Genomic DNA, 72089 nt, shown 5'->3' with positions numbered 1-72089 from the left:
ATTAAGCTTAGCCTAAAGCTGCCTCCTGACATATTTTAAGGTTTGCCTAAAGGTTTCTAAGCTAACTGGATGTGTAAGCGGGAACCTCCTCCTTTTGTGCCAATCACAAAGCTTTGTCCGAAGGAAGTCATCTGTCCAAACCATGCTCCAACAAGGCCAGTGGTGAGCTGTAACGAATGTGGCTGTTTCTGTCACTCGCTTCTGTTTTCTGCACGTCACTTTCCTTTTCCTGTCCATAAATCTCCTCGCACCATAAGACAGTGCCGGAGTGTCTCTGAACCTGCTCTGGTTCAGTGGGTTAGCCAATTTGTGAATCGTTTTTTACTCAATTAAACTCTGTTAAATTTATTCTACTTATTTATCTTTATTATTTGTTTCTTTTAGAGACAGGTTCTCACTCTGTCACCCAAACTGGAGTGCAGTGGCCTCATCATAGCTCACTGCAGCCTTAACCTGCTGGGCTCCAGCGATCCATCCACCTCAGCCTCCCAAATAGCTAAGACTATAGGTGTACCTCACCTGCCTCAGCCTCCAGAGTAGCTGTGGCCATAGGTGTGAGCCTCTTTTTTCTTTCTTTTTTTTTTTTTTGCTTTAGCTGCTAGAAGAATGCTGGTGCCACTGGCAGAAATCTGATGGAGGAAGCTATGCGTTGTAAGCCGTGGGTTGGAGATGCCACCGAGCTATCTCAGGGGACATGCCGAGGAGGCAGGGGAAGGTGAAGGCTGGATGACAGGAGACTATTGGTCTGGAGGTGAGACAGTGGCAGTAGGGGATCCCGGTTTCAGCTACACTGGGTGGTTTTCTTTAACATGTAAATTTACGTCTATACTAGTTCCAAGCATGTCTGGCCTTCTGGGGACATTGTTGTCGTTGTTTTTTGTTTTATGCCTCTGATGCTACGAAAGCTCCAGTGTATACTCCTTTGAAGAACAGAGTAAGTCAGGCAACCTGGCTCATGCCTGTGGGCCCAGCTACTCAGGAGGCTGAGGCAGGAAGATGGCTTGAGCCTGCGAGATCGAGGCTGCAGTGAGCTATGGATGCACCACTGTACTCTAGCCTGGGGGACAGAGTGAGACCCTATCTCAAAAGAAAGGAAAAAAAATAAGCAAGATAGTGCATTTCAATGAAAGAGCATTCTCTTAAAATGGAGTAGAAAACACTTTCAATGAGTGGGCATGTGGCTCGTGGCTGTAATCCCAGCACTTTGGGAGGCCGAGGTGAGAGGATCATTTGAGCCTGAGCTGGAGACCAGCCTGGGCAACGTGGAACCAAAAACACCTGGACGTGACCAGAACCAGGATGCAGAAATCTATTCAGAAGCAAAAGGTCCACTCTCCTGGAAGAGCTTGTGCTGAAATCCACTATCCCATACCTTGCTATAAATAGCCGACTTCAAAGCCCTTTAATTAAAACTTACCCCACCAGCACTTCCACATACTTCTTTCTGTTTTGTTTTTTTCTTTTCGGGCTTTTTTTTTTTTTGAGACAGGGTCTTGCTATTTCATCCAGGCTGGATTACAGTGGCGTGATCATGGCGCACTGCAGCCTCGACCTCCCGGGCTTAATTGGTCCTCCTACATCAGCCTCCTGAGTAGCCGGGACCACAGGCATACATCCTCATACCTAGCTAGCTTTTGTATTTTTTGTAGAATGTGGTTTTGCCATATTGCCCAGGCTGGTCTTAAACTCCTGGCCTCAAGCAGTCCTCCTGCCTCGGCCTCCCAAAGTGCTATCATTACAGACATGAGCCACTGTGCCCAGTCACATACTTCTTAACCCATAAACATTTAAGCTAACTCCCAGATCAGGGAGACAGATTTCAGCCCTGCCTCCTGTCTCCTTGCCAGTTAACCTCATAATAAAGTGTTAAAAAGAAAAAAGAAAATAAAAACGGTATGGTGCGGCCCGGCATGGTGGCTCCCAGCTGCAGTCCAAGCACTTTGGAGGCGAAGGCGGGCAGATTGCTTCCACTCAGGAGTTGGAGACCAACACGGAAACAGTAAAACCCTGTCTTTACCAAAAAATCTAAAAATTGACCAGGCACGGTGTGTGTACCTGTGGTCGCAGCTACTCCGGAGGCTAAGATGGGAGGATTACTTGAGTCTGTGGCAGAAGCTGTGGTGAGCCAGGATGATGCTACTGCACTCCAGCCCGGGCAACAGAGTGAGGCCCTGTCTTAACAACAACAAAAACAAAAACCCCCGAAGTAGTGCCCTAGCATCGGCCTATATGCATGTCAAGAGGCAAGCCCATTGCTCAGCAGCAGAATGGCCGAAGCAACCCTGAAGAGTGATAAGAACCCCTGCGTGGCTGGGAGACACAGAATGAGGTCAATGATGGCAGACGCTGAGGGTGGAGAGGCAGCAGGCGATTCAGAGCTCGGAGTCCAAGATCAGAAGCTTGTGCTTTATTCCAGGAACAATGGAAAACCATGAAGTGGGTTTACTCAGAGCACAGCACGGTCAGGTCTGCGATCTCATCTTCCCTACAGTCAGGTCTACAATCTCATCTTCCACAGTGTCAAGAGGATTTTGCACTAGAGGAGAGTAAGGCTGGGATGAGGCAGTACCAGTTAGCAGGATCTTGCAATGAAGAAAGTAAGAGATGGTGAAAGCTTCCACTTGGCTTCTGGCATTACGTGAGCTGGAGCGACGCAGGCTGGTCCAGGAGCTATGTAGGATCAAGGTACAAGACAGGAAGATTGAATTAAATGATATCCACAGCCTCCAGTAAATTGACTTTACTATGATTCATCCTTGTTTTCTTGTTCCAGACCAACATCTCTGAGAAAGAAGCTGGATTACTGTGAAGGTCTTCTTTTGCTCTATCCTTTTTTTTTTTTCCAATACACAGTCTCACTCTGTCACGCAGGCTGGAGTACAGTGACATGATGTTGGCTCACTGCAACCTTCACCTCCCAGGTTCAAGCAATTATCCTGTTTCAGCCTCCCAAGTAGCTGGGATTACAGGTGTGCACCACCACCTCCAGGTTATTTTTCTATCTTTTGTAGGGATGGGGTTTTGCCATGTTGGTCAGTGTGGTCTCAAACTTCTGGCTTCAATTGATGCACCCACCTCAGCTTCCCAAAGTGTTGGGATTACAGGCATGAGCCACTGCCTGACGGCTCTATCCTTGAAGGGCTATAATGGAACCAACCAAGGAAGGACCCGAGCAGCAAATGGTCACTCCTCACCCTGGTATCTCTGGGAATTTTATGAGGCTACTGTAGAAAAATGGTTTGATGAAATGAAGGCTGTGGTCACCTAGTAAATTGTAGAGAAATGGCTTCCACATGTGGGGTTGTCCTTTCCCAAACACATGACCTTAAGGTGAAATGGATAAAACTCCTGGCTTGGAAAGATAATTAGTATAATTAGGACCATATTTATTTTTGAAATACAGAGTTGAGGACCACTGTCGTTCTCTGTAGTGCATGTCTAAGTGGGCTCGGAGGGATTGTGAACTCTGGTCCTGAAGCTGATTTCACAACCTGGGGCACGTCTGTGAAAATACACGGTTGGAAGGGAGCTTGGACAGGGCTCTAGAGATCCCACTGCTGATTGGTTTTGATAGAGGAAATCGCTCATGTGCCTCTGTAGCTGCCTCCATTCTGATAAGACAACACAACTTCCTCTCTCCTCAGCTTTCAATATCTGTGGAGACAGAGAATAAGGATTCCAATGCCGTCTTTTAATGATGCTCTTATAAAACCCTTGACTAGATCGCAGGCCTTGCTTCCACTTTTCCCAAGCTACATTAAACATTCTTTCTTCCCATCTGCGTTCACCAACCCGTTTACCTTCTCCGTGTCCTCTCCATCCAAATATTTTCTGAAAATAGGCGTCCACACTTGACCAAAAGTTGAATACATGTCTACCAAAACCTAAGGATGCTACGTCATACCTGTGACCTATCTGTCATTTTATCTTGTTAATAATTGTAACTTCCAGGCCGGGTGCAGTGGCTTATGCCTGTAATCCCAGCACTTTGAGAAGTCAAGGAGGAGGATCACTTGAGGTCAGGAGTTCAAGACCAGCCTGGTCAATATGGGGAAACCCTGTCTCTACTGAAGGTTGAAAAATTAGCTGGGTGCGGTGGTGCACACCTGTCATCCCAGCTACTCAGGAGGCTGAGGCACGAGAATGGCTTGAGCCTCGGAGGCAGAGGTTGCAGTGAGCTGAGATTGCGCCATTGCACTCCAGCCTGGGCAACGGAGTGAGAAACTCCATCTCAAAAACAAAACAAAACAAACTACATTGTAAAGATTTTCCGTGAATGGGGTTATACTGTTAGTCAGTGTTTGAATCAGCATCTGTAGTCCTTTTAGGAAGTAATAACAAGGTGTAAGAAGAGAGGAACGAGATGTGCCAAAGATCTGACAGGGAGATGGTGGTAGCAAGTGAAAGAGGCGAATTTTCCCAGTGGAGCTCTTTTGAAAACACAGAGATGTGGTCTTGCTGTGCTGTCCAGTCTGGTCTTGAACTTCTGGCCTCAAGTAATCCTCCCACACTGGCCTTTCAAAATGGTGGGATTACAGTTATGAGCCACCATGCTTGACCCCCATCGGGGCACTTTGATGCTTGGCTATAAAAGTTATACTCCCAAGAAGAAGCCTAAAGATGGAGAAAAAAACAAGTGTGTTGTGTTCACCAAGAACAAGGCGTCTGCTTCGCATGTGACCCCAAGAGGATACCTCTTAGAAGGACAGTGCTCATTGGAGTTAGGGCCCACCCAGATAATCCAAGATGATCTCATCTTGACATCCTTAACCCGATTACATCTGCAAATACCCAGATAAGGGCCTATTCCCAGGTTCTGTGGTTAAGGTGTGAACTTATATTTTAAATGTCGCCATTGAACCTACTACAGCTTCCATGGGACATATTTGTCCAGCATCCAGTGATGTAAACAGGATTTCTGTGTGTTTTCAAGAGCTGAAAAGGGAGGAATAATTATCATTCCTGAAATACCCTGAGTATTTTAGCAAAATAAAAGTTCCCCAGATTTGCTTAATGAATCTTTACAATAAGTAGTATGGAATTAACTATCATGGGTGTGATTTGAGACTTGGATGAATTAAGGGAAAAAGTAAAAAGCTGTTAAAATCTTACTACCTCCTGCCAGCTCACCAGACACCTTTAATGCTTCAGGAGCAGCACATGAAATATAATTTTTGAAGGAGAATTCCATGTGCACATCTACGTCAATGGAAAAAATAGCTGGGTGGAAAAGCCTAGGAAAATGAACAGAGAGTAATTTTCAAGATTTCCTTTCATTGAAAAACAAAACTTTCTGGTTCAGAGATAAAAGAAAGTGAAGCATTTTTTTTTGTAAAGGAAAGAATTCTAAGATTTGGAGTGAAACATTGATATGCTATGTTCATCTGATTTATTTCCATGCATTTCATGTTAGCATAGAGACTCATGCTTTGACTCATGCTCTGCAGGATTGGGTGTACAAAGAAATATATCTACCTACACTTATTTTGGTTATTGGTAAAATTAAATTGAGACTTGGTTATCATGTCTTCCTGGGTTTGCAAATACTTGGTGGACACCCAGCTTCAATTTTGGGGAAACTCATGAATCACAGCTTATTTTTTCAAAGCATGTGGAGATTCCACTCACATGAAAAAATAAACTTCCACTTAAAATAGCGTAAGTGCAATGGGTGCTTTTGAAACAATGGAATCAACTCAGAATCAAAATTCTCTAGCTCTCTGATCATCAGTTGTAGAGTTAAAATATTAAGGGAAATTGTTTAAATGTTGAAAAATTTTTAACAGATGGCTATCACATAATCATATGGAATCAATAACCGTCCCCAAATGCATGATAGAGTCATTTTAAAAATTGATGATGCAACTCTAGTTGGAATACACACACACAAACACACAATGACCCATGGCAAGTTTTATTTATACCATGCAAATGTTAAGTTAATCATCGCTTCTAGCTAATGCATATCCCAGATTTTCTGACGAAACCTAGAGCCACTTGTTGTTTTTGCAGAGTTATGTGGAAATGTTATTAAGTCCAAATGGAATCACAGTTTAGCTGACTTAAACACCAAATGGCTCCAATCACTTCCTGGAGTGAGACAGAGGGGAACTCATTGCAAATACATCCTACACAGTGCCTTCTGTTGAAAATGTAGTTGTTACTTTATTTCACATGGCCACCTCCATGCAGTAGCTTAGAAAAGTGATGAAACTTTACAGACAGATGCGGGGTGGGGATGGTGAGAGAGAGAGAGAGAGGGAGAGAGAAGAAATATAGATAGATAGATAGATAGATAGATAGACATGACAAATAGGTGAGATACCTAATTAGATAGAGAGGTAGAGATAGATAGCAATAGATAGAGGAATGAATGACAGTCTTGATAGATAAGATACATAATTAGACAGATAGACAGATGATAGATGAGATGGATAATTAATACATAGATGAGATAAATACAATAGATGAGACAGATACATGGATAGATAGATAAAATAGGTAGAAGAAAGAAAGAAAGAAGAGAAAGAATACATAGATGGATAGATAGGTGGTAGCTACGTACATAGATAAATAGATGATAGATAAACAGATGGAATATATGGATGAATGTTTAGATAGATGGTTAGATAGGTGGAATACATAGATGAAATTGATGGATGGATGAGTGGATAGGTAGGTAGCTAAGTAGGTAGGTAGCTAGCTGGATAGTGATATAGTTTGGCTGTGTGCTCACCCAGATCTCATCTTGAATTGTAAGTCCCACAATTCCCATGTGTTGTAGGAGGAACTTAGTGGGAGGTGATTGAATTATGGGAGCGGGTCTTTCCTGCACTGTTCTCATGATAGTCAATAATTCTCATGAGATCTGATGGTTTTAAGAAGGGGAGTTTTCCTGCACAAGCTCTCTCTCTGCCTGCTGCCATCCATGTAAGACATGAGATGTGGACTTGCTCCTCCTTCCCTTCTGCCATGATTGTGAGGCTTTCTCCGCCACATGGAACTGTAAGTCCAATAAGCCCCTTTTCTCATATAAATTATCTAGTCTCTAGTATGTCTTTATCAGCAGCGTGAAAACAGACTAATACAGAGAGATGCATAGAGAGATGCACAGATAGTTAGATACATACATACACACATAGATGATAGGTACATACACACATAGATTATAGATAGATAGATACATACATACACACATAGATACATACATACACACATAGATGATAGATACATACATACACACATAGATGATAGATAGATACATACACACATAGATGATAGATACATACACACATAGATGATAGATAGATACATACACACATAGATGATACGTAGATACATACACACATAGATGATAGATAGATACATACACACATAGATGATAGATACATACACACATAGATGATAGATAGATACATACACACACACATAGATGATACGTAGATACATACACACATAGATGATAGATAGATACATACACACATAGATGATAGATACATACACACATAGATGATAGATAGATACATACATACACACATAGATGATACGTAGATACATACACACATAGATGATAGATACATACACACATAGATGATAGATAGATACATACACACATAGATGATAGATACATACACACATAGATGATAGATAGATACATACATACACACATAGATGATAGATACATACATACACACATAGATGATAGATACATACATACACATAGATGATAGACACATACATACACATAGATGATAGAGACATACATACATACACACATAGATACATACATACACACATATGATAGATACATACATACACACATAGATGATAGATAGATACATACATACACACATAGATGATACGTAGATACATACACACATAGATGATAGATAGATACATACACACATAGATGATAGATACATACACACATAGATGATAGATAGATACATACATACACACATAGATACATACATACACACATAGATGATAGATAGATACATACATACACACATAGATACATACATACACACATAGATGATAGATACATACATACACATAGATGATAGATACGTACACACACATAGATGATAGAGACATACGTACATACACACATAGATACATACATACACACATAGATGATAGATACATACACATAGATGATAGATACATACATACACACATAGTTGATACATACACACATAGATGATAGATACATACACACATAGATGACAGATACATACATACACACATAGATGATAGATACATATACACATAGATGATAGATAGACACATACATACATACACACATAGATGATAGATACATACATACACACATAGATGATGGATACATACATACACACATAGATGATATACGCATACATACATGCACACACAGATGATAGACACATACATACATACACACATAGATAATAGATACATACATACACACATAGATGATAGATAGATACATACACACACACATAGATGATACATACATACATAAAAACATAGAAATAGAAAGAATAAATTGTCTGGACAACAGGATAAATAACAGAATTTATTGACCCTAAATTCTCCACATGCCTCTGAAACAGTGCTAGCCAAAGCCCTTCTCAGATACAGGAGAGGGTCCCTTGATTTTCATTCCCTATTCCTCACACTGAGACCTCCTCGTTCTCAGCAGTGAGGTGCTCTGTTTAGCGCTAGGAGTCGCAGCCCCAGCTCCCAATCTGAGAGACATCTGCAGGTTAGCACTGAAACTTAAAGAAAGAACATGAAAGCTGTCAACACTGTGGATTGGGACGAGGCGGGAGAGCAGGTGACAGCCACCGTTGCAAGTCTGCTGGCTGCATCGATGCTCTGTGTCACTTCAGTCCTACCCAAGGCAGCCCTTGCCTGTGGGTTCTGCACAGTTCTTTCTGGCTCACAAGAGCATGCAGGGATGGAGAGAGAGGATTAAAGCTCCTGTTTGTCCAACCTTGACCCAACCTTTAAAACTCCTGCTTGCCTCTGTCCAACCTTAGCTCAACCTTGAGAAAAGAACAGTTTGATAATATCTGAGGCAGCACAAACAACAGGACTTGAAAGCCAGTCAGACCTGCACTTTAATCTCAGCTTTAAAGCTCAGTGAACATGTGATCTTCAACACATCCTCCCGCCTCCCTGCACCTCTGAAATACCCTGTTACATGATGGGCACTGTTTTTCACAATATCATCTGCATGTCAATCAGATTGCAGTGTACACATTCAAATACAGGAAGGCTTTGTTTCACACAGACATCACTTTGAGTGAGCCAGGATTGAGCTGCCAACACAGCTCAATTTGCACAAATAGCAATTTACTCAAAAATTTAAGTGATTTTTTTTAAAAGAGGTGTTGACTTACTTTATAGCTTTCTTTTTCAGATGAAAATATTGAGAAGTTTTTTTTTTAATCTTGTATTCTTTACACTTAGAGTTGATTTATCATACAACAGACATCAAGAATTTGTGGAGTGAATCAACAAAGAATTTGAAATTAATGATGTTAATCCCTGGTGTTGATTGCCATATGATTTAAGACACGGATTTTTTTTTTTTTCTTGAGACAGGGTCTGGCTCTGTCGCCCAGGTTGGAGGGCAGTAGTGTGATCTTGGATCACTGCAAGCTCCACCTCCCAGATTCAGCTGATCCTCCCACCTCAGCCTCCCAAGTACCTGGGACTCTAGGCACATGCTACCACCACAACCCACCAATATTTTTTGTAGTTTTTTTTTTTCTGTAGAGATGAGGTTTTGCCATGTTGCCCAGGCTGGTCTTGAACTTATGGGCTCAAGCAATCTGTCTGCCTAAGCCTCCTAAACTGCTAGGATTACAGGGGTGAGCCACTATGCCTGGTCAAGAATTTTTAATATACATCAAAGTTTCCATCAAGCATGTAAGTGTTTATTATTAGTAGTAGTAGTAGTAATTTGTTTTTCACTATGAGATCTTGCTCTGTTTCCCAGGATGGAGTGTAGTGTTGTGATGATGACTCACTGAAATCTCGACCTCCTAAGCTCAAGGAATACTTCCACCTCAGCTTCCGGAGTAGCTGGGAGTACAGGTGCACGTCACCATGCCCAGCAAATTTTTCTATTTTATATAGAGATGGGGTCTCGTCATCTTGCCAAGGCTGGCCTTGAACTACGAGCATCAAGCAATCCTTCCGCCATATTTTTATTATTATTATTTTGAGATGTAGGGTCATTCTGCCAGCCAGACTGGAGTGCAATGGTGTGACCTTCGCTCACTTCCACCTCTGCCTCCTGGGTTCAAGTGATTCTCGTGTCTCAGCTTCACACCACCCCGCCTGGCTAATTTTTTCTATTTTTAGTAGAGACAGGGTTTCACCATGTTGGCCAGGCTCATCTTGAACTCCTGACCTCAGGTGATCTGCTCACCTCAGCCCCTTAAAGTGCTGGGATTACAGGCGTGAGACACCGTGCACAGCCACCATATTATTATTTTTAATAGACCTTTATTTTTAGAGCAGTTTTAGGTTCACAGCAAAATCGAGTGGAAAGTACAGAGAATATCCACATACTCCGTGCCCCCAGACAGGCACAGCCTCCACCACCATCACCATCCCCCACTAGAGCGGTGCATTTGCTACAGTCCAAGGGCATACACTGACACATCATCATGACCCAAAGTCTACAGTTGAAGTTCACGGTTGGTGTTGTGCATTCTGGGAGTGTTGACAAATCCGTGACATGCATCCCACACTACACTATCTCACAGTATAGTTTCACGTTCCCTAAAATCCTCTGTGCTCCACCTATTTATATCCCTCCTCCACCAACCCATATCAACAACTGATCTCATTGTCTCCATAGTTTTGTCCTTTCCAGAACGTCATATAATTGAAAGCATGCAGCAGATAGTTAACTTTAGAAAATGAAATTCTGAATTATTTCTTTTGGAAAGAAAATATTATTTTTTAGCCATAATGATGTTTAGATAATTACTGTGTGTCAGACATTGTATATATCTTACCTAATTTAGTCGTTAACATTTTTGTGAATAAAGCGTTCACCTCCTTATGTTACAGTACAGCTCAGAGAATCCAAATTGAGGCAGGGTATGCATGTGAGCTTCCTTACTTTTGAGCCCTCTGCTGTTGACTCTATATTTGTTTTGAAAACTCTGAGTCTGCTATCGACCATCAGAATACTTTGATCTTGACTTTGACCTTAGATTTCATTTATTTCTATCCAGGTGCCATTTGACAGGTTGAAGCCACCATCAAGTTGAGATTTCCTACACAAGAAATGTTCTTATGAGCGGGCTGGGCATGGTGACTCACACCTGTAATCCCACCACTTTGGGAGGCCGAAATGGGCAGATCACTTGAGGTCAGGAGTTCAAGACCAGCCTGGCCAACATAGCAAAACACTGTCTCTACTAAAAATACAAAAATTAGCCAGGTGTGGTGGTATGCGCCTGTAATCTCAGCTACTTGAGAGGCTGAGGCAAGAGAATCACTTGAACCCCAGAGGCAGAGGTTGCAGTAAGTCACGATTGCACCACCGCACTCCAGTCTGGGTCACAGAGTGAGCCACTGTTTCGATCGATAGATAGATAGATAGATAGATAGATAGATAGATAGATAGATAGATAGATAAACAAATGTTCTTATGAGTGATCATCTCTTTGAGGAATAAAGGAAAGGCCATTCCTATAAACAATTGATGTTTTATTATCACTTATCTTCTGTTTTGTTGCATATTTGATGGGCAAGCGAAGAAGAAGACCAAAAGAATTTCGGAGAAATGCCTCATATAGACAGAGTTACTAGTAAGAGAAGTCAAACAAGAGAGGACCTAATTTAGTAAGTGAAATAGTCTACCTGGGTTACCTGGTTCTGGTTTTTCATTTGGTAGAATACTGGGAAATAATTATTTCCTTTCCCTTTGACATCTTAATGTGAATTTTATTGCAAATTTCTTATTGGGCAAATCAAGGAAAAACCATAAAAGATTGTGGGTCTTGTGAAACTCTACTCAACATAAAGCACAAAGTATTGAGATACCACCGAGAAGCTCCAAGGGTCCCCCTGGGTCTCTCTTTCCCTAGATTGTGTTGGATGCATGAATTCACACTGGAATTCCAGATACAGCATCCTCTTCATTGAAATGCTTTTTAGGCAGGGTCTATAGGGACCTTTCTCAGAGTCAATGACTGGTGACACCTCTTCCTAGCCTGCACTCATATTCCAAATCCGTATAACCTCCTTCCTGCAAATATACAAAGATGGAAATGCAACATCTAACTGTAATCAAGGAGAGTGAAAGGTGGATACTTGCTGCTGTAATCAGTTGTGTTTCTATGAAAATGCTTAGGCATAATTTTACCAAATTAATATTACAGTAACCATGCACTTGAATCAACTTCTACCAAGTTCATTTGGGTTTAAAAGAAATATGGAGATGAGCTAGTTTTTACCCAGAAAGGCAGTGGGGAGCTACAGTAATATTTTTAGGTCTTATGGCTGGTCATGAAGTAAAGAGATTCTGAATTCTATGATCCACTTTGAAAAATAAAGAAACTCTAGTTTCTATGTGGAAAACGTAACTTCTATGGAAAAATTCTAGTTTTTTGGGCAAGAGCGAGGTACCAGAGACAGGAAGGGAGAATAAGTTCAGAGAGAAGACATTTATGCAGGAATTGCAACACACGCACACACACACATTCACACAAACACAACAGGAGTAGGGTGGGCACTTCAATAAAAGGAAGGGCTAGAATGAAAAAATGCAGGCCTGGCATGGTAGCTCGTGCCTGTAATCCCAGAACTTTGGGAGGCTGAGGCGAGAAGATCACTTGAGCCCAGGAGTTTGAGACCAGCCTAGGCAACATGGTGAAACACTATCTCTACAAGAAAATGCAAAAAACTTAGCTGGGCATGGTGGCACACACCTGTGGTCTCAGATACTCGGGAGGTGGAAGTGGGAGGATAACCTGAGATTGGTAAGACAATGCGACAGTGAGCCTGGGTGACAGAAGGAGACTCCCAACAAAACAAGAAATAAATGGAAAAAAAGTGAAAGTAAAATACTGGTATCGGATAGCAAAAAGGAATATCCACTTAATCAAAATAGCTATAGTATGCCAAAAAATTATAGATGGTGAAGACAGATTCAAAATAAAGCAAAGAACGTTGTTAGCTTGGAGGTGGTCCTTGTAATATGCAGACAACCAAGGTAAGTTGCTGTGTGATGATAATGTAAATGTGGATGCGAAGACCAACAGAAAACAGCTACATCACCTGTTTCGCAATTTCCCACTTCCGGCATCTAATGTTGAACAAGACCTTGGCCACCAAATGCTTTCATAGGCAACAGGAGATTAAGGGTGGGTGGGAAAAATAAAAATGGGAATAAGAAACTACCCAAAGACATGAGGGTAACCTCTGGGCATCGCTGAGAGTGAGGGTAGAAAACAACAGTGCTAAAATGCGTACATGATTACCATTTTGGATTCTCAACACAGACTGGGGTTTCAATAGTAAAGACTGTTAACTAACGTGCTCTTAGATTCTGTCATTTCTACTATCCAGATCCCCTGCACTGCCAACATTTTAGCCAGGAAATCCATGCAAGTCATTCTGTTAGCCTCCAAAGACTAGAAATAAAAGTTGTTTCAAAACTTTTCTAATTAGATTGATTGAATTGTACTCTGGCCTCAAAGTCATTTCTTTTCCAGCTCATTAAGCTCATCCTAAAAAAAATGACATTGTTCATATTCATTGCGAGTGGATTAATTATCCAGTATGAATTGTAGGTTCCAAATGCTTTAAATCATATCGTCATGGTGGGTGTGGTTTTTCTTTAATCACTTCCAAAAGAGAGACATTTATTTTTGTTGGTTTCTTTTAAGCCTCTTTTCATCTAAACACTGTCAAGACAGAAAAAAATCCCAGCACAGTATGTTGATAATTCCCACGATAATTCCCTCCACTTTTATTGGTTAAGAATTAAACTTTATTATGCAAGTGAATCAGTATTGAGACACACACGTCAAATAGGCAACAAAATGTCTTAAAACTTTTTTTTCTGGAGAGTTTTCTTTTACCAAAGTGTGTAAAAGTCAATCATTCTTGGACATTTTCTTAACTTTATTAATAACTTTGAACACCACCTTTGTAGATTTTTAGAGTTGTTAACCAGGATTTCCTGACAAACAGTTTGCATGCCATAGGAAACTGAGACATTGATACCACCTGTGGAGGTCTGTTCTGCAGACCCTGACTCAGCGACGGGTGAATAAATACACTCAAACACACAGTACAGTGATCAAATGGGCTAGGGAAGTCGTCAGCTGTTCTCAGAGGGTGATTACAGCTACCCAACCCCTTGCTAGCTGTTTCTCCTCACATTTATTCAGTATAGATTTAGTAACAGAGTTTCTAAGTCAACACGCTTGTGGATAGTTAACATGGTTAAAATAGTGGTTTTACAAATAATAAAAGCTTTTGGTTCCAGGTCCCAAAGTAAATGCCATTAATTGGTAATCCCCCTTCGACCTCCCCAAGAGGGCCATCTGGCATAAAGTTTACATGAGTAAACGGTTAGAGACAAAGGAATGTGGGGTAAACAGACTTAACTGGGGAAGTTTCTGTTATCCCTAATCTTCACCCTATGACCTAATGCTCTAAGATAAGGACCGGCTGCCTTCAACCTGTCCCATTATTTAACAAAAATCTTTCGGCCTTCCAAAGATTTGAGACTATTATCCTATAACTTCCCTAATTATTCCCTTAATATTTTGCCAACCACTCTGAGTGGATCTTAACAGGAAACTATGTGCATATTTGGGAAGGTGGAGAAGGAAGACAAAGATTTTTTTAAGAGAAATATTACTTAATTGTTTTGAAATAATTATCTGTGGCTACACATATTGATAAAAAGGATGGGCCAGGCACGTTGGCTCACACCTATAATGCCAGCACTTTGGGAGGCCAAGGCAGGAGGATTGTTTGAGCCCAGGAGTTCAAGATCAGCCTGGGCAACAGAATGAGACCCTGACTCTGCAAAAGAAGAAGAGGAAGAGGAAGAAGAAGGAGGAGGAGGAGGAGGAGGAGCAAAGAAAAGAAAGAAACAAAGAAAGGAAAGAAAGAAACAAGCAAAAAAGAAACAAAGAAAGGAAAGAGAAAAAAGAAAGAAGGAAAGAAAGGAAGGAAGGAAGGAGACAAAGAAAGCAAAAAAAAGATAAAATGGAAAGAAAGGGCAGAGAGAGAAAAAAGAAAGAAAGAAAAAGAAAGACAAGGGTGAAAAAGGAAGTATGTTTGTCTCAGAAAAGTAACAAGAAGTGTGTCCTGCACAGGACAGAAATAGAAAGTGTGTGCTGCACAGGGTAGGAACAGGGAGTGTGTCTCACACAGGGGAGAAACGGGAAGTTTGTCCTGCACAGGGGAGAAACAGGAAATGACTCCTGCACAGGGGAGGAACTGGAAGTGTGTCAACCTTAGGAGATTAACAAGAAGTGTGGTCTGCACAGGGGAAGAAAAGAAAGTGTATGCTTCACAAGGGAAAAACAGGAAGTGTGTCCTGCTAAAAGGAGACACAGGAAGTATGTCTCACACAGGGGAGGAACAAAAAGTGTGTCTTGCACAGAGGATAAACAGGAGATGTATCCTGTACAGGAGAGACACAAGAAGTGTGTTCTGCACAGAAAAGAAACAGGAAGTGTGTCCTGCACAGAGGAGCAATAGAAAGTGTGTGCTGCATAGGGGAGGCACAGAAAGTGTGTCATTCACAGAGCTGAAAGAAGATGTGTGTCCTTCACAGAAGAAAAACAGGAAGTGTGTACTGCACAGGGGAGGAATAGAAAGTGTGTCTTGCACAGGGGAGGAATAGAAAATATGTCTGTCTTGCACAGGGGAGGAACAGAAAATATGTCTGTCTTAGGAGAGTAACAGGAAGTGTGTCCAGCACAGGAGAAACACAGGAAGTATGTCCTGCACAGAGGAAGAACAGGAAGTACATCTCTCTCAGGAGAGTAACAGGAAGTGTGTCCTGCACAGAGGAAGAACAAGAAGTGTGTATGGGCCTGGCATGGAGGCTCACGCCTGTAATCCAAACACTTTGGGAGTCTAAAGCAGGCAGATCATGAGGTCTGGAGTTCGAGACTAGCCTGACCAAATGGTGAAACACCATCTCTACAAAAATACAAAAATTAGCCGGGCGTGGTGGTACACACCTGTAATCCCAGCTACTCAGGAGGCTGATGTAGGAGAATCTCTTGATCACCAGGGTAGCTCACATATACCTGAGGATATGATTGCCTATTTGGGCTGTTGAAGGAGTGAAGGACGTGCCTTCCCAAAATATGCCGGATTGGTATCTTGCGTATTTTGAGTCAAAAACACTGGAGAAATTGTAGTTTCAGAAAGGGCTAGCCAACCTGTCTCTTCCTGCAGGCAGCAACCATAAAGATTCTTCTGGGAGGGGACTCCTCTCCATACCAGCATGAGAAAATAGCTCTCATCACCAGAGACTGGGCTTTGCGACCTGCAGTGGACCTCAACAAATACACTTCCCAAAGTAACAGTTTTCCACTAGTTTAACCCCTCCTATATATCTCCTTGTGACTCCCAGAAATTCACTGCCCCTAGCCAGATCTCCTTTGTTTTTCATTTATTCTCAAATTTGTCATTCTTTGTCTAAAAAGTATAAAAGCATCTTGGTTTGGTCACCTCTTTGAACATCACTCTTGGGAAGATTCCCATGGTCCATGTTTTCCTTTGTTAATCTGCCTAGCATCAACTTGGTTTCTAGTTGCAGCTACAGAGCTCACTAAGAGCTAAAGGGGGTTGGAGGGGATGTCTGGCTCCCCTCCCCCACACCATGCACACAGGGGAGCTGACCCACTGACTCCCTGGACACCTCATGAACAGCTCAGTGGGACAGGAGCTCCGGAGGTCATAGGGGTGTTTACGCAGACCCCAGTGGCTTCCTGGGAGGAACAGGATTCAGCAGATCAAAGTCTCCCAGCATCTGTGATAGTCTGAGGCTATCAGGAGGGAAGGAAAATAAAGACTCTCAATCCAGCCCCAGGTGTCATGAGCATTCACAGGGGAGGAAAGGAGCAGAGAGTCTGAAGAGGGCACGGTGGAAAGCAGCTCCAAGCAGACGTTGCTGGCGTATTCACTTCACTTCTGTGCCTTTTCCCTCTGCTGTCTCCTGAATTACATTTGTTTATCCACAAAAGTGAAAAAAAAAAAAAAATGACAAGGATTCTTCTGCCTTTGGTCACCATGCATGGAAATGTCCACATTTCTTCTCTTCTCCTCCCTGTCCTCCTCCCTCTCCTCCTCCTCCTCCTTCTTCTTCCTCTTCTTCTTCTTCCTTTTCTTCTTCTTCTTCCTCTTCCTCTTCCTCCTCCTCGTCCTTCTTCTTCTTAAGAACAGGGTCTCACTCTGTCACCCAGGCTGGATAATCATAGCTCACTACAGCTTCAACCTCCTGGGCTCAAGCAATCCTCCCACTTTAGCCTCTCAAGTAGCTGGGACTATAGGTATATGCCACCACACCCAGCTAATTTTTGTGTTTTTTTGTATAGATCTTGCTGTGTTGCCCAGGCTGTTCTTGAACTCCTGGCCTTAAGTGATCCTCCTTCCTCAGCCTCCCGAAGTGCTGGGATTACAGGCATGAGCCACCACACCTGACAAGGATATCTAGAATCCTAAGAGCCGGTGGACAGGCTGTGGACACCCTTTTCCCGGGACTTACATTTGTGTCCTCAGCATTAATGGTTTCCATTGTGTGAGGGGTGAGGCTGTTTTCCTCCCAACATCATGGGAATATGCATGTTAAGACTTTTCATGGTGTAAGCACTAATGGGACTTTCCAAGTAAGAAAAAATTTGTTAATCTCAGGATTTTAGTTTTGTTGTTAACCCTTTTCAGGTTTCTGTGGGGTGGTGAGGTAGGAGGAATGTCTCTTTTTCCCCTTTAATTTTTGAAACTGTCTTTTCTTCATTTTAAGGATGAGCATTCATGGATTGTAAAAGCTTCCATGCAGCCTGAGCAAGGTGAGTCATGGCCTCGTGAGTGCTACAGTCGCCAGCGTTGACTGAAGTGACTGGAGGGAGAGTAAGAGCACCTGTCTTCATCCCTTCTGTTCCATTCTGGAAGCGCCATTTTGTTTTCCAAAAATGTACTCCATGATTCATTGCTCCCTTCTCTGCTGGTCTTGCAGTATCAAACATAATTCATTATTTTTGTCACTGCAGTATGAAAAAAAGATCATGCAAGTCTGTGAGTTTGCAAGGACACTGGGCTTCTTACTCTTTCCAGTGCAATTTGGAGACTGTCATCTGCATTAGGATGTGGGAGAAATTTTGTTTTCATCTCTCACGGGGCTTACAAAACGTGGGATCCTGGTAAACACACACACACAGAGTCACACACACACACACAGTCACACACACACAGTCACACACATACCACAAGCAATGTTTTTTCTGCAAGAGACATTTTTCGTTTTATTATTATTTTTATTGCTTGCTTTTTATTTTACTTCTATTTTCCCGCCAGAAATAGTGGCTTCAAAGCCATAAGGTCCACACTAAAAAAAAAAATAAAAAAAAAAAAATAAAGCAAAGAGAGCAGTGCAAATTTGATTCATTTCTTTTTCTTTCAATCTTCCAAAGTGGATGTAGAATGGCATAAAATAAAAGTTGAAGAAGCAAAGTTTTTGTCAGAACCTGTGGTGTTAGGGTGTAGCTTTTTATTTTATTTTTCTGAAAAGAGTTAAAGGAAGTCGTTTTTTTTGGGAAGCATGAAGTTTCTGTGAGTGTTTTGTGGAGTTAGAGACTGAATAAATCAGGAAAGGAACAGATGTTTGGTGTGATTAGTAGGTTTGATTGAATGGAACCAGCTTTGAAGTCTAATTGAAGACATTTGACATTAAAACACTAAGATTATTTTGGTGCTGAACAAAATAAAATTTAAAATGAGAGCCAGTAAAGGAAAAATATATAATATGAAACATTTGTTGGCCAGGTGAGAGACTATGCTGATGAAATTATTATTGGCATCTGAAGACTCCACTTTGATTGAAATTTATTTAAATTTTCCATTCTACTCAGTGGTGTTTTGCTGAAAACAGTATGAAACTTGTGCAACATGAAAAATAAGCTTAAGTATCTTTTGCAAAATCAATAGATGTAACTAGAATAGTTTAAAACAAGATATACAATTAACAACTATTTGGAGAAGGAAGATGAAGAGGGAGAGAATGGGAAATGAATGTGTTATATCTCAGATTTGAAAGTCAAAACATCCTGCTTAAAAATAGATTGGCAAATAAATACATATATCTTGTGTAAAATTTCAGAGATTATCATTCAAGAATTAAAAATTGTCTGGGTGTGGTGGCTCATGCCTGTAATCCCAGCACTTTGGGAGGCCGAGGCAGGCGAATCACCTGAGGTCAGGAGTTCGACCAGTAATCCCTGGTCAACATGGTGAAGCCCTGACTCTACTAAAAATAGAAAAAACAAATTAGCTGGGTGTGGTGGTGGATGCCTGTAATCCCAACTACTCAGGAGGCTGAGGCAGGAGAATTGCTTGAACCCGAGAGGCGGAGATTTCCATGAACCAAGATCACGCCACTGCACTCCAGCCAGGGCAACAAGAGAGAAACTCCACCCCCGCCAAAATAAAGGCAAAAGCGATTTCCATGACCTCCCATTTGACCACTTCTAGAAGGGGAGAGGGGAATACTTTTCACATATTTATACCTTTGCGAACTATTGTGTTTTTATAGCTGTCATACAGGTACCAGTGTTTCACCTTGGAACAGAGAACTAAAACAGTACATAAAGCTCTATTATCATACGATCCAGCAACCTCACTGCTGAGTGTTTACCAAGGAAAAGAAATCATTATATCAGAAAGATCCCCACACACCTGTGTTTATCACATCACCATTCACAATAGCGAAGATATGAAATCAATCTCAGTGTTCATCAACGGATGACTGGAGGTCTTATCCAAGGGAAATGTATTAGTCTGTTCTCACAATGTTATAAATAAATATCTGAGACTGGCTAACTTATAAAGCAAATAGGTTTAATTGGCTCATGGTTCTGCAGGGTATACAGGAAGCATGGTGGCTTTTGCTTCTGGGGAGGCCTCAGAAAACTTACAATCGTGGCAGAAGGGGAAGCAGGTGTCTTCCATGGCTGGAGCAAGAGGAAGAGAGAGGCAGGGAGATGCCATACAGTTTTAAACTGCAAGATTTCGTGAGCACTCTATCACTAGAACAGCACTAGAAGGATGGTGCTAAACCATTAGAAACCACCTCCACGATTCAATCACTTCCCATCAGGCCCCACCTCCAACATTGAGGATTACAATTCAACATGAGATGTGGGTGGGGACACAGGTTCAAATCACATCATTCCATCCCTGGCCTCTCACCCTGCAAAATACAATCATGTCTTCCCAATAGTCCCCCAAAGTCTTAACTCATTCCAGTATTAACTCAAAAGTCCACAGTCCGTAGTCTCATATGAAAGAAGGCAATTTCCATCTGCCTATGAGTTTGCAAAATCAAAAACAAGTTAGTTACTTCCAAGATAAAATGGGAGTATAGGCATTGGGTAAATACTCCCATTTCAAGAGGGAGAAATCTGCCAAAAGAAAGGGGGTACAGGCCCCATGCAAGTCTGAAACTCAGCAGGGCAGTCATCAAATCTTAAAGCTCCAAAATAATCTCTTTTGACTCCATGTCTCTCATCCAGGACACCCTGGTACAAGGGGCGGGCTCCCAAGGCCTTAAGGAGGGGAGGTCTCAGAGAAAAAACCATCCTGCAGTCACCCTCTATGTGAATCAAAGACATTTATTTCACTTTTTTCTAATTTTCTCATTACAGATCTTATTTTAAAGCTGTGAGTTGAACACTGGTTTACTGTGTGGGAAAAAACAGAAGACCCCTATCAATTTACATGCTTTATAGGGACTGCTTATGGAGCCTATTGCTATTCTAACCACCCAGAAGGTAGGATCTCAGTGGATGGGACACTTGGAAAAACAAATCATTATTCTTTCTTATTCACGCTTGTGTTTTGTGTGAATAATATTTTTGTTTTACTTACATGCTTTTTTTTAAATGTGGCTTTACCTACGAAGCCATTTATAACGTGTTAGACATTCTCATTCAATGGGAAGTCTGCTGTATAGGACTCAACAGTAGTTGCTGAAGAAGGGGCAGTTAATAGTGTGTCAGAAGTCAGTGAGAAGCCAGACGTCTTCCTCCCCCATGGAGAGACACAATTACATGCAATTATGTCTTCTTTTTCATGCCTAGAGAAGTCACTGATATATATATATCCACTCACAAAATACTAGACTTTGGGTTTCTATTTAGAAGAAGTTTTTACAGCTCAAAAAGAAAATTGTGAAGGCAGTCTCAAACTCAACATCTTAGGCATGTCAACCTTTAAAATGAACAGAGGACCTTAAGTTGGAAAATGTCAGGCTCATTTAATTTATAGCCATATATCTGTGTATTTCAGACACACATGGGGAAGAGGGAAAGTACAATGTCATGGCTTCTGTAGTAATTCATTCAGGGCTAAGAATCACCTAGTCCAAGAATTCCACAAAGCCTCTCAATCTTGTTTTCCCAACGACCAATGTTGATGTGAACATGAAAATGAAGGCAGTTTCAGGGACTCACTATGGTGTAAATTGGGATCTGTTGCGGGCAACACTAAGGCCAGCATTCTGAATGTGCAACTTTGGACTAAGCACATTGCATATTTAGGAATGTAATCTAAGGAAATACTTTCAGTTGTGGGTGCAATATTTATTGTAATGTTGTTGATAACATTAGAGTAAAGAAAAATAATGTGAATATATGTCAGTGAGAGATTGGACAAATCACCTAGAATCAGTATATACAACAGCATATTATATAGCTGTGAAAAAGGACAAGGTATTTATTTACATGATCAAATGAAAAGATGATAGAGATTTGAGTAGCAAAGTAGTTCCAAAGAGTATCTGTAATAAAATCTTTTATGTTAAAATTATACGTTAATAGATGCACTAAACATTTTTCCAGTGAAATGATATATGTTGTTATAACTTAAGTTACATTAATGTAAAGAGATGGAAAGGTTTACCTTTGTTCTTACTCTTTCATGCAGTCTGTATTTTATTTTACTTATTTATCTATTCATGCAGAGACCAGGTCTTGCTATGTTGACCAAGCTGGATTCAAACACCTGGGCTCAAGCAATCCTCCAGCCTCAGCTTCCAGAGTAGCTGGAATTACAGGGGTGCACTGCACGTAGCTATTTTTTAAAATAATAAGCATTTTCAATGCATTCATCTGAAACATAGTGAGAAAACAACACAGAGAAGAATAATATTTGGAATACTGGGAAATAACGTCTGTCACTTCTGTCCTCTCTGCTGCTATTTTATAAAAAGCCATAAGAACCAGCAATGTACACACAGTTTTCAGGCAAACAGACATGTATCTGCTATAAGACCATTTTCTAAATGATGAAATAACTGTGTGTGTGTGTGTTTGTATGTTTTGTATATCAGTTTACAGTAGATAGCTATTCAATTCCTAACTGAGATGTAAAAGGGAAAAAACTTCTACAAGGTGTGTTACAGACTGAAGGTCTGTGTCTTCACAAAATGCATGTGTTGAAATCCTCCCATTTCAAGTGATGGTGTTATGAGGTGGGGCCTTTGGGAAGTGATGAGTTTGTGAGGGAGGAGCCTCATGAATGAGATGACGGCCCTTATAAAAGAGACCCCAGAGAGCTCCCTTGCCCTTTCCACCATGTGAGGACACAGCGAGAAGGCGCGTCTATGAACCAGGAAGTGAGTCCTTACCAGACATAGACTCTGCCACGCCTTGATGTTGGATCTCCAGCCTCCAGAGCGGCTGTGCATGACAAATGTGTTACTGATAAGCCATCCAGTCTTGGGTGTTTTTTTTATAGCAACCTAAATGGACTAAAACAAGAAAAAAGACTTTGGCTTCAAGCAAAATGAACTTGTGCCTCTGTCCTTAATAGACACAAACAACTGGACAAAGATGACTGCATCATCCCAATCCATAAATCAAGGATTTTCAACCCAGAAGCAAAGTTCCAACTGACATAGCAAAGCTCCTCTCTTTACAGGGGTAAACAGGAAGTGTACAAATCATAGGTAGCCTCTCCTATTTGTGCAAACCCGTTTGTGAAACTCCACGTTACACAGATTCATGGCAGAATCATCACTTTGGTAACCAAAAAGGAACCTTGCACATTTGTAGAGTAATTCATCTACAAGTGCATTCTGATGAGCCAAGATATTCTTGGCACTGTGTTTGTCATTGTCAGCCCAGTGAAGCCCAGGATGGATTCATCAACTTTCATGAGCTTCATACTAGAAGAAAGGGCTGAGAAGTTAGTGGGCATTGGCTACCCCTGGGACAGGTTGCATGGGGGCAGATGACTTAGATGTGGTCTTAAGGTGGCAACAGAGTGATCAGAGAAGGCTTCCTGATGCCTGTGCACCTGCTGAGCCCTTACGGATGAGTGACAAGTGGAAAAGTTACCTTGAGCAAATGAAGAAGGGAGTAGGAGTTCTTAGCAGGAAGGTGGGGTTCCTGCTTGGAGTTTCTAGCAGGAGTATGCCCCAGTGCCTTGGCTCATCAGCAAAAGATAGCAGATATTGGGGAAATAAAATTGATTAGCATTGGCTGGTGTGCAGCAGGTACTGCCAAGGCAGGCAACAGTGATCAGGTAATGATGAATTTAGAGATGAGGGTGTGGAAATAAATGAAGACCACCCACATGAAAACAAGCAAGGTTTTTATTCAGAGCTTACTGTAGCAAAGGAATCGGCCATCATCACTCATGTCTTGCAGAGATTCAAAGGCCAGCAGAGCCATGGGGAAGATTTATAGGCGGAAAAAGGGAAAACTAAGGTGTGTTCTGATTGGAGGCAGTTGGTGGCTCACTAGAAGTGAGACATCCTTTGTGACTGTTTGGGGGGCACATTTGGGTTTCTCTGCTTAGTCCTGAGTTGGAAGTAGGGGAAAAATTAGGGAAGCTCGTAGTTATCGATCAAGTCCTGGACATTTTGGGCTGGTTGCTACAGGGCTTGCTGCGTCTACTCTTCTGTCTCTTACAAGGACACCTGCCTGATAGACAGATAAAGAAAATGTGGCACATAGACACCTGTCTGATAGACAAATAAAGAGGTTTTTTTTTTTTTTTTTTTTTTTTTTGCTAAATTAAAGTTTATTGCAGAATAAAAGTGTGTACAGTCAGCATTTGTAAGAGGCTACAGTGAGATGCCTTCCAGAACCTGGCAATGCAATTAGGTAGAGAGTTAAACAGTAGCATGCACCTGTCCTTCTAAGAGACGGAAGAGGCCCATCCTACTCCAGGGTGACCTCATCTCCACATCCTTAACTCATTACATCTGCAAACACCTTATTTTCAAATCAGGTCCAGTTCACAGGTTCTGGGCATTAGGACATAGATATATCTTTTGGTGATCATCATTCAAACCTTTGCAATTGTGTTTGGTTCCCTCTGGAGGGTCTAGGGGAGGGTCCCTCCTGCCTCTCCAGCTCCTGGGGGCTCCAGCATCCCTGGGCTTGCGGCCCCATCACTGCAGTCTCCACCTCCATTCACAGGTTCTTGGGTTAGAATATGAACATATCTTTTGGGGGTTACAATAGTTCAATCCACTTCAATTGTATCCAGTTCCCTCTGGAGGGTCTAGGGGAGGGTCCCTCCTGCCTCTCCAGCTCCTGGGGGCTCCAGCATCCCTGGGCTTGCAGCCCTATCACTGCAGTCTCCGCCTCCATTCACAGGTTCTTGGGTTAGAATATGAACATATCTTTTGGGGGTTACCATAGTTCAATCCACTTCAATTGTATCCAGTTCCCTCTGGAGGGTCTAGGGGAGGGTCCCTCCTGCCTCTCCAGCTCCTGGGGGCTCCAGCATCCCTGGGCTTGCGGCCCCATCACTCCAGCCTCTGCCTCCATTCACAGGTTCTTGGGTTAGAATATGAATATATCTTGGGAAGTACCATAGTTCAATCCACTTCAGTTGTATCCAGTTCCCTCTGGAGGGTCTAGGGGAGGATGCTTCCTGCCTCTCCCAGCTCCTGGGGGCTCCAGCATCCCTGGGCTTAAGGCCCCATCACTCCAGCCTCTGCCTCCGTCTCCACGTGGCCTCCTCTGTGTCTCTGTCTCCTAGAAGGATGCCTGTGAGTGGATTTCAGACCCTAGTTAGATGCAAGATGATCACATGTTGAGATCCTTCATTATATCACATGCACAAAGACCCTACTTACAAATAAAGACACACTCTGAGGTTCTGGGTGGGGGGTGGGGGGTGAGCACCGTTCTTTTGTGGGAGCGGGGGGTGAGCACGGTTCAACCCAGTACAGGGACCTAACCCAACACGTTGCCCTGATTAGGGAAGGAAATGGGGTCATTTCACTCAGAGAATCATGAATTGACCATTCGTCATGTTTATCAAGCATTCTTTAAAATCTTCGCCATGCCAAGTGCTGAGCTCTGAGAACTCCTTTTGTCTGTTTTTGAGACAGAGTCTTGCTATGTCGCCCAGGCTGGAGCGCATTGGCGCGATCTCGGCTCACTGCAACCTCCAACTTCCGCCTCCCGGGTTCAAGCCTGGGTGCCCACTGTGGAGCCTGTGTGCAGCTGAGATATTTATCTTGGATGAGCTCAGGGTGAAACGGCAGCTATATATGTTTTAGGCTTCCTGCTCCCAGCTGAGTGCCTGGAAATCAAGTAAAAATATTATATATAAAACAGTCTATATTTTAATATGTTATATAATTATAGTATATATAACATATAACACATATAAAATGTTAGGTCACATATAAAATAGATGAACACATAAAATATAAAATATGTTATATGCAACATATAACATGCATGACACATACATGCAACATATAACATGTATGGCATGAATGTTATATGTAGCATATGGCATACATGACATGCATATGTCATAGCGCCATGACATGTATGCATATGTGACGTGGAACATAAATGTATATGTGGCATATGCATACATGTCATGTCACATACATGATACACAATATATGTTACACATGTACGTGCATGTCATATGTGACATAACACATGCATGACAGGCATGTTATATGTGACACATAACATGTATAACATTTATGTGACATGCTACATATGACATGTATATGTGATGCACAACATGCACGACATGTATGTTATGTGTCATAACATGTATGATGTGCACATGTTATATATGTTATATATACATATATGTATGTATATATACATGCATGTATATACATGTATACATGTATAAAATAGGTAAATAAGTATGTAATATATATAAAGTAAATATATAAAATACATGAAATATGTATTGCATATACATAATTTTTTATTAGACAGAGTTTTGCTGTGTCACCCGGCTTCAGTGCAGTGGTGTGATCTCGGCTCACTGTAACCTCTGCCTCCTGGGTTCAAGCAATTCTTTTGCCTCAGTGTCCCTAGTAGCTGGCATTACAGGCACCTGCCACCATGCCTGGCTATTTTTTTTTTGTATTTTTAGTAGAAACAGTGTTTCTCCATGTCGGTCAGACTGGACTTGAACTGCCGACCTCAGGTGATCTGCCCACCTCGGCCTCCCAAAGTGCTGGGATTACAGGCGTGAACCACAGCACCCGGCAGATTCTTTTAATTTCAATTAAATTTTCATTTCAAGCCGTAGGGTCCATGTGCAGCGTGTGCAGGTTTGTTACATTTGTAAAGGTGTGCCGTGCTGGTTTGCCACTCAGACCAATTAATAACCTAGGTATTAAGCCCAGCATGTATCAGCTCTTCTTTCTGATGCTCTCCCACCTCCTGCCCCTGCAAACGGGTCCAGTGTGTGATGTTCCCCTCCCTGTGACCATGTGTTCTCATTCTTCAATTCCCACTTATCAGTGAGAACATGTGGTATTTGGTTTTCTGTTCCTGTGTTATTTGCTGAGAATAATGGCTTCCAGCTCCATCCATGTCCCTGCAAATGACATGATCTCATTCCTTTTCATGGGTGCATAGTATTTCACAATGTATATCTACCACATTTTCTTTCTCCAATCTATTCTTGATGGGTGTTTGGGTGGCGAACATTGTTCTTTTTATCTTTATAAATTTGTTTATTCTAGATTAAACTGTGACATATATATTGCAGTTTATATGTATACAAATTAAACATATATAATACAGTATAATAAAATATATATCATATAGATAAAATATTATATATAAAATACATATTATATTAAAAAAATATTATATATATTACATAAAAACATTATATATAAATGTAATCTATATTTTAATGTTATGTAATTATAATTTATTATAGTATATATAACATATAACATGTATAAAATATATGTTACATGTATAAATATATGTAACATTAAATATGTTATATGTAACATATGATATGTATGGCATGTATATGTGGCATATGACATGCATGACATGTATGCATTACATGCAACATATAACATGAATATATGAGTTACTGCAGCTTATAGGTTAGACCTCTGTCTTTATATATGGTCTAGTCATCGTCCATTTGTATATTACTTCTCTCAATGGTAAGGATTTGAGAACATATGCTAGGAACAATAGTTATTTAAGTGTTTTGGCCTCAGGGAGTTTTTACTCTATTACTTGCTTCATCATTCTTTCTCCTGGATGTGTTCCATTATTAGGCACACTGTGGTGTATCAGTATCACATCACTGTTCTCCCAAATGTGCCATTCAAGGTTCTTGTCTTTTCCTCCATGGTTTTATTTATGTATTGTTGCTCTGAGTTTCAGATACCACTTCCATTCAATCTTCTAGTTCAGGGATTGGCAAATGCTTTTAGCAAAGGGCCAAATAGTAAATGTTTTTGGCTTTGTGGGCCGTCCAGTCTCTGTTGCAACTACATAACTCCATCGTTGCACTGCAAAAGCAGTCATGCACAATATATAAACATATAGGTATGACTGTGTTTAAATAAAACTTTATTTACACAAACAGGCTGTGGGTCAGATTTGGCTTTTTGGACAAAATTTTCTGACTTCTTTTCTAGGTTACTTATTTAAGTCTCAAAAGATGTGTCTCTGCATCAATGAATATAATGACAAATATAATTGCATAAATTTGTTTTTTATGAAATTATATAAAGTATGTGTGTGTGTGTGTGTGTTATATCTCCCTAAATACTCTGAAAGGCATCAAAGTATGTCATCTCTAATATGCCACTTTGGTGTGAGAATTATTTTTAGCTGAGGTGGAAGAATGGCTTGAACCCAGAAGTTCAAGGTTGCAGTGAGCTGAGATCGCACCACCTCACTCCAGCCTGGGCGACAGAGTGAGATTCTGACTCAAAGAAACAAAACAGAAATAATCAAGTAAAATAAATAATAGAGGTGCAGAGGAGATGCATATTCCACATATGGGCAGATAGCCTTGTTGAACTAGAAACACAATTTTCCACCTTAGAAAATAATTAAATATACCTGTAATCCCAGCACTTTGGGAGGCCAAGGTGGGCGGATCACGAGGTCAAGAGATCGAGACTATCCTGGCCAACATGGTGAAACCCCATCTCTACTAAAAAATACAAAAATTACCTCACTCATAGGCAGGTGTTGAACATTGAGAACACATGGACACAGGGAGGGGAGCATCACACAGTTGGGTCTGCTGGGGGGAAATAGGGGAGGGACAGCGTGGGGTGGGGAGTTGGGGAGAGATAGCATGGGGAGAAATGCCAGATATAGGTGAAGGGGAGGAAGGCAGCAAATCACATTGCCATGTGTGTACCTGTGCAACAATTTTGCATGTTCTTCACATGTACCCCCAAACCTAAAATGCAATAAAAATAATTAGCTGGGCTTGGTGGCACGCACCTGTAGTCCCAGCTACTCAGGAGGCTGAGGCAGGAGAATTGCTTGAACCCAGGAAGCAGAGGTTGCAGTGAGCCAAGATCGTGCCACTGCACTCCAGCCTGGTGCCTGGTGACAGAGCAAGACTCTGTCTCAAAATAAATAAAAATAAATAGCAAGTTGAAGCAGGTACTCACAGAGGGGATGTGGGAGAGTCACGGACTGGCATTTCCATGAGTTTAGATGGCAGGTCCCATGGGGATCATTGAGAGCTGGAATTGCAGGAAGAGCCGCTTGAGTTGGGCATCTTGAGTGATGACAGGCAGATAGTGGTTCTGGAAGTGACCTATGGAATCGGGATGGCTGGGGAGGTTAATCATGGAACTGGGATGCCAGTGTGTCCAACATGTTATACACACAGAAGGGGAGACCCTGATGGGGTTCAGCACACACTACCCCAAAATGCAGCATTTCGACATTAAAAAAAATAAACAGCAGAAGGAGAAAAGCTACTCTCACCTTTCCCTTAGCCTTCTCCCCTGAAACGTGTTGCCAGGGTGGTCCCAAACCCCACTTTCCTGCTAGGAACCCCTACTCCCTTCTTCTTTTGCTCAAGGTAGCCTTTCCACCTGCCACTCATCAGCAAGAGCTCCGGAGGTGCACAGGCATCAGGAAGCATCCTCTGATCACTCTGCTCCCTGAAACAAGTCAAGAAACCTAGGAAAATTTCTCTAGCCTTCCCCTGAAGCAGGTCCTAGGACCTTCATTCAAGAAGTGCCCTCCCTATCTACAGAGAGAAAGAACATTTTTGTCTGAAGACACAGACACAGAGAAGAATTTTAACAGGCAGCCCTTGCTAGGTTCCCTCCCCGCAACTGTATTCACATGAGTTCATGCCCTGTTGTCCTCCAATCACGCTTCCGCATGACCGCTCACAAAAATATAGTTTTCTGGCTGGTCATGGTGGCTCACACCTGTAATCCCAATGCTTTGGGAGGCTGAGGCAGGGTGGATTGCCTGAGCTCAGGATTTCACCCTGTCTCTACAAAATATACATATATAAATTAGCCGGGTGAGGTGGTGCATACCTGTAGTCTCCGCTACTCGGGCGGCTGAGGTGGGAGGATGATTTGTAGTGAGCGGGGATTGCACCACTGCACTCTAGCCTGGGGGACAGAGCCAGACACTATCTCTCTCTCTATAGTTTTCCCTGGGTCTTTGGGTTTTTATCCTAAAAGCTCCTGTATCACACAAAATTTATAGTAAACAAATATGTATGCTTTCTCTTCTCTGGCTAATCTGTGTTTTCTTATCAGGGTCTCAGCCATTAACCTTGCAATAGGTGAGGAAAAGATCTTCTTTTTACCTCCTACAATGTGTGGGAGGTAGGGAGTTTGTAAACCATGCAACAAGACTACCGAGGAGACCCGAGGAATGGAATGCCCTCTGAAGAATTGCCTCAGAGGCAGAGACGGCAAAGAGCAGAACAGAATTGGGAACTGCACGTGGGACGAGGGACATAGACTATCAGAGGCAAATGATGAGGGAACTGGGTGCATGGCTTATCTAGAGAATTGCTCCCAGGGAGTATGTATTTTGGGGGAAGCACAGGGCTAACCAAGATTTCCACTCTTGGCAGCTCAGAAGGCTTTCTGGGCTCTGGGGGATGAGGGAATCAACTGAATGTGCGATGTCCGTCCTGGCTCCAGAAAGAGGCCGCATGTCCAAGTTCCCTAGTAAGCTCCTAGGGAGTTACCAGGATCTGGCTAGAGACAGAAGCTGCCCTGCCTGGGGACCTGGAGACAGAAGCTGCCCTGCCTGGGGACCTGGAGACAGAAGCTGCCCTTCCTGGGGAACTCGAGACAGAAGCTGCCCTTCCTGGGGAACTCGAGACAGAAGCTGCCCTGCCTGGGGACCTGGAGACAGAAGCTGCCCTTCCTGGGAAACTCGAGACAGAAGCTGCCCTTCCTGGGGAACTCGAGACAGAAGCTGCCCTGCCTGGGGACCTGGAGACAGAAGCTGCCCTGCCTGGGGAACTCGAGACAGAAGCTGCCCTTCCTGGGGACATGGAGACAGAAGCTGCCCTGCCTGGGGACTTCTTGCCTCCTAATATTCTGCAGGACAGAAATGTGAGCTGCCTTTGTGTCTTGCAGAGTAGGGTTATTTTCTGAAAATTGGCTGAGATTGGAGTGGCACCTCCTGAAACTTCATTTTGAGGACTCTCCCCAAAGACTGAAATTCCCTCAGCAAAGATCATTTTTAATGCAAACCATCTGCTTCAATGAAAAAAAAAACAGAGGAGAAAAAAGAAATCATGACCTCAGTTTTCTGCAAAACAGACGAATCCTTGGTTTTCACCAAAAGGCAAAGTGCTAATTAATTTTTAAAATGCTGACCTCCTTTGAATTACTTTAGTCCGTTAGATTAAAAACACGTGTCACGATTGCATGTGTTTTTATTCTTCCACAGGCTTGAAACTCTGGGTGTTTGGGGAGGCTTTCTATGCGGCTCGAAGCCCTTCATACCTCATTGTGAACTGGCATCTCAGGTTACTTTTCTCATGAGTGACAGAACAAAGACCTGCATTGTGAGCAGGGGAGAGGCAAGGCTGAATTTTAAAGCCTAAAGTGGTTAATTTAGAAGCAGCAGAGGTTGGAGAGGGGGAGAGAGAGAAATTTACTTAGTTTATAAACTTTTCTGGAGCTGGCCAATGTATGCCAATTATATGACCAATTCAGGTAGAGATCAGACCTAGAAAAAGGAGAAAAACAATATACAAATGAACACATGTGAGGTGATATTAGAGCTTTGGTAATGGGGATTTAGGGGCTCTAGTTGATTTTAACAGCCTGTGTGTGTATGTGTGTGTGTAATTGGTGATCAAGAATTATTGGTCCTCAAAAATAATATTAATTCAAAATATAATTGGATTTGGATAAAGAGCGGCTTGTGTTAGGGCGGATTTATAACTTACTTCTCCTTGAGCTTGGCAGTCATATTCTTTTCTGGGGGAAAAAAAACAGTAGCAGTATTTTAGAATGGGGAAAAAATAAAAATAGAGTCCTGGAAGTAGATCTATGCCACGAGCTGGGCTCCTTTGTAACACATCTCCACAGTAACTCTATCTTCTTCATAAGGAATTAAATGAGAAGAAAACTGGACTACTATGCACACATGAGTTACTAATATCTTCTTTCTGCAATTTTTATAGATTTTCTCAATGCCATTGATTTATAGGATCATCAGCAAGAAACACTGATGGCCATGAAGATGAATAAGGAAGGAAAAGTGGTCTTGATTGGTGAAATGGATTATGATTTCATGTGTTCTTTACCATAGGGGATGCCTAAGTTCTGCAATCCATATTATCAGATCTGATGAATTAGAAACTCAACCGCTTCTTGCCTGCACTAGAAAAATGTCAGACACTGTGAGCCCAAGCACATCATGACTAACTAAAACTTTTAAAGAAGAGGAATCTCCAACACATAATGAGAACATGTTTGGTTTTCCCAGAATTGTTTTTTGACTAAATGGAAAAAAGAAGAAAAAAAAGGAATTTGTTAAAGAAGCTATAATGTTTATATCAAAGCCCAAAATACTTGGAGCTCCAAAAAATGCACTTAACACTTTAACCCAGGGGGAAATGTTTGTCTTTCAAAATTGAATTAGGGTCAGATGCTGTGTTTTACACCTGTAACCCCAGCACTTCCTGGGAGGCTGAGGCGAGAGGCTCACTTGAGCCCAGGAGGTTGAAAGGGCAACATGTCAAAACTCCATCTCTATACACAAAAAATACAAAAATTATCTGACCATGAGGGCATATGGCTGTAATCCGAGCTACTTGGGAGGCTGAGATGTGAGATTCACTTGAGCCCTGGAGGTCAAGGCTGAAGTGAGCCATGGTCATACCACTGTACTCCAGCCTGGTTAACAGAGTAAGACTCTGTCAAAAAAAAAAAAAGTGAATCAGGAAGATCAACGATTTAAGAAAATAAAATTTGACTAAGATTTGGGTAATGTGCATTATTCAGAAAAAGTTACAAAATGTTATTCCATTGTAAAGATGTGCTGGCATCATTTAAATATTAACATTCTCAAGGGTGGTACATCTTAGAAAAAGAACAGTAAGAGTGCTTTCAGGGCTGAATAATTGCTTTGGCAATTTGAACTGATCAAATTGACCAGATAATTACAAAACCTCACCTCATTTTGCATGTATACATGACGACCATGACCAGGAAAACTAGAATGATGGCATAAACTATCGTATATACGGTAGACTCCATGTCCACCTGGACCACTGGCCCCAGGACATGTACTATCATATATATGGTAGGCTGCATGTCCACTCAGAGGCCTGGAAAGGGGGCAGGTATTATCATATATATGGTAGAGTTCATGTCCACCTGGAGGAGTGTAGCCAGGACATACTCTATTATATAAAAGATAAAATCCACTTTCGGCCGGGCATGGTGGCTCACGCCTGTAATCCCAGCACTTTGGGAGGCCGAGGCGGGCAGATCATGAGATCAAGAGATCAAGACCATCCTGGCCAACAGGGTGAAACCCCATCTCTGCTAAAAATACAAAAAAATTAGCTGGGCGTGGTGGTGCACAGCTGTAGTCCCAGCTACTCAGGAGGCTGAGGCAGGAGAATCACCTGAACCTAGGAGTCGGAGATTGCAGTGAGCCAAGATCGGGCCACTGCACTCCAGCCTGGTGACAGAGCAAGACTCCGTCAAAACAAAACAAAACAAAACCCACTTTCACCTGAAGGACTGGAGTCAGGGCATATGCCAGCATATATACATTAGGCCCCATTTTCCCCCATAGTATTGGACCCAGTACATATACTACTATATATATGGTAATTTCCAATTCCATCTGGAGGACTGCCAGGGGGCTTATATTATCATCTACGTGGTAGATTTCACATCTACCTGGAGGACCAGCAGGGAGCATATATTATCATACACATGGTAATTCTTACTTCTACCTTGAGGAATGGCAGAAGGTCATATATTATCATATATATGGTGGGCCCTACTTCCACCTGGAAGACCAGACCCAGGACATAGAGTATTATATATATTGGTAGACTTCCTCTTCCACCTGGAGGAATAGACCCAGGGCATATTTTATCTTATATATGGTAGACTCCCCTTCCACTGGGATGCATAGACCCAGGGTATATATTATCATATATGTAGTAGACTCCTTCCACCTGGACGACTGGACCTAGTGCATATAGTATTATATATATATGGTAAACTCCCCTTCCACCTGGGAGACTGGAATCAGGGAATATATTATATATGGTAGACTCCTTTCACTTAGAGGAGTGGAGCCAGGGCATATATTATCATATATATGGTAGACTCCTATTCCACTTGGAGGAATAGACCCAGGGCATATTTTACCTTATATATGGTGGTAGACTCCTCTCCCACCTGGAGGAATAGACCCAGGGCATATATTTTCATATATATAGTAGACTCCCCTTCCACTGGGAGGACTTAACCCACTGTGATGGTTAATACTGAGTGTCAACTTGATTGGATTGAAGGTTACAAAGTATTGATCCTGGGTGTGTCTGTGAGGGTGCTGCCAAAGGAGATTAACACTCAAGTCAGTGGGCTGGGGAAGGCAGACCCACCCTTAATCTGGGTGGGCACCATCTAATCAGCTGCCAGCATGGCTAGAATATAAGCAGGCAGAAAAATGTGAAAAAGAGACTGGCCTAGCCTCCCAGCCTACATCTTTCTCCCGTGCTGGACACTTCCTGCCCTTGAACATTGGACTCCAAATTCTTCAGTTTTGGAGCTTGAACTGGCTCTCCGTGCACCTCAGTCTGCAGACAGCCTATTGTGGGACTTTGTGATCATGTGAGTCAATACTTAATAAACTTCCATATATATACACACACACACATATATTTCATGAGTTCTGTCCCTCTAGAGAACCCTAATACATTATTATATACATGATAGACTCCCCTTTCTCCTGCAGCCAGGACATATATTACCTTACATACAGCAGTAGACCCATGTCCACAACGACACCATTAAAGGCACCCAGTGAGGTTTTCTATTCTAGTGTTGACTGCATGTAGCTTTGGTCAGCAAAGTCCCCATAACCTCCAAATCCATTGGATGCCCTTTGATGCTAAAGCCCACTGACTTGGTGCAAAACTCTCAAGCTGTGAAATAGAGTCACATAAAAACGAACCCTCAGCCCCTCATCTGGAATTCCATAATTCTGAATATGTCATTTTCGGGCACTTCCTTGGTCCATGTTTTGAGTGACTTGCCTGCACAGCTTACCTCTTCCTTGGATGCTAGCAAGGCTACAGCATTTGAGATGATGGGTCAGTCGTTTTTGTTTTCCAGTCGTAGTCAGGGTTCTCCAGAGAAACAGAGCCAATGGGATATAGAAGTACATGGAGATTATTTTATGGAATTAGCACATGACTGTGGGAGCTGGAAAGTCTAAAATCTTCAGGACATGGTGGGAGGCTGGAGATTCAGGCAAGACTGGTTGCAACCTCGAGTCCTAATTCTGCTGGAAACTCAGATGTAATTTCTATACTGTAGTCTTAAGACAGAATTTGTTCTTTGGAAAACTCCCGCCTTTATTCCTTTTTTTTTTTTTTTTTTGAGACAGAGTCTCATTCTGTCGCCCAGACCGGAGTGCAGTGGTGTGATACCAGCTCACTGAAACCTCTGCTTCCCAGGCTCAAGCAATTCTCACGTCTCAGCCTCCCTGATACCTGGGATTAAAGGCATGGGCCATCAAGCATAGCTAAATTTTGTATTTTTAGTAGAGACGAGGTTTTTCCATCTTGGCCAGGCTGGACCCCAGTCTTATTCTTAAGGCTTTTAAGTGGTTGGATGAGGCCCGCCTACACGATGGAGGGTCGTGTCCTTTATTTAAAGTCAACTGATTGTAGACGTTGCTCACATCTACAAAATAACTTCACAACAACACCTAGACTGGTTTGAGTAAACAATTGGGTACCATAGCCTAGTGAAGATGACATATAAAATTAACCAATACATCCCAGGGACACTCAATAGGTCCAGTCCTTCCGGTGGAAGAAGAGTCTACCGTATATAAGATAATATATGCCCTGGGTCTATCATCTAAGTATCTTACCTATCTATCATCTATCTATGTATCTATCTACTAAACAAAAAATTCAGGGCTAGGCACGGAGGCTCATGCCTGTAATCCCAAGACTTTGGGAAGCCAAGGCCGGAGGACTGCTTGAGCCCAAGATTTCAACATCAGCCTAGGCAAGATGGTGAGACCCTGTCTCTATTTAAAAAAAATCAGACTTTTAAATAATTAGTTTTATTCAGTATGTTACTGAAAATTGCAATTCCAGAATCTTTCAGAGAGTTTCTGTTAGATTGCAGCCCATAGCTTACCTACAACAAATGTGCTCAGAAGCTGTAAAAGTCACATGTTCTCAGAAGTCTCCTCAGATGTGTTCAGATGTTACATTAGAGCCAGTTCTCATCAAGGTTTGGGTGCTAGGGAACAACTGGTTATAGATAACAGAGGCGTAGTCATTCATCCTGTCGGACATTATCTTATGTGCTGGAAGGCTCAGGGGCTAGGAGCATTGAAACCATCTTTTCTAAAAATGCAGTGATTCAGGCAAGAGATGTGGGAATGTATGATCGATTTATCCCATTTATCACCCTCAGGGCATTCTTCCACAGGACTGGGCTCAGTCACTGAATCAGGGACTTTGTTACATTTGCTACTTCGTCTCACATATCTGTCTACCTCCTCCTGGTTCCTCTTGGTAGTTTTTCTGGAGAACTCTGGCTAACACAGGAACTCATGCTATTCTTAGGAGGAAATTTTTAGCATTTCCTCCTAAGAATAGCATTCAATGATAACATTTTACAACTTATGTATCCTACACCTGGAGGAAGAACTGGCTATGTAAAGGAGAAACGGGGATAGAACGCCCTTCAATGCTTGGCTTCCTGATCCCTGGAAAGGTTGGACAGGTGAGTGCAAGCGTACACAAGGAAGGATTTGGATGGAGAAGCTCTGTCTGGTGAACATCATTTTGATAAAATAATTACGACCAATAATGAAAGTTTACCAGCCGTTGATCAGGACTCTATCCCTTTTACAAAAAATACTGCTACAAATATGGCCTGATGCTCGTTAAGGTCTTCGTCATCATTCTTGGTGATTACTAGTATCCTCATTTGTAAATTTATTTTGCCAGGAAAAGGTGAAGGCTTAGAGAGGGGAGCAAGCGGCCCCTGCGTGGCCAAATGTTTTGTCTGCAAGCTGAAAATCGATTACATTTTCATTAGCCTCCTGATTAGTCACAGTCTCTAAGAAGAAGAGGATTCTGTTTATACGTTGAACCCCTCTGTTTTCTTTTTTAATGAGTAGTTTCCTTATTGCTATACAGACCAAGAAAAAAGGCAACTGGATTGGATGTAAAATTATAGTTGATCTGCTTTCATGAATAAAGAATATTCATAAGGCAAAGAGGAGACACATCACATCACTTCGTAGGGAGTAAAAAAAAATTACTTGCAAGCGTCTCTCTGTGTCAACAAACGTCAGAAAGCAGTATTCCTAATTGAAGTTGATTATTATCTAACGATGAAAATGAAGCCACATAAAGGTATTGAATCCTTGGGTTGGATTCCTTCATAATTCTGGCCTTCTTTTTGTGTACTGACTTCCTGTAAACTTTTCAGGCAGCCCCACAGTGAGCAGGAGAACCATGGGGCTTAATCACCCATGAAATCCTCCAGCAGTGCCCGGGCTGGGGAAGGAGGGCTGTTACTGGCACATAGGGAGGCGTGAGCACCAGTAAACTGTTGGCTGCAGAGAATCTACATGTACTATAGATGAGGCCTGAGAGTAACTCAGTATCTTCATTTGTAAGCTAAGTTTTCTAGTAAAAATACAAGTACACAAATAAAGGGCATTCATTTTTCTTGTTTTGGTTTGCTTTAAGATAATAGACTTTATTTTTAGGCTCACAGAAAAATAACCAGAAAATACAGAGAGGTTTTATAAACCCTTGTTGATGAAAAAAAGTCAAACTTTGTAAAATATTTGAAGAAATTTATGCTGAGTCAAATATGAGTGACCAGTGGACCGTGACACTATTACAGAAAAGGGGTCCCGATCCAGACCCCAAGAGAGGGTTCTTAGACCTCATACAAGAAAGAATTCAGGATGGGTTCATAGAGTAGAGTGAAATCAAGTTTACTGAGAAAGCAAACGCATGAGAGCGCGGCTACTCCCTGGGCAGAGCAGTGGCGTGGGCTGCTCAACTGCTTATAGTCATTGTTATGAAGACTTCCTGATTATGTGCTAAACAAGGGGTGAATTATTCATGAGTTTTCTGGGAAAGGGTGGGCATTTCCCAGACCTGGGTTCCTCCCCTTTGGGGACGATATAGGATAATTTTCCGATGTTGCAATGGCATGTGTAAACTGTCATGGCGCTGGTGAGAGTGTCTTTTAGCCACTAATGCATTATAATTAGAGTATAATGAGCACTGAAGACACGTAAATGTCATGCTCATCACCATCGTCGTCTCGGCGGGTTTTGACTGGCTTCTTTACAGTATGCTATTTCATCAGCAAGCTCTTTGTGATCTATATCTTGTGCCAACCTCCTCTCTCTTCCTGTGACTTAGGATGCCTTAACTTCCTGGGAATGCAGCCCAGTAGGTCTCGGCCTTATTTTACCCAGCCACTATTCAAGATGAAGTTGCTCTAGTTCAAATGCCTCCGATAACAGCCCTCAGGAGATCCTGAGGATATTCGTCCAGAGTGGCCGGGACACAGCCTAGTTTTATGCTTTTAGGGAGACATGAGACATTAATCAAATACATGTAAGATGTGCATTTGTTCAATTCAGAAAGGCAGGACAACCCCAAGCTAGGGGGGTTCCAGGTCATAGGCAGATTTAAACATTTTCTACCTGGCAATTGGTTGAAAGAGTTATTATCAACAGAAAAGAATGTCTGGGCCAGGCATGGTGGCTCACGCCTGTAATCCCAGCACTTTGGGAGGCCGAGGTGGGCAGATCACAGGGTCAGGAGTTCGAGACCAGCCTGACCCACATGGTGAAACCCCATTGCTACTAAAAATACAAAATTAGCCAGGCGTGTTGGTGTGTGCCTGTAATCCCAGCTACTCAGGAGGCGGAGGCAGGAGAATCACTTAAACCCGGGAGGCGGAGGTTGCATTGCGGTGAGCCGAGATTGCACCACCGAACTCCAGCTTGGGCAACAGAGCGAGATTTCGTCTCAAAAAAAAAAAAAAAAAAAAAGAGAAAAGAATGTCTGGGTTACGATGATAAGACGTTGTGAAGACCAAGGTTTTATTAATATGTGGATGAAGCCTGCTAATTCCAAAAGGGTGGAGGGTATAATGAGGCTTGTCCGACCTTACCTTCCCGCCATGGCCTGAACCAGTTTTTCAGGTTAACTTGGAAAGCCCTTGTCAAGAGGAGAGGGTCCATTCAGATTCAGATGGTGGGGAGGGGGAGAGGTTTTGAAATTTTTTTTTTTTGAGACGTAGCCTTGCTCTGTCACCCACGCAGTGGCGTGATCTCGGCTGACTGCAACCTCCGCCTCCCAGGTTCAAGCGATTCTCCTGCCTCAGTCTCTTGAGTAGCTGGGATTACAGGCGTGTGCCACCACACCTGGCTAATTTTTTTATATTTTTGGTAGATACAGGGTTTCAACATGTTGGCCAGGCTGGTCTCCAACTCCTGACCTCAAGTGATCTGCCTACCTCGGCCTTCCAAAGTGCTGGGATTATAGGTGTGAGACATTCTGGCAATTTTATTTTTAATTTTATTTTTCATTTATACCTTCTCATTCAATGCATTTTCCAGTCTCAAATTAGTATAATACATTTGTGACAATTGATAAAGCAATGTTGATACTTTGAACCCAAAATATCTGAGGCAGGTCTCAGTCAATTTAGAAAGTTTATTTTGCCGAAGTTAAGTACAGACCTGTGACGCAGCCTCGAGAGGTGGTCAGGGCAGAACTTGCTTTTATACATTTTAGGGAAACATGAGACATCAGTCAAAATATGTAAGATGTACATTGGTTCAGTCTGGAAGGGCGGGACAACTCGAAGGAGGAGGGAACTTGCAGATCATAGGTAGATAAGAGAAAAAATGTTTGCATTCATTTGAATTTCTGGTTAGCCTTTCACTGAATGCAAAATTTACAGGAATTAGTCACTTATGCTTCAGCGTAGCTTAGTGAAGTAATAGGGCAGAGGAAGCCATCAAATATCCACTTGTCTCACAGGAGCCAAGGGACACTTTGAGTTCGTTCTGCCCTTTGTCCACAAGGAATTTCCTTGTTGGCAGATTGTGAAAGAGGTATGCAGCTTTTTTCCTTTGCACGTTACCTTATTTAGGAATAGAACGGGAGGCAAGTTTGCCTGACACAGTTCCCAACTTGACTTTTCTCTTTGGCTTAGGAATTTTGAGATCCTGAGATTTATTTTCCTTTCACAATACTTTCTTTTGTAACTGAAGTCCATAGTTTGTATCAGCTTTGCCACTTCCGTTGTGCACTCTCTGGCTTCTGACAAGTGCGTATATGTTACTATATCATTGTAACACCACTGCAGATGTAATGCAACCCAGAGAATGTATGCAGAATTGATTTAGAATTCCAGTCTGTGTGATACTATGTTTTTGGTTGGTTGGAGTCTTGCTCTCCCGCTCTGTCACCCAGGCTGGAGTGCAGTGGTATAATCTCAGCTCACTGCCACCTTTGGCTCCCAGGTTCAAACAATTCTTCTGCCTCAGCCTCCCAAGTAGCTGGGATTACAGGTGCGCACCACCATGCCTCTCAAAGTGTTGGGATTACAGGCGTGAGCCACCGTGCCAGGCCACTATGTATTTTTTAAACCCCCAATTCAATTTCTCTGAATCAATTAAGAAATCAATCCACCTCTTTTAATAAAATACAAAGGATGGAAGGTTTCTTGTTGCTCACTGTGTTAGTCTGTTCTCACACTGCTACAAAGAACTACCTGAGACTGGGTAATTTATAAAGAATGGAGGTTTAATTGGCTCACAGTTCTGCAGGCTATTCAGGAAGCATGGCTAGGAAGGCCTCAGGAAACTTACAATCATGGAGGAAGGTGAAGAGGAAGCCAGAGCAGGAGCGACAGAGAGAGAGAGAGAGAGAGAGAGGACCTGCCACACACTTTAAAACATCCACATTTTCTGAGAACTCTCTCACAAGAACAGTACTTGAAGGATAGCGCTAAACCATTAGAAAGTGCCCCATGATCCAGTCACCTCCCACAAGGCCCCGCCTCCAGCTTTGGAGATTACAGTTGAACTTGAGATTTGGGCAGGGACATAGATCCAAGCCGAATCACTCACCATCAAGGAGTCATCATCATCATCAAGAAAGTAATGTCAGCAGCAAAGGCAATCAGAAAAAATGGTGTGCCTATTGGGAGTGTGTCATCTGGTAAGAACACACGTTGATAAGCACTAGACATTTGTAATATACATAGGAGCATAATGCAGTTTAAGAAAACAAAGACAAGATTGTTCCGCAACACCCAAAGCCCTAGGATTGTCATGGAGCAAACCAAACTTCAGGGAGAAAAAAAGCCTTTTTTTTTTAAAGAAAATACCAAATTATGACTGCAACTCCATGAGAGGCAATTCCAAATTGACAAACTTTGTTTCCCAGCTTTGAGAATGGACTTGACTTGTGGGGTGACTGAGAAAGAGGATACCACAAATGCTCATTGCATAGAGTAGTGTTTGGCCAGTTAAGCAAAGGAAAGGATTTAGTTTCTATTTTAAGGAATTTTAGGCTTCCCAGGATTTTCTCTAGGCCTTGCCTTGTTTGCACAAACATGATAAAGGAACTGTTTCGTTGATGTCCTGGTGAAAACGTCTTTGCAAAATTGTGACTGAGACAGAGGAAGAGATGTAACCTAACCAACTCCACCTTTCTAACCTCTAAGCTGTCCTGGTTCACTCCTGGGTAGAGGCTGAACTAACTTTAGGAGAAACTTAGTTTATAGTTTATAGTTTAAAACAGACATGATAATAGCCCTTTCCAAAGCAGACCTCCTTCTTGCCTGGTGACTAGACTGCCTTTTTAGGACTAACAGCCACCAAGATTAGAAATTGTGGTTTAGGAGTCAGGCAGCTGGACGCTACAAAATTCTGACCCTCTCCAAACTGCTCCTGAGATCAGTGCCTGAGATACTTTGCAGACCCTGCGCTCGATGGATCAGCTGGCACCACTCAGATCAATAAACTGGCCCCCATCCAGGAACTGATTCAGCAGTAAGACAGCTTCAATTCCCTATGATTTCATCCGTGACCAATCAGCATTCCCGGCTCACTGGCTTCCTCCCACCCACCTAGTTGTTCCTAAAAACTCTGATCCAGGAATGATGGGATCAGAGTTTTTAAAATCTCCCTGATTTTACTCACATCAGGGAGACTGATTTGAGTAATAATAAAACTCCAGTCTCCCACACAGGCGCCTCTGGGTGAATTACTGTTTCTCTATTGCAATTCTCCTATCTTGATAAATCTGCTCTGTCTAGACAGCAGACAAGGTCAACCCTGTGAGCAGTTACACTGGGCTTCTTGAGGGAACTAATTTCCAACTCTTTGTCTTTTTTGTCTCTCTGTTGGTGAGGTTTCATTTCTAGTTTGTGAGAACCTCCGTCTTCTGAGATGTCAAGCAGTTGCTGAGGAATTAGTTCATATTTATTACTCTGGCTGTGATTGCTCTCTTCAGGTCTAGGACTTTGAGGTTTCATTTTTTAAGTGATTGTGTTTTTTTAATCTGCATTTCCATGTGTCAATGGTAGGAGGAAGCGTGAGTGCATCTGCTCAGCCTCTTGTGTCACTAGGATGAAACCACAGTGATCATTTAAAAGATAAATAAGGGCTGAGTGCAGCGGGAGGCTGAGGTGGGCAGATCAGGAGGTCAAGAGGTCAACAATATCCTGGCCAACATGGTGAAACCCCGTCTCCACTAAAATAAGTAAATAAATAAATACAAAAATTAGCCGGGCGTGGTGGCGCACGCCTGTAGTTCCAACTACTCGGGAGGCTGAGGCAGGAGAATGGCTTGAATCTGGGAGGCAGAGGTTGCAGTGAGCTGAGATCACATCACTGCACTCTAGCCTGATGAAAGTGCAAGACTCCATCTCAAAAAAAACAAAAAAAAATTTTCCAAAATGTTAACATTGACTTTCTGGGTCGTGAGATCACACATACTATATGTCATACTATATTCTTTAATTATATCTGTAATCTTACCATTTTGAGCAATAAAAAAATAATATTTGGGCTGGGCATGGTTTCTCATGCCAGTAATCCCGGCACATTGGGAGGCTGAGGTGGGAGGCTTGCTGAAGCCAAGGAGTTTGAAACCAGTATGAGCAACATGGCAAAACCCCATCTCTACAAAAAATGCAAAAATTAGCTTGGCATAGTGGCACCTGCCTGTAGGCCCGGCTACTTGGGAGGCTGAGGTAGGAGACTCACCTGAGCCCAGAAGTTAAGGCTGCAGTGAGCTGTGACTGCACCACTGCGTTTCAGCTTCGGCAACAGAGGAAGACCCTGCCTCAGTAATAAATACATGCATACATAATTAAAATAATAATATTTGAAAAACATAGTGGATACTATTGCCTGGAAATTATAATACCTTTAACTCAGTATCACATGAGAGCAGCCAAGACTGATTACTCAAAATGACATTATTTGGCCTTAGTTAAGGACATGCAAATTTGGGAACAATTCATGAAAAAGAGAACGAGATATTTGATCAAAGATGAAGATCTCTGCTTCTGTTGGAAAATATCAAAGAACAACAAGACACATTCATTGTGATTTCAGGAAAGGTTTTACTGAGATGACTTCAGAAGAAGACCTATTTCCAATTGCATAAATGGCTAGGGCACATTGTTGGTACGAAGGACTGAGTCAGTGGGAAATAAAAAGCTAATCTAAGACACTGCCATGAAGCAACTAGGAAGGAAACGTGGACAGCGGTGCGGTCATGAGAAAACGTGTTTGATTTAGAAGTGGGATCACTTATGAGAGTGATAGGCAGATTCACACAAGCACATAGAATGCACCCTACAGACACAGAGCTGACGCGCCTCACTTAAAGCGGAGCTGGTATTTACGATGCAGAATTTAGGGAGAAGACGATAAAATAATGGCGAACCAAATAGCGCACGCGTGCACACACACACACGAAGCTACTATAGCAAAGAAAATAGACATAGCCTGAATTTTTGGTGCACAATTTTAAAAGCAGATACTGCAAAAGTAAATTTGAGCTGGTTGCGGTGGCTCACGCCTGTAATCCCAGCACTTTGGGAGGCCGAGGCGGGTGGAACACTTGAGGCCAGAAGTTCAAGACCAACCTGGCACACATGGTGAGACCCTGTCTCTACTAAAAATACAAAAATCAGCCTGGTGCAGTGGTACATGCCTGTAATTCCAACTGCTCCAGTGACTGAAGCATGAGAATCGCTTGAACCCAGGAGGCGGAGGTTGCAGTGAGCTAAGATGGTGCCACTGCACTCCAGCCTGGGTGACAGTGAGATTCCTTCTCAAAAAGAAAAAGAAAAGAAAAAAAGAAAACAGGGATGGAAAAGTATGATAGAGAAAATTAATTAAAATATGAGAACCTCGAAAGCTGTATATCATTACAGGTTAGGGATTAACTGATTAAGCATTATTCAATCTCTCTCTTTTTTGGGGGGGGACAGGATGTTAGTCTGCCACCCACACTGGAGTGCAGTGGTACAATCACAGCTCACTGCAGCCTCTAACTCCTGGGCTTGAGCGATCCTCCTGCCTCAGCCTCTTGAGTAGCTGGGAGTACAGGTGTGCATCACCATGCCCAGCTAAGTTTTTAATTTTTGGTAGAGATGGGAGGTGGGGGTCTCTATGTTGCGTAGCCTGGGGTCAAACTCCTGGCGTCAAGCCATCTTTCCACCTCGGCCTCCCAAGGCTCTGAGATGACAGATGTGAGCTACTGTGCCTGGCCTCTTATTTTCTTAATGTCTCAGTTGCACAAGACTCCCACCTACAGAGAAGCAGGATGAAAAGAGATTAAGCTCTGATCAGAAGCCATTCAGTCTGGTGTGTTTCCTTCTTTGCAGGATTCCGAACAGATCACCTTATCTCTAGGTTTCAGCTTTTTCAGCTTCAAAACAAAAAATCAGATCTGAGTTATCTTGACTGTTCTTAATGAAATTCTTTGAGTCCCGTATAAGAAAAAAAACTACATAATTTCCCCTATTTTGTTTTGTAATATAGAGAGATTTCCATCCTTTCTATTCTTTGTTTAGAATACAGCTTTATGCTTTGTTTTGAATAAATCTTTGAGAACGAGATGCTGACTTCTACGGGTTATTCAAGGTGAATTTTCATTCAGACATAAAAAAAAGAATGATTCACTCTTGGGAAATGTTAGCTGACTAAGTTGCCACTCCTTTTTAAGTCAGGAGTCAGCAGTAAAGTGCGTTTTTATACAGAATGTTACCTATTCAATGTAAGTCTTTAATAAGGCATAATAGAGGGTTTTAAAAGAAATCCAGACTTCATGAAATGAGAATATTCAGAGAGAAAAAGGATTGAATCTAAAAAGAAAGGAAAAAAAGGAACCTTCAATGGTAACTGTATTCAGCCAAGGGGATCTGCTAATGGAATTATGATATCCAGTTTGGGAAGTGAAGGGAAATTTCCCAGCCGCCGACTCAAAGCACAATATCCCAAAGTGCTTAATGAAGGCTGACCTGTGAAGGATTAGGAGTCTTAGACACGTGTTACTTAAGGTTTCTCATGCCCATAACCGAACTTTCTAGCAATAAAAGAAAGAACTAAGTCAGCATGATGGCTCCGTCACTGGTCTGGCCTCAGATGGTACTGGTGTCTTATAGTGATGAATGGAAGGAATGAGAAATCTTGTAACAGATTCCACATTTCTGGTGTTGTTTTTGAGTCCTCTGACTTTATCTTTACCCCAATTACCCTGTAGCCTGATCTCAGTATTTCCCCTGAAATACAACAGCTTTTCTCTAAAATACAACAATCTGTGTTCCCTTCATCGACAGATCATTGTTCCATAGCAAAGTAATTATTGAGGGAAGACGTGAAAGAAAAAAAGACTATTGTATATGGCTGCCAGTTACTCTGTTACTGGTCTGATTGTCTTTTCTTTATTTATTTTAGCCAATCTGCCCTTGTTTTAGGGAACAATTTTCATGGAACTGAAATCAAAATTTGTTCTTAACTAAGTTGTCATTTTTCATAGAATGTCAATGCAATAACACCTTCAGGCTCATGGAGAAGATACAGTTTACAAAGGTCCATTTTGGTATATAGGATCTTCTCCTTTACGTTTTCAATAGCTTGAGGTGAGCCACTGCATGCAAATTGGTGGCCTTGCTAATAACGCTGGTTAGGTCTACTACTTCACAGATCCCCTTTGTCTTGGTGAACAAATGAAGGGGTTTAACATAAGACCACTGGTCAACGCTGTAGCTGACTTACAAATACCTGGAAAAGTGGTGACATGGTATCAGTTATCACTGATAAGCTTCACCCAGAACCTTATAGAAAATGTACTAAAAACTTTTTTAGTCCAGAAAATTATGTTTTACTGTTAGATTATGTTTTTTTAATCCAGAGAATTAGATTTTAGGTTAAATGTATACATTCTATTTATCTATGCTGAGTCAGGTCAAATCAGGTGTTTAGTTTGTTGAATCCCATGATACTACCTCATGCTGAATTCATTCAATTGTGAGCAAAATATTCTGAATGACAACCAAAATGTCAGCTATATGTTTATTCCAATGTATTTATAATGTTAATTCAGTAAACCTTTTAACTGCTAGGCATCAGCCTAAAGCAATCATCTTCTCCAATTAGGAAGTATATATGTAAAACTACATTACAATTAGGGAGGTAATTTTTGAGTTGACAGAGTCATAAAGCATAAGTGAATTGAATGTTTCCTGACGCAAATGGATTAAGGAGTTCATTTCTATAAAAAGAGCTGCAAGTTCTTAGAAATGTAGGTTGTTCTCAGCTGGGCAGGGTGCTTTCTCCTCCAGCTAGAGTGATGTATTTCCAATAGATATTGCAACTTGGACTTATGTCTTTTACTTGTTTTGTTTCATTTCATTAGATGCTTTGGACGACAGACTGCACGTATCTGGATATGTTCACACCTCCATTCAAGTCAGGATTTGTTGTATGAGTCACTCTCTTTACTTAAGGTGATGATCACTGTCTCTTTCCGTACTGAATATATTATATTTTGGTTTACATTTTCCCTTTTGCAATTCCTCATTTTCAAGTTATACATATACGCTTCCCATGGTCTCAAAAGAAGCAAATTAACTATGTAAATGACAACCGCATATTTGAAGGTTTTTGGAAGATTTTCCTGCATGGAAATATGTCAATGTTGTGTCATCACTGGGTTATTTATTTGTAGCTATATATCTAAAATCAAGAGGAGAGGGCAGGGATGTTCTTAGGATAAATAATAATAGAGTAAAATCTCTGACTCTGATGGTGGGTGGTGATGATCTCAGGGAAAAGTAATCTATGACCGAGATGGTGGGTCATGAGCATCTCCGTCCAGGAAAAGCAATTCAGTGACTGAGATGGTAAGACTTGGGCATCTCAGCCAAGGAGAAACAGTCTATGAACAGGACAATGAGTGCTGATTATCTTATTCCTGGTTTTATTAGAACAGGACTTTGCAAGGTTCCACTTCAGCCTCTAGCTCAAGAATGACTTGCTGATTAACAAGCTCAAGCGTCCTGGACAGAGTGGGGTCTTGGCAAAAATCCTGAGTAGGGAGTAGTGGAAGCTTGTTTGGGGGCTCTGGTAGCTGTTTCTTTCAGTAATCAGGCTTCCTCGAAAACACAACCCTCTGGCTTCACTCTGCCACTTCAGATGTCCCACGGTGCGTGTACTATGTGAGCAAATCTTTCCTATTTTAGAAATGTTTCCCTTTTGGCCACACGCAGTAGCTCATGTCTGTAATCCTAGCACTTTGAGAGGCTGAGGAGGGAGGATTGCTTGAATCCAGAAATTCAAGACCACCAGCCTGAGCAACACAGGGAGATACCAACTCAGCAAAAGAAAAGAAAAGAAAATAGTTAACAGCATGGTGGTGCACATGCCTGTGGTCCTAGCTACTTGGGAGGGTAAGACAGGAGGATTGCTTGAGCCCAGGAGTTCAAAATCAGCCTGGGCAACATACCAAGACCCCATCTCTGCAAAAAATAAAATAATTAGCTGAGCATAGTGGTGTACATGCCTGTGGTCCTAGCTACTTGAAAAGGTAAGTCAGGAGGATTGCTTGAGTTCAGAAGTTCAAAACCAGCCTGGGCAACATACCAAGATCCCATGTCTACAAAACATAAAATAATTAGCCAGGTATGGTAGTGAGTATTCGCAGTGATTTGGGAGGCTGAGGCAGGAGGATCCTTGAGCCCAGGAGACTGAAGCTGTGGTGAGCTGTGATCGCATCACTGTACTCCAGCCTTGGGGACAGAGCAACACCTTGTCTCAAAAAGAAAAAAAAAAGTAGAGAAATATTTCCCTTCCTTACTGAGATCAGATCATACATGTGCCATTGCTGCTTTTTTGGGCGTTCCTCAAATCAGTGTAACACATTCTCATTAGTGGTTCTGGCGGTTCCTATATCAATGTCTAGTATTTTCAGGCATTCTGGCCTCTAATACTGGAAATGCATTGCCTAGGCTAGCCGCGAGGTGTAGTTGGTAAACAAAATAAAACAAAACAGGAACACATCTGAACTGCTCCTGGAGTCTCACATGCAAATGCTCCTACCCCTTTAACAATTCCACAACCCGCCTAATGTATGCAGTCCAGTTTCATGAGCAGAATTGAAGTGGACAGTTCTGCTTTAAATTGGTGGACGGGATTGAATTTGCAGGAAGATACTGAGTTCATTTTTTTCTCTCTCTCTGAATATAATGTCTTTTTTTTTTTTTTTTTTTTTTTTGAGATGGAGTCTCAGTCTGTCACACAGCCTGGAGTGCAGTGGCGTGATCTCGGCTCACCGCAACCTCCACTTCCCAGGTTCAAGCGATCCTCCTGCCTCAGCCTCCCAAGTACCAGTGATCACAGGCGTGCACCACCACACCCAGCTAATTTTTTATTTTTAGTAGACATGGGATTTCACCATGTTGTCCAGGCTGGTCTCAAATTCCTGACCTCAAATGATCCACCTGCCTCAGCTTGCCAAAATGCAGGGATTACAGTCCTGAGCCACCGCACCTGGCCAGGATACATGTTTCCTTTAAAGCAAAAAATAATCATGTGAACTTCAAGTTTTGACGATAACGTCAAGACACACTCCAGGACTAAGCCTGAAGAAGAGAGATTTTTCTCAGCTCTGCACGAAGCAATGCACAGCTACAAGGCAGGAATGGGGGTCTCAGGAAACAGTAATGGGGCCCAGGTGGGATGGTAGGGGAAGTCTGCCACACCAGGGAAGACTCTGGAAGGATGGGCATCAGAGACGGTCATGAATGTCTTTCATCCATCAGTACTTGCAACATAATCTTTGGTGTTTGTTGGTTTTGTTTCTTGAGACAGGGTCTTGTTCTGTTGCCCAGGATAGAGTGCAGTGGTGCAATCTTAGTTCATTGCAGCCTCAAACTCCTGGGTTCAAGAAGTTGTCCTGCCTCAGCATCCTGAGTAGCTAGGACCACAGGCATGTACTGCCACACCCAGCTAATTTTTGTATGTTTAGTAGAGACAGTTTTGCCATGTTGGCCAGGCTGGTCTTGAACTCTTGGCCCCAGTGATCCACATGCCTTGGCCTCCCAAAGTGATGGGATTACAGGCGTGAGCCCTCATGCCCAGCAAGTCGGCCAACATAATCTTTGGAGGTCAAAAGAGTCCTGGAGATTTCACTTATGAGACAAAGCAAAGCATCATTCCATTTGAGGAGGATTCTTAGCAGAGCAGATGTTAAGATGTCTATACCGATATTTATTTCACTACAGAGATATATAAAAGAATGGAAGAGTGCCTAAAAAAGTTAAAGATATTAAAATAGTGTTTATAAGAAAGTCAGGCTGGGTGCACAGTGACTCAGGCCTGTGGTTGCAGTATTTTGGGAGGCCAATGTCAGGGAATTACTTGAGGCCAGACGTTTGTGACTAGCCTGGGCAACATAGTGAGACCTCATCTCTACAAAAAAGTAAATATTAAAAAATTAACTAGGCATGGTGACACTCACCTGTAGTCTCAGCTACTCAGGAGGCTGAGGCAGGAGGATCACTGCCAAGCCTGGGAGGTTGAGGCTGCATTGAGCTGTGATTGCACCACTGCACTCCTGCTTGAGCGACAGAGTGAGACCCTGTCTCTAAAAACAAAAAGAAAAGAAATTCAGCTTAGTGGGGGTCTTTTTAAACTATTATTTCATTTGGAAAAAACTTCACTTTGGTATTGGTAAATAATACATTTATGCATACACATAAAGTTTAAATTCCCAGTGCCAGACGCGGTGGCTCATGCCTGTAATCTCCCAAGGCGTGCAGGTCACCTGAAGTCAGTAGTTCAAGACCAGCCTGACCAACATAGTGAAACCCTGTCTCTACTTAAAATACAAAAACTAGTCAGGTGTTGTGGCTCGCGCCTGTAATCCCAGCTACTTGGGAGGCTGAGGCAAAAGAATTGCTTGAACCCAGGAGGCGAAGGTTGCAGTGAGCCGAGATCGCACCTCTGCACTTTAGCCTGTGGGACAGAGTGAGACTTTGTCAAAAAAAAAAAAGAGTTCAAATTCCCAATCATTGTTTTTCAACAGGTAATCTTATAAATCTTCAACTTCGAGCTCTGGTCTTTGTCTTAGGGATGCACTGAATGCATAGAGCCTCATGTCCATCCTGAGAGTAACATGGCCTGAGCTACCAGCTTCTCCACACCCCTGGCTGCTGAAAGCCATGCTGTGAAACCTCAAATCTGGTTTGGAATTCCCTCCCCAGCCACAGATGGAAATATCAGGCTACATGTGTTCACTGCAGATAATTCAGATATAAATAAGTGTTCTACCAAAAACGAAATACTGTGATGTATACAATTCTATCACTTGGCATAATTGCTAATGTTGTTCTATAAGGATAACATATGGTTATGGTTTGAATAGTGGCCTCCTGTCCCCCAAATTCACATGATAAAGTGCTAATGCCCAATACCTGTGAATGTGACCTTCTTTGGAAGTCAAGTCTCTGTAGATGTCATCAAGTTAAAATGAGGTCATTTGGGTAGGTTCTAAATCCAAAAACTAGTGTTCTAATAAAGAGATGGAATTTGGGCTGGGTGCAGTGGCCCATGCCTGTAATCCCTTCACTTCGGGAGGCCTAGGAGGGTGGATCGTTTGAGACCAGGATTTTGAGACCACCCTGGTCAACATGGTGGGACCCCATTTCTACATTTAAGGAAATAAAAAGGAGGGGGCAATTAGGACACAGACACACACCCAGGGAAAATGCCATGGGGAGATGAAGGCTGAGATAGGACTGATGTTTCTAAAACCAAAGAGTGCTCAAGATCAACAGCCAACCGCCAGAAGAGAGGGAGGAAGCATGGGACAATCTCTCCTTCAGAGACTCTTGGAGGAACTGACACGGTTTGGCCCTGTGTACCCACCCAAATCTCACCTCGAATTGTAATCCCCATAATCCTCACATGTCAAGGGCAGGACCAGGTAGAGGCAACTGTATCACGGGGGCAGTTTCTCCCATGCTGTTCTTGTGATAGTGAATGATTTCTCATGATATCTGATGGTATTATGAGAGTCTGGCATTTCCCCTGTTTGCACTAACTCCATCCTGCTGCCCTAAGAAGAGGGTGCATGCTTCTCTTTCACCTTCTGCAATGATTATAAGTTTCCTGAGGCCTCCCCAGTCATGCAGAATTGAATGTGAGTCGATTAAGCCTCTTTTTAAAAATATAAATTACCCAGTCTTGGGTATTTCTTCACAGCAGTGTGAGAACAGACTAATACAGGAACCAACTCTGCCACCCTTTTTACCATATACATGTATATAATATGTGTATCTATATATATACCCACACACATATTTATGTATATGTATATATACATAGAATATGTGTATATATGCATTAAAGTTGGTGTATATATACATAAAATATGTGTGTGCATATATATATATATAAACACGTACTTTTTTCCCCCATAGACCCTGCACTACCTGCCAAACCTTTGATCTCAGACTTCCCTGCTGACCTATGTGTCATTATGGCCAAACATTTTCTGTCCTCTCTGCTCTTATAGTTGAGCATCTTTCTGGGACAAAACCACAGGATTATTGTGCCTACTATGAACTTGTGGAAGAGTTTATATGGATGAAATAAAAGAAGAAAAAAAGAGATAGATCAAGGGGTGTGATATTTCAGCTTGTGTCTCAACCCAAGTGATATGGTCTGGCTGTGTCCCCACCCAAATCTCATCTTGAACTGTAGTTCCCATCATTCCCATGTGTTGTGGGATGGACCTGGTGGGAGATAATTGAAACATGGGAGAGGTTTCCTCCATTCTGTTCTCATGGTAATGAATAAGTCTCAGAAGATCTGCTGGTTTTATAAGGGGTTTCTTCTTCCACTTGACTCTCATTGTCTCTTGCCTGCCACCATGTAAGATGTCTCTTTTGCCTTCCACTGTGATTGTGAGGCCTCCCCAGCCATGTATAAGTGTAAGTCCATTAAACCTCTTTTTCTTTATAAATTACCCAGTCTCAGGTATGTCTTTATCAGCAGAGAGAAAACAGACTAATACACCAGGTCAGTGGAAATTGTGCAAGAGAGTTTGAACTCATCTTCGTTTCTTTGTGTAGAAGAAGAAATATCAGTATAGAGGCAGAATCTGCTGCCCTCAAGATTAAGACAGAAGGGAAGAGACGCAGTGCCCCTCCCTGAAAGCAAGTCAGAATGAGGACATGCTTAGTTTGGGACCCAGCTTTCCCAAGAGAAAGTCATTCCTTCTCCCCTGGGATGAGGAAAAGATGAGCATGGGAGTTGGAGAGATTTCCTAAGAGAAGTGTAAGTGGAGGGGTTTCTCCCATACTTTTCCCCTGGAGAGTAAAATGACCACACCCCCATAGGGAAACAATTGTTTCTTTCCTACAGCATGTCAGATCTGTTAATGAATGTTTTACTTTGAACTCGGGCCATTGCAAAATCATCAGCCCGAAAGAGTGGATACTCTTGCATTGGAATTCACTAACGTTCAGTTTGTTTACAATGTGGCTTTCCTGTCCAGTGTTTTAAAATTCCACATGTATAACTGACCCTTGGAGAACAGTTCTATTGCTTAAAGAACTTAGCAGGATGTCCAGTAGCTTTGCATACTGAGAAAGAAACAAAACAGATTAATAAATAGGGAAAGGCTTTGATGATGAGCTCACCAATAGAGGTGGAGAGAAGGGAGGGAGAATTTCAAAAGTGTTGGAGGCTTCTATCCAGGGGCTGGGGAGACTTTGATGAGGACACAGGCTCAGTTGGGTTCTGTTTGGCAGATACACTTAAGGAGGAATTAGAAAAAAAAAAAAAAAAAAAAAAAAAGGTCCTGGAGGTTTCCAAGGAACTGTTTCTGTTGCAATACTTTGGCTGCAAGATATTTTCTTTTGTCCCCAGCCAGAAGGAGCAATCCTGGTGCTTAAATAAAAAGGCAGGAAGGCCCAAAGTGGCTCTTGACTTGCCAAGGCAGTATTACAGAGAATTAAGTCCTACCTTAGGGCATGCTAGGAGCCTGCAGTAGGTGTTAGTATTATCGGAAAAGAGGCCCGACCCAGATCCCAAGAGAGGGTTCTTGGAGCTCATACAAGAAAGAATTCTGGGTGAATCCATAGAGTAAAGGGAAAGCAAGTTTATAAAGAGAGTAAAGGAATAAAAGAATGGCTACTCCATAGACAGAGCAGCCCCGAGGGCTGCTGGTTGCCCATTTTTATGGTTATTTCTTGATGATATGCTAAACAAGGGGTGGATTATTCATGCCTCCCCTTTTTAGACCACATAGGGTAACTTCCTGACGTTGCCATGGCATTTGTAACTGTCATGGCACTGGTGGGAGTGTAGCAGTGAGGATGCCCAGAGGTAACTCTCATCAGCATCTTGATTTTGGCGGGCTTAGGTTGACTTCTTTACTACAACTTGTTTTCTCAGCCAGGTCTTTATGACCTGTATCTCATGCTCACCTCCAATCTCATCCTGTCTTAGAATGCCTTAACTTCCTGGGAGTGCAGCCCAGCAGGTCTTAGCCTTATTTTACCCAGACCCTATTCAAGATGGAGTTGCTCTGGTTCAAACACCTCTGACAGTTGGTTCCTCAGTTGTAACAAATGTGCTACTCTAGTTGGGGATGTTCATAGTTGGGGAGACTGTTCGAGAAGAGGGCAGAGAGTATGTGAGAAATCTTTGTGCCTTCCACTCACTGTTGCTGTGAACCTAAAACTGCTCTAAAAAAAAGTCTTTTAAAAAAGAAAAAAAAAGAAAAAGAGTACAGACATGTTATAGCATGGGTGATCCCCAAAACAGAATGCTATGTGAAAGAAGTCAGTCACCAAAGACCACACGTCGTAGGTTCCATTTACACGAAAAGTACCGAAAAGGAAAATCTATAGAGACAGAAAACAGATTTCTCGGGACTGATGTGTGTGAGGTTTAGCCTTCCTGTGGGCTGAGTCGCTTCTGGGTGGGGCCACAGGACCGGGATTGGCAGTCCCCGGTGGAGTCTTCAGGTCCGGGTAGAGCCATGGGTGTCAGACATGTTTTAAAAAAAGGCATCTCAAAACAATCTGAGGTTTTACAATAGTGATGTTCTTTGCAGGAGTAATTGAGGAAGTTGCATATCTTATATGCAATAGCCTGGGCAACGCAGTGCAGAGGAAAAGAGTCAAACCCTGTAAAATATTGAAGAGATTTATTCTGAGCCAAATGTGAGTGACCATGGCCCGTGACAGACCCACAGGAGATCCTGAGAACATGTGCCCAAGGTGGTTGGGACGCAGCTTGGTTTTATACATTTTAGAGAGGCATGGGACATCAATCAAATACACTGGTTTGGCCCAGAAAGGTGGGACAACTTGAAACTGGGGGTGGGTTGTGGGCTTCCAGGCTATAGGTAAAGTAAAAATTTTCTGGTTGTCAATTGGCTGAATTTGTCTAAAGACCTAGCACCGATAGAAAGGAAATGTTCAGGTTGAGATAAAAGATTGTGGAGACTAGGGTCCTTTGGAAGTCTCATAGTGGCTGCCCTTAGAGACAGTAGATGACAGATATTTCCTAATTAGATCTTTAAAAGGTGCTAGACTGTCAGTGAATCTCTTCAGGACTGGGAGAACCTGGAAGAAAAAGATCTAGCTATATGAACAAATGTTATTTACAGATGCAAAAATTCCCCTACAAAAGATAGCTTTGCAGGGCCATTTCAAAATACGGCAAAGAAACATGTTTTAGGGTAAAATATTTTGATTTTCTTGTCTCATAACGTAATGCCAGAGTCAGACTGAAATGTAAGTTATGATATATAGCGTTGAATAAAACCCATCTGAAGAGAATTTATGGTCTGTAGGGCATGACTCCCCAGACCCCTTGGGAATTTGGGCAAGATAAGAAAAAAATCAGAGCTTAGATCTCAATAGCAAGACCCATCTCTAAAATTTATATATATATAAATGAATACCTGGAACTTCCCGCACTGATGGAAATGTCATACAACACATTATCTTTGTGGTGGTGGTCCAACTTGGTAAACTTAAAATTCATTAACTTATTACACTGAAAACAAGTGGGTTTTACAGCATGTAAACTCTACCTCAATCGTTTAAAGTGAACTACACACAGGGCAAATCCCAAAGGAAGAAATGAGTAAATAAGCCCACAGCCTAGAGCAGAAGTTCCTCTGGGGCTCCAAGAGTCAGGCAATCACTTAGTAGCAGAAACCAGCTGCCTCACCATGCCTACAAAGGCAGTGAGAGTCATCCAGTCGGTACTTGAAACCCTCATTTATTATTGTGAAACTTGGGACATAGTTCGTTCTAGTTGGGTTTTGAACGTAGACCGAAAGTAAAATTCGAAGATGCCCCCAAACATCTGAATGGACCCCTCCTCTCAGCCAAGGGCATTCCAAGTTAACCTGAAAAACTAGTTCAGGCTATGATGGAAAGTGGGGGTTGGACATGTCTCATGATGCCCTCGTCAGTTTCGGAATTACTGAAGAACCGACGCTTTAAGTTCTTATACATTGACCATCTATTCTCTCTGAAGCCTGCTACCTGGAGGCTTCACCTGCATCATAAAACCTTGGTCTCCACAACTCCTTCTCATAACCAAGATATTCCTTTCTATTGATAATAACCTTTAAACCAATTCCCAATCAGAAAACTTTAAAATCTACCTATAACCTGGAAGCCCCCACTTGGAGTTGTTAAACCAATGTACATCGTATATGTATTGATTGACGTCAAAGTCACCCCTTTGAGATGTACCCATTTTCCTGTGGGGTATCTTCCATGGACCCGAGAGGTGTGCACGTTCGTAAGTTTGTGTACATCCTCCTCTTGTTAATCTGCCTTTTATTATGGGAATTCAGAAAGGATAGAGAAAAAGTTCTTTTTTCCTTCCTTGCAATGGGAAATGCTGGTTGTGTATTTTGGAGTCAGTTGCACACCATACACAACATCTGTTGTATCTTCAAACAAGTCTATGTAGTGATGCTCAGCTCTGCTTTTAAAATTACTTTTTAGCATTATCTGCAGGATACAGTATATAGGTTGCTCCAGCCATTCTTTTTTAATGTTGACGGACACAGTCCAGGTGGAACAATCAGTTTTCTCTGGAAGTAGCGTGGTAATTAGAAGACCACAAAAGGAAGAGGCCATGAGCTAAGGGGCCTGTGAAATGCACATGGATCTCTGCAAGAGGAGACATCAACAGAAGACGAGCTGATCTTGCTGTGGTTGAGTGACAGCATACGAGTATAGCTTTGGGGTTATTTTAACACCTTTGAGTATTTTGACATAAACTGGATAGGTTTGGAATGTATTGTTAAAAGAAATTAAAATAAATGAATTGTTTATCTGATTTTTGTTTTTTTAGAGGCAGGGTCTCAGCCTGTCACCCAAGCTCTGGAGCGCAGTGGTACAATGACACCTCAGTGCAGCTTCAACCTCTTGGGCTCAAGCCATCCTCCTGCCTGGGTCTCCTGAGTAGTGGGACCACAGGCACGTGTCACCACTCCCAGCTAATTTTTCTTTTAAATTGTTTGTATAGAAGTGGTCTCCTGGCCTTGGCTGATTCTCCCACCTCAGCCTCTCAGTGAGCTGGGACTACTCAGGGCGTGAGCTACAGCACCTGGCAAACGAGTTTATTTTATAACAGTTTTACATTTATGGAAAGATTATGAAGACAGTACAGAGACTTCCTGTATACTCACACTCAGTTTTCCATATTATTAACATTTGACGTTTATATGATAAATGTATCACAACGAATGAACTAATCATGATACACTGTCGTGAACTAAAGTCTCAGTTTTTCCCTAGTGCCTTTCTTGTGGTCCAGGATTCCTTCCAGAACACCATAATTACATTTAGTTGTCACTTCTCTTTAGGCTCATCTTTATTGTGACAGTTTCTCAAATGTTTCTTGTTTTCAATGGCCTTGACAGTTTATTTTGTAGGCTGGCCCTCTAATGGTGATGTTTTTCTCATGATTAGACAGGCTTCTAGGCTCTTGGGAGAAAGACCACAGAGGTAAAGTTCTCCTTTAAACAATTCTATGCAATGATACTCAGCTCTGCTTTTAAAACTACCTTAGCAATTTCAGCAGGATACAGTAGATAGTTTGTTTCAGACTCTTTTTAAAAAATGTGGCTGAGCGCAGTAACTCACGCCTATAATCCCAGCACTTTGGGAGGCTAAGGCGGGAGGATCACCTGAGGTCAGGAGTTCCAGACCAGCCTGACCAACGTGGACAAACCCCATCTCTACTAAAAATACAAAATTAGCTGGGTGTGGTGGCACATGCCTATCTATAATCCCAGCTACTTGGGAGGCTGAGGCAAGGGAATCGCTTGAACTGGGGAAGCGGAGGTTGCTGTGAGCCGAAATTACACCATTGCACTCCAGCCTGAGCAACAAGAGTGAAACTCCATCTCAAAGAAAAAAAGAAAGAAAGACAAGTGATAAACTGCAATAACCCTTTCACATACTTTGATAAAAATGGTTTTAAACAGTTGAGAAGATTAAGAACAAAGAAAGCTTCTTTAAAAAAAAATTTCAGAACCTCCAAAAGTTTTGACCATTTCCTCATTATTATTTTGTCTGCTTTGCACTTGATGAAATCAGAAATGGGTTATAAGATAGAACTGTAGTCCTGGCTTCTCAAGAAAAATAGTGGACAAAACCTGAAGACCATTTTCAGATGCAGGAGTTTTGTGGGTGATGCAGTGTGTGAGGGTTATGGCATCATTAATCCTCGTACTGTGGGCTGGTGGGGACCGGCAGGGTCTCGTGGCTGCCAGGTGGATTAAAACCACAGTCTCAGATTTCAGGAACGGCTTCTTTCAGTAACACCTACATCCACATGCCATGTGGCTGGAAGAGCTGCGGATGGGCAAAATAAACCATGTTTTAATTTGCTGCCTTGAGAAAGATGCACACATCCACTTCAATACCATCGTTTTTATAAACCCAGGCAAGTATTTCAGAAGTGTGTGGTGAGTAGGTGACAAGTTGCGTTCATGGCTGAGTTATTGCTGTTTTAAAAGAGCCAACGTTGACTTGGCATGATTTTGTGCTCCATAAACACACTTTATTTTACCGACAAAATGGAGTCCTGCGGCAATTTGGCTCTGGAAGAATCTGCTGGGTGAAGCAACACTATTCTGAGCCTCTTGCACTGAATTAATCTTGGAGATTTGAAAATTCTTATGATTTGATCATTTTTATTAACTCAAAAATATTGGCCAGGTGCAGTGGCTCATGCCTGTAATCCCAGCCCTTTGGGAGGCTGAGGCAGGTGGATCACTTGAGGCTTGAAGTCAGGAGTTTGAGATCAGCCTGGCCAGCATGGTGAAACCCTGTCTCTAGTAAAAACACAAAAATTAGCCGGGCGTCGTGGCGCACGTCTGTAATCCCAGCTACTCGGGAGGCAGGAGAAGAGCTTGAACCTGAGAGGCGGAAGTTACAGTGAGCCAAGATCTCGCCACTGCATTCCAGCCTGGAAGACAGAGCAAGACTCTGTCTGAAAAAAAAAAACAAAAAACAAAACAAAACAAAAAAATTGCCATATAAACATGATAATCAAGTATTTAATTTTTTCACAATGGTCAGGGAGACATATCCAAGACAACATGTATCTTTTATATTTTCACTGGCTTCTGAATTTTTCACAACAAAGACATCTTCTTAGAGTCTACTCTCATGAAAGCATATTATGCTTGACAAGGTGCCATTGAAGACCTTTGCAGCTGTATTATTAAATAATGAGCTTATTACAATTCCTGAAGTCTCTGCAACCTCAGATACAATAATCCAGCACATTGGTTCCTCAAAAGTAAATTGGTGTCCAAATGCTGAGCCAGCACTTTTAGAAGATTACTTATGCTTTAATCTTAGAGAGGAGGAGTTAGTTACTGGCATTCATAAGCATCTTTTTAAGTAATTGATGCAACATTTTGACATGGAAAATGGATTATGGAATTTTCCATGAGTAAATGTGAAGAAGGATTTGACTTTTTTAAGTGCATTTAAAGGAGCTAACATCGGTTTGGAATCGATCCTCTTAACCACAAATATGATTGTTTTATTATAACTTAAGGAAAAGAAAAATAAAATATGTCTCCCAAAACAATTATGGCTTGAGAGAAAATCTGAGTGCAACAGATTTCATTTATCTTTTCAGGTTTTGAATGACTTCTTAAATGTTTGAATCTTCATTAGTTTATTACTGTGGTCGGCAAACATTGCCTTTATAATGTTAATTGAGTACACCATTTTTTGGAATTCTGTCAGCTAAGAAGCCAAGTTGGTGGAGGATGACATCTTGCAAATGACTCAAGGAGACTAGACATAAAAGCATTCGTGCATTAGAAATTAGGGGTTCAACATTCATGCATATATTCATTGCAGCACTATTCTTAATAGCAAAGACATGGAATCAACTGTGATGAAAAACATACAGGAAAAAGACAGTGATTAGAAGAATATAATCCAAGAAATGATGTGTGTGTATATGTATGTAAATCTAAGTGTATATTTTCTACATAAGTATAAATATATGACATTAAACATAATTATTTGTAAATAATTTCTTTGACCACATATACATATATGTACATGTCTATTTTATAACAAAATCTATTAATTTTATGACTATAAATAAAGCAAATTAAACATGATTAGATATATAACTTTATAAATGTTAACATTTAAATACATATATTTCTATAGTTAATTTACAGTTGACCCTTGAACAACACAGGTATATGGGGATTTTCCTCGGACTCGGCCACCCTGAGACAGCAAGACCAACCCTTCCTCTTCCTCCGCCTCCTCCTCTTCCTCCGCCTCCTCAATGTGAAGACGATGAGAATGGAGATCTTGATGATGATCCACTTCCACTTAATGAATAGTGAATATATTTCCTCCTCCTTATGATTTTCCTAAAAGCATTTTCTTTTCTCTAGCTTGCTTTATTATAAGAACACCATATATAATACATATAAACATATGTATTCATATAAAATGAATACACAATATGTATTCATTTACTGTTTATAGTATTGGTGAGATTTCTGGCCAAGATTTCTCCCCATTTCTGACATTCAAAAATGCTTCCTAAACACATGTTGTTCAAGGATCCACTGTATGTTAATTATATAATGTATATATTTATAAATTATAAATTAATATTATAAATTAATTTATAATAAACCAAACATACAATATTATATTAATATATAGATTATAAAGTAATATAACTATATTTATAAAATGTTATATATGTAAATGTTAATACTTACATAGTTGTATATCTAATGTTTAAATGTTTCATTTATATTTATGAAATTAAAATATTTTGTTATAAAATAGATATATACTTACGTGTATATGTGGTCAAAGAGATTTTATATATATATATTTTTGAACAGGTTGTTAGTATTTAAGTTTTGGGGGAGTCCAAGGTTATAGGCAGATTTTCAACTGTGCAGGGGTCAGTGCTTCTAAGCCCACATTGTTCAAGTGTAAACAATAACAATTAATACATATTAATTATACATCATATATTTAGTTTATATTAATAGATGTATATTTGAAAGAAAACATCCACTTACATCTTTGAATTGAAAAGTGTTACTAACTGATACTAAGAAAAAACGTGTAAGAAGGCTGACTAGCATAGGTGGCAGAAAAGTCCACCATTCTTAATGACACAACGCATCAAGCGGTAGAGTCATTTCCTTCTCCACTGAGTGTAGCCTTGCCCTGGGACATGCTTTGACCTTGAAATCCAGGGAAAGCAAGCTCACGCTGATTCCAAGCCTTGCTGCAACAGCTTTGCTGCTTCCTTTCTCACTGAATTTGGAATCCAGCCACCATGTGAAGAAGCGCAACCCAGCCTGCTGCATGATGAGAGACAACGGACCCATTTCCCCTATTCCCCCAGCCAGCAGCCATCCTTCTCCCATAATCAGGACCAGCTAGCTGACCAGCCTGCTGACCACAGAGAAGTGAGTGCCCTGCTGAGCCCTGCCCAAATTATCAACCCAGAGAATTGCAAGCTAAGCAAATCAGTGTTATTTGAAGCCACTCAAATTCAGGGTGGTTTGTTACTCAGCAGGAGCTAACTGTTGCAATGGTACAAGTGAAGATCTTTATTCTCCAAGATAAAAATAAAATTAAGTTACCCAAGTTGCAACCACAATCAGAAATCATGAAACTTCTCAACAGCAATGGTGGATGCTAAGAGACAATGTTGCAATGTATCCAGCTTCCTGTGAGAACATTATTTTTTCTTCTAGAATTCCAAATCTGGCCAGACTTGTGAATCAGTATGAGGAAAGAAAAAAGGAAGAGCTTTTCATATGCAAAAAGTTAGAAAGTTTTCATTGCAAAGCTCTTTTCTGAAAACAAGACAAAACAAAAAGTAAATACTGATGTATTCCAGGTTAAGAGGAAGTAAGTGGTAAAATGTGAACAGCAGCTGCGTTAATCCACTTGGGTTAAGGTAGAGCAGGAAATCAAGGGGCTCCCGGAAGAATTTTGTCAGGAAGGAATTGCATATCTCTAGGCTAGAGGGGGATTCAAAAGTTTTTTATGTGGAGATGAAAGCCTGTGCTTCTTCAACAAAAGGAAGGTAATATTGGGGGGAAAATTACTTGCTGTTCAAGAAGCAAACCAAAATATGGAAGGTCTTTTTTGTTTTTTTATTTTTTCAATAATTAATCAAATATGAGAAACAATAATTCTAGAACAAAATTAACAAAACAGAATTCTTCCCTTGCCAGGCCATTCCCAAAGAAAGAAAAGATCCCTTTGAATATACTAATTTCTCTTTGGATTAACAGCAAAGTTTCAATTAAAATAATTTCCTCATGTTGGCTGTAGTGATTTACCACTTTATTAGATATATCACATTTTCTTAGAAGATCATCTTCAGGCTTTCAATTTTTTCTTCTTTAAAAAAAGTTTAAAGAAATTTTTTTCTTCAACTTTAAATTTAAAGCTTTTAATATTTTCTTCTCCTATATTTTTACATTTTAACCCAGTGCTCGTTGGATTGTTTATTTAGATATCAATACAGTCTTATAGTTTTTTAATCAAAGATAAAAACTATATTTTGCTTTTTGAAATGCTAAGCTCATAAAACATTGCATAGTTTAAAAACTCACTGTTTTCAGAGATTTCAACTTTCTTCTCTGCATCACTGTAGACATGATTGTTTTCCCTAGCAACATTGATTATTACATATCTCATTTTGTGATATTCAGTTTAGGTTTTTCTTTCCATTCAATAAAATATATTTCCTTTTAAAATAAAAAAATAGCATTAACAGTTATTTCTGAGTGAAGCAATGAGGGACAATTTTAATTTTCTTCTTATACTTTTTGATTTCATGAATTTTATCTATTTTATCATTTTTCAATTAGGAAAAACAATAATTAAAATTGCATCATGGAAGGTTTCCGTGGTCTTAGAAAGGGAGAATTGAGTTTACCTGTGGGGCAGACTTTCATCTGGCATCTGACTTCCCACTTGTGAAATGCAGACTCCATGGTAAACACGAGTCTATTTCCCTTATGTAACAGGGATGCAGTGTGAAGGGGCTTGGGGTGCAGGCTGGACTCATGACTTTGCGGGGACCCCAACCCTAATGATGTTGCTGACACCATAATCATCACTGCTGCTCTTGGAGCCTCCATGTTTATTTGCCAGATTTTCACAGACTTATTTCTGTGTCAAATTGTCTCTACTTCCTGGATTCACTGTTTCCTCTGCTAGACCATCAATATTGTCTGCAGCTGTGTTTCTGGTTTCATCTTTTAATGAGAAGACCATTATTAAAGCAATGACCCATGGTGTATGATTTCCAAGTCTAGAGTCTGCCAAACTCACTTTTCTTGAGGTCTCTCTCATACAATGATCAATCATCACTGTCCTGTTTGTTCTTCTTGATAAATTATCACTCTTTGGCTAGGCATGATGGCTCCTGCCTGTAACCTCAGTGCTTTGGGAGGCTGAGGTGGGAGGATTGCTTGAGACCAGGAGTTTGAGACTAGCCTGGACAACATCGTAAGACCCCATCTGTACCAAAAACATTCCCACCCTTTAACATTCACTCCAAGTGATGCTTTCTCTGTACTTATCTTCCAACAGCTACATCTCTGTCCTTGAATGAATTTAGACCTTCTGTTTTTATCTGACAGCACAGTGTGGACAGGCTTAGCTTCTTATCTAAATGCTGCAGACAACAGAAGGTCTAGAAATGAATTTGATACTGCACTTGGCATGACCAATGTGGTTGTTGCAGAGCTCACTATTGGATATGCCTTCATCTGGTTCTAGACTACGAGGTCTGCACAAATAAAAATTATGTTTCAGATGATTTGGATTTCTTCCATCAGTTCTAGCTGAAACTGACATAAAATGTCCACCTAACCAATTCACACAACAAGGATGCACGTGATGAGAAGGCACTAGGTATGGACTGATGAGACTCTGGCTCTTAATGGTAACTCTGCCTACATGCTAGCTCCTCTGGTGCTCTTCAGATAGAGACCAGATGTCTCAAGCAAGCCTGACAGTGTCTGCAGGTGGCAACAAAGAGAGAGGGAACATTTGTTTTTCTTTTGTGACAGGGTCTTGTTCTTTCACCCAAGCTGGAGTACAGTGGCCACATCTTGGCTCATTGCAACCTCTGCCTCTTGGGTTCAAATGATCCTCCAGCCTCAGCCTCCTGAGTTAGCTGGGACTACAGGCACACGCCACCATGCGTGGCAAATTTTTGTATTTTTTCTAGAGATGGGGTTCTGCCATGTTGCCCAGGCTGTTCTCAAACTCCTGAGCTCAAGCAATCCTCCTGCCTCAGTCTCCCAGAGTGGTGGGATTACAGGTGTGAGCCACCATGCCCAAGTGGGAGAAGAAACATTTCCTAATAGCACCTGACATGGTTTAGCTGTATCCCCACCCAAATCTCACCTTGAATTGTAATCATCTCCATGTGTTGTAGGAAGGGCCTGGTGGGAGGTAATTGAATCATAGGGGCAGGTTTTTCCCCTGCTGTTCTCTTGATAATGAATAATTCTCATGAGATCAGATGGTTCTATAAAAAAGCGGTTTCCCTGCACACGCCCTCTTGCCTGCCACCATGTAGAACTGTGAGTCCATTAAGCCTCTTTCCTTTATAAATTACCCAGTCTTGGGTTTGTATTTATTAGCAGCATGAGAACAGACTAACAACAGCACCCCAGAAAATCTAACCTTATGTGTCCTTAGACAAAGTGGTGTTGTAGGCCTATGTTCAACCCACATGTGGCACAAGAAATGAAACCACTCATGGTTGGCTTTGATCAACCAACACTTGATCAAAAGCTTCTCTTGGAATATATGACCTTAGAGAAGTAGAATGTTACCCCTCCAAAAAAACTTGGACCCTGCCAGCAACAATTACGTAGAGACAGGATGTAGGTTGGGGGGCTCAGTAAGAGTTTGCTGAATGTATGTACTATCTGTGTCCTCAAAATCATCCTCATGTACAATTATTTTGCTGAGGAGCTACCAGGACCAGAACAACCAAGCCTTTTCTAGGACACATACAGTTGACTGGAAGAATCAACAAAGCTTTTTTCCTCCTCTCTTTAGAAATCCTTTGACCTATTTCCATTTGCTTTCTTATGTAACCTGTTAAAATTACCCAGAACTTCCGTCAGGACACTTGCCTTGGGTAATTTCGAAATATTGTGCATCGAACATCATGAAAATTCCACTTTATATTAGCTTGAATAAATGTAGTCCACACAGAGAGGGAACGTTAATGCTGGAATTCCTTTGAGTTCCATTTCCACAGTTCTTGTATCTTTAAATCCATTTGGTTTCAACGATAGTCGCTATCTTTTGACAGAACTGAAGTTTAGGCAGCTAGCCCAGCTCTGAGGTCAGGTTTGGGTGCAAAGATAATGGGAGATGAGGATTCAAATTTCCTTTGTATGAAACACGAACTTTTAAACAATGTCCTATGACTTTCTATAGTGATTTCTATTTGGTCACATTTTGCATGGGTAAGAAGAATCTCGATACTTCATACCAATATTATCTTTGGATAAGAATGGGGGCAGAGTTCATCTTTTCAAGGTTTGAAATAAAATAATTTTCTTCTTCTAAATGAAAATTCCTGCTGAGGGATAGGAATAGACTTTTCACACATAATAATACAAAAACAGTTCTTCACATGATCAGAAACCCTCCAAGTAATTCCACCTTTATTTGTGTCTCAATGTTTGAGATTACATTATGCAATTATTTGGATATTTCGTGTTTTAAAATTGAAGGAAAAATTGGATTCTATTGTCAGTAAAGCTGGTAAGTCTATCTGAATTGATACATATTGGAATCTGTTTTATGTGACATATATAGTCATATGTGGTACATGTTAGAGACCGTAAAAAATACAATCTGAATGTTTAATAAAAAGTAATATTTTGATTCTTGGAGGCTATAGGTTATGTTTTATAACTCTCTCAAATTAATCAGGGTCCACATTGACTAAATACTTGTGGGGTGATTGATTTCCTTATATCCTTTATTATTTTTTTTTTACAGAGACATTTTCTGCTTTTGATTTCTTTACATCTCCTGGTAAAATTAAGCACAAGTCCTAGATGTAATGACTAGGAGTTCAATGGAGTATAATAATTAATACCTGTGTCCTTATACCTTACAGAGTGCCGTATTTTAGTTTTTTTGAGACAGGGTCTCACTCTGTCACACAGGTTGGAGTGCAGTGGTGCAATGGCAGCTCAGTGCAATCCCCGCTTCCTGGGTGCAAGTGATCCTCCAGCTTCAGCCACCTGAGAAGCTGAGAATACAGGCATGCACTATCACGCCCAGCTAATTTTTGTATTTTTGATAGAGATGGATTTTTGCTACATTGCCCAGGCTGGTCTTGAACTCCTGGGATCAATCGATCCACCTACCTTGGCCTCTCAAAGCACTGGGATTGCAGGTGTGCGTCACCATACCCAGACGTGTCTTATTTTGAATGTCCATTATCTTTAAACTTAGTTCTCTTTTCTCTTTTTATCTCAGGTGAGAATATTGTATAGTATTTATCCTCATTAGTTCTTAAGTTTGAATTCCCTTTTATCACTTTTTAATAAATTTTAATACATACATGTCTATACTACCTAGTCTAGTGGGTTCAACATTGGCACCCTGTTTTCTGGACTGTAACATCCTGGTTATTGGAGCAGGAGAACTATACTATCATCTATAAATCTATATCTCAGGCTCTGCGATTTTTCCCTGTCTTATTTACAGTAGAAATATGTATAGGAAAATCAGAAATCGTGACACACTGACATACCTGTTGGCTCCACTATGGGTGGGCATTGATTTTTATATTACAAATGCATCGTTTTCAACAATTAACATTGCAGGGAATGTGTTGGAATAAGTGGCTTGACTTTTCCGTCATCCACCCAAGCTACCCCATGAGAAACGTGCTATCTGGAGGGTACACGTGGTGTGACCAACGCTCAGAGTTGCCATAGGGATGGTGATGATTGGTTGGTTGTCGTCTTTTGTGATCTTCCCCTAAGGAAAACAGAGGGCAATTGAGGCTCTCCACTTCTAAGTACTCATTTAATGATACTTCTCTTTGAATTACTCTTCTAAAATGTTGGGTTTTTGGAGCCAAGACAACAATATTTTAGGATCCTTCTCTCTCTGGAAAAAAAAATTAATTTTTGATCTGAAATGAAAGCACTGAGTCAAGAGGAAAGAAAATGTGAAGTGACTCATGTTCCTGGGTATTGCTGACAGTCCGCCCTTGGTTTCTTTCCCAGCAATGTGGTGGCCATATTTTCCCAACCAAGCTCAACCCACACGCCATGGGCCTGGGAAGGTACAGGAGAAAGATCGCTGAGGTGGAAAGGTTGCTTGAGCCTCTGAGGTTGAGGCTGCAGTGAGCTGTGATTGCACCACTGCATGCCAGCCTGGGTGGCACAGAGAGACCCTGTCTCAAAAAAGTTACATATAATCTGATAATAACTACAAAACTCCTCTGTTAGATCCATAAACTTCTTTATACATTATTTAGAGGGAATTATTTTGTTAGTCACCTTCTATTAATTTCTTAAAGAGTACACACGCACACAAAAGGCTGAAGAAGGTTCATGCTAGATCCAATATTTTCAGTGATTTATTCTATTTCTTTTTTTCTCTTCAGACATCACACTATTTTCCTTCTGAAACCATCACTAGTGAATTCAGTCATAGGTACGATGCCATCAAAAGCAATGCATGCAATTCATGCAAAATAAATTGGGAAACCAGGTGGTGAAGCATTTGTTGTTCCTGCCAGGTTATTTTTTCCACTGTTTCCAGGGGGAAAATGAAAGACTGGGTGAGATGTTGCCCAAGGCACTTCCCAACTCCTGGCTTCATTCTGTTCATTACCACCCACCTGGTCCCCTATAGCCAGCCCACAATCTCCTGGCCACACAAGCTTGATCCAAATCACACTCTGTCAGCAGTTGCCCTTGTCACAGCTGCGCTGCTGTTCCTGTTTCCCCAGCACCTCCTAGCCGGTGCCCAAATTGTCATTGCTAAGGTTTTCCTCTGATGTTCTTGATCTCCCCCGGGACCTCAGATGCCCAAGCGCACAAGATGTGGGACAGCTTCACTGCCACATTCTCCCCATTTCTGTGCTCCTTTTCTCTCTTACGTTTGCTCACTACTCAAGGCTCTTCCTCAGTAAGACCCAACCTCCGACCACATGCCAGTTGCAAGATTTCTGATGATGAAGTGTCACTGAAGTGGGCCTGATTGAGGAAGGTGAGGAATTGGCACACAGAATAAGAATTTCAAGTGTTCATAACAAGAAAGGGAGGGTTTTTGTTTCTTTTCTGTTTTGCAGGGAATTAATAATGAAATGCTGAGGAGCCTCGAACTACACACTTTGGCCTCACCCTGCATTAACTCCTGAACTCCCAGCTATGTTTCTGCCTTCTCCTCGCACTAGAGTTGATGACTACTTCATAAGGAAGAAAAGATAAGAGCATACTTAGCCATGCTGAGAAACAGCAATGTTCCAAGCTCTTTCCTAAATAGGCACATAGATATGAGATAGCTATATCTATCTCTAACTCTATCTAGCTGTATATCTACCTATCTATATCTGTCAGTCTATTGCGTATCTATTCAATCATCTATTTACCCATCTGTCTTCTGTGTATCTCATCTATCCATCTATCATATCTATGTATCTATCCATCTATATCTATGTATCTCATCTACCTATCCATATATCGTATCTCTGCATGTGTCCATCTATTCTTTCTTTCTTCTTTCTTTCTTTCATCTATCTATCCTTCCATCTGTCCATTCATCTATCTACTCCTCTGCCTGTTCATCTATCTATTCATCCATCCATCTATCATATCTATTCTATCTTCTATCTCTATCATCTATCCATGTATTATCTATCTAATTATCTATTAACTATCTCCTCTATGTAATCATCTATCATCTATCTATAATCTATTGACTCACCTATTATCCTTCTCACCTATCTAGCTATAATCAATATGCCATTCCTAGAAAGTTTCAAAGGGACAATTCGGAAATTTGCAAGTGTTCTCTCCACTAACCTGAGAAGTCAGAATGGGATGAAACCTTCCTTTGTGGCAGCTAATGAGCCACCTGATTTGTTGGAAGAAAAATGCAGGTGGTAAAATTTGTTGTGACTTAGGCATAGTGCATAAGCCATCACTCAAGAAAGAAAGACCTTTCTCTGGACCAACAGCCTCGTGTCAAATGCAATTCTGCCTTCCAATCATCAGCATTTGTAATATGTATCTGGAGAGCTAAACTTCACCTTGGAGCCTGCTTTGAAGAGAACTCAACCACTCCCAAGTCCAATCTGCCTCTCCCACAGTCCGTTTCACACACTGCTCTCTCCTGCTACCCTGTAACTGGAGTCTCTCGTGTCTCCCAAGATTCTTATTTGCCATCTGGGAACTGCTCCATCTGGATTACAAATTTCCCCATTTTTTCTGCCGTCTCCAACTTAAAGCAAGCTGTTCCCCCTCAGTCACTTCTTATAACACCTTGTTCACAAACAGCTCCGAATTCTGAAGTCCTGTATTCAGTTGTAACTCATGCACGTCTTCTCTCTTTGCCTCCCAGATATTCTTCCTCTTCTTTTCTAAATTTCTTCTTTTAAAATCCAGTTTAAATAGAGTTTTCTTCTCTAAAGCATCCCAGAGTAAGCTGGCATCTGTACCAGATCAACTCTGAAGCTATGTAGTAAAGCACATGATGTGAATCAATGCTTCCTTTTTTGTTGTTGTTTTTCTTAAAATATATATTTTATTATTAGTTTATATTACTATTATTGTTATTTTCGAGGCAGGGTCTGACTCTGTCACCCAGGCTGAGTGCAGTGGTATGATCACAGCTCGCTGCAGCCTCAAACTCTCAGGCTCAAGCGAGATTCTCACTTCAGCCTCCTGAGTAGCTGGGACCACAGGCATGTGCCACCAAGCCCAGCTATTTTTAAAAAATTTTTGGCAGAGGCAAGATCTCCCCATGTAGCTAAGGCTGGTCTTGAACTCCTAGGCTCAAGCAATCCTCCCAACTAAGCCTCCCAAAGTGATGAAATTACAGGTGTGAGTCACTATGTCCAGCTTTTATTTTTATTATAAATAAAATAGAAATATAGAAAAATACAATGTGGGTTAGGGTTAGTGAATTATTAGAAAGCAGACACAATGAAAGACACAGAACTTGACCAGCTCTCTTGAAGGCCCTTCATGTGTCCATCCCAATCGATTTCAGAACATAAATAGGCAGCTGGTAGTATTATGGTAAATGGCAAACCCGACCGCAAATGCATGTGGATGGTTCCTGGTGAAGTGTATCGGATATTTTGGCAGGTTTTTGTAAAGGCCACGCCCTCCATTCTCTCTGAAGGTTATCTGAAGCTGACAGCTTCAAGTTTTTCATGAGCAAAGACATTTTACATGGTTTTCATTTTTTTCCAGCCATCATTTTCTTGGCTTGAAGGTGTGTACGTAGATGAGAAACTTTAAATATCTCGTGTTTCAGCATGTTTATCCTAAAAAAATTAATCACAGTCTTATTAATAAGAAAATATATTATTTTACAGAAATATTCAATTCACACTCTCATACTGAGCATTGAACTGGAATAAACAGAATGGAAATAGAAGGACAATTTTCTGGGCACTCTGTGATTTGGGCAGAATTTCTTCAACATAATCGGACTTCACAAGATGCATACATATGATGGAATAAAAGCTTGCAAGAATGCTATAGCTGTTTACCTTTGTAAAAATGTTTGCTCTATTTAATTAATTTATTTATCTATTTAATTTTCTTTTTAAGAGACAGGATCTTGCTCTGTCACCCAGACTGGAGTGCAGTGCAGCACAACCATAGCTCACTACAGCCTTGAACTCCTGGGCTCAAGAAATCCTCCTGTCTCAGCCTTCTGAGTAGCTGGGGCTACAAGTGTAATCTAGTTTGGATGTGTGTTCCTGCTGAAATCTCATGCTGAACAGTAATTCCCAATATTGGAAGTGGGGCCTGGTGGGAGGTGATTGTATCATAGGGGCGGCTTCTCATGGTGCTGTTTGTGTTGTGGTGCGTTCTCACGAGATCTGGTTGTTTGAAAGTGTGTAGCACCTTTCACCTTGCTCTTGCTCCTGATTCTGTCATTTGAGATGCCTGTTTTCCCTTTCCTTCTGCCATGATTGGAAGTTTCCTGAGGCCTCCCCAGAAGCAAAAGCCACTATGCTGCCTGTACAGCCTGCAGAACCGTAAACCAATTAACCCCCTTTTCTTATAAATTATCCAGTCTCAGGTATTTCTTTATAGCAATGTGGGAATAGACCAATACAAAATGTGTGCACCATGCTTGGATTTTTTTTTTAATTTTTTTGTAGAGATTGGGTCTTGCCATGTTGCCCAGGCCAGTCTTGAACTTCTGACTTCACATGGTTCTCTTGCCTTGGCCTCCCAAAGTGCTGGGATTACAGGTGTGAATCACTATGCACAGCCTTTGTTCTGTTTTAACTGCAATATTTGCCATATAGAAAATATGAAGTATGTCAGGCATAATAATATAATGAACTGCAAAATACCTACTGTTCAACATGATGATTATACTATTAACAGTATCTTCTATTTTATCTGTTTTTTTCTCTGTTTCATCCCTTATTCTCTGTTTCTACCTGGCATTCACCACTATCCTGAATTTAGATTTTATC

This window comes from Aotus nancymaae, unplaced genomic scaffold (genome assembly GCF_030222135.1).
Source record: "Aotus nancymaae isolate 86718 unplaced genomic scaffold, 86718_ANA_hifiasm-v0.15.2.pri h1tg000058l, whole genome shotgun sequence".
In the NCBI taxonomy this organism is placed as follows: Eukaryota; Metazoa; Chordata; class Mammalia; order Primates; family Aotidae; genus Aotus; species Aotus nancymaae.
The sequence above is the reverse complement of the archived record's forward strand: the minus strand, read 5'-3'. Positions refer to the sequence as shown.